At 32.9% G+C, this 70,073-nt stretch overlaps 8 protein-coding genes, 1 long non-coding RNA gene and 1 pseudogene across 19 annotated transcripts in view; 6 read left to right on the top strand and 4 right to left on the bottom strand.

Annotated features, from left to right (window-relative positions):
* The first annotated feature begins 9,816 nt into the window (after positions 1 to 9,816).
* On the top strand, positions 9,817 to 17,484 carry LOC100800263 (F-box protein 7). 3 transcript variants are annotated; one of them, XM_003523383.4, is made up of 11 exons: positions 9,817 to 9,977; positions 10,280 to 10,366; positions 10,497 to 10,609; positions 11,175 to 11,291; positions 11,375 to 11,471; positions 12,137 to 12,210; positions 13,691 to 13,744; positions 13,831 to 13,932; positions 14,097 to 14,155; positions 16,176 to 16,386; positions 17,171 to 17,484. In XM_003523383.4, exons 1-11 carry the CDS (start codon positions 9,962 to 9,964, stop codon positions 17,228 to 17,230), a joined length of 990 nt encoding a protein of 329 aa, XP_003523431.1. In that variant the 5' UTR covers positions 9,817 to 9,961; the 3' UTR covers positions 17,231 to 17,484. The 3 variants fall into 3 exon arrangements, with proteins under 3 accessions (XP_003523431.1, XP_006578965.1, XP_014630468.1); XM_006578902.4 differs by having other exon boundaries at positions 13,831 to 13,935; XM_014774982.3 differs by having other exon boundaries at positions 13,831 to 13,959.
* Positions 17,485 to 19,197: 1,713 nt separating this feature from the next.
* LOC100799732 (BTB/POZ domain-containing protein At1g21780-like) lies at positions 19,198 to 21,966 on the top strand (annotated as a pseudogene).
* A 2,756-nt stretch (positions 21,967 to 24,722) lies between these two features.
* LOC100780980 (beta-galactosidase 16) lies at positions 24,723 to 34,040 on the top strand. 3 transcript variants are annotated; one of them, XM_003522525.5, is made up of 18 exons: positions 24,724 to 25,097; positions 28,980 to 29,075; positions 29,201 to 29,313; positions 29,502 to 29,568; positions 29,783 to 29,875; positions 30,083 to 30,226; positions 30,314 to 30,408; positions 30,540 to 30,645; positions 30,762 to 30,846; positions 30,929 to 31,047; positions 31,235 to 31,396; positions 31,535 to 31,713; positions 31,817 to 31,908; positions 32,133 to 32,242; positions 32,596 to 32,688; positions 32,958 to 33,062; positions 33,293 to 33,438; positions 33,673 to 34,040. In XM_003522525.5, the coding sequence occupies exons 1-18, from the start codon at positions 24,930 to 24,932 to the stop codon at positions 33,788 to 33,790; spliced, it is 2,091 nt and encodes a 696-aa protein (XP_003522573.1). In that variant the 5' UTR covers positions 24,724 to 24,929; the 3' UTR covers positions 33,791 to 34,040. The 3 variants fall into 3 exon arrangements, with proteins under 3 accessions (XP_014630465.1, XP_003522573.1, XP_040871006.1); XM_041015072.1 differs by lacking the exon at positions 24,724 to 25,097 and adding an exon at positions 25,188 to 25,332; XM_014774979.3 differs by lacking the exon at positions 29,783 to 29,875 and having other exon boundaries at positions 24,723 to 25,097.
* Positions 34,041 to 36,555: 2,515 nt separating this feature from the next.
* LOC100780440 (SWI/SNF complex subunit SWI3C) lies at positions 36,556 to 43,776 on the top strand. Of its 2 annotated transcripts, XM_006578901.4 has the most exons (9): positions 36,556 to 36,778; positions 36,914 to 37,429; positions 37,534 to 38,069; positions 41,223 to 41,586; positions 41,661 to 41,734; positions 42,105 to 42,232; positions 42,536 to 42,609; positions 42,712 to 42,896; positions 43,129 to 43,776. In XM_006578901.4, exons 1-9 carry the CDS (start codon positions 36,760 to 36,762, stop codon positions 43,588 to 43,590), a joined length of 2,358 nt encoding a protein of 785 aa, XP_006578964.1. In that variant the 5' UTR covers positions 36,556 to 36,759; the 3' UTR covers positions 43,591 to 43,776. The 2 variants fall into 2 exon arrangements, with proteins under 2 accessions (XP_006578964.1, XP_040871005.1); XM_041015071.1 differs by lacking the exon at positions 36,556 to 36,778 and having other exon boundaries at positions 36,785 to 37,429.
* Positions 43,594 to 45,416, bottom strand: LOC102664928 (uncharacterized). The gene is made up of 3 exons (XR_414109.4): positions 45,000 to 45,416; positions 44,184 to 44,891; positions 43,594 to 43,982 (listed from the first exon to the last, which is right to left on the bottom strand). It is a non-coding gene; the product is annotated as an uncharacterized lncRNA (long non-coding RNA).
* A 1,104-nt stretch (positions 45,417 to 46,520) lies between these two features.
* LOC100799203 (uncharacterized) lies at positions 46,521 to 49,715 on the top strand. The gene is made up of 7 exons (XM_003523381.4): positions 46,521 to 46,719; positions 46,970 to 47,017; positions 47,094 to 47,140; positions 48,856 to 48,922; positions 49,010 to 49,053; positions 49,271 to 49,328; positions 49,415 to 49,715. Exons 1-7 carry the CDS (start codon positions 46,654 to 46,656, stop codon positions 49,463 to 49,465), a joined length of 381 nt encoding a protein of 126 aa, XP_003523429.1. The 5' UTR covers positions 46,521 to 46,653; the 3' UTR covers positions 49,466 to 49,715.
* A 2,033-nt stretch (positions 49,716 to 51,748) lies between these two features.
* On the bottom strand, positions 51,749 to 52,273 carry LOC102664557 (metal transporter Nramp5-like). Its single transcript, XM_006578900.3, has 2 exons — positions 52,247 to 52,273; positions 51,749 to 52,081 (listed from the first exon to the last, which is right to left on the bottom strand). Exons 1-2 carry the CDS (start codon positions 52,271 to 52,273, stop codon positions 51,749 to 51,751), a joined length of 360 nt encoding a protein of 119 aa, XP_006578963.1.
* A 4,740-nt stretch (positions 52,274 to 57,013) lies between these two features.
* Positions 57,014 to 57,529, bottom strand: LOC102661655 (uncharacterized). The gene has a single exon (XM_006579270.1). It carries the CDS (start codon positions 57,527 to 57,529, stop codon positions 57,014 to 57,016), a length of 516 nt encoding a protein of 171 aa, XP_006579333.1.
* A 2,698-nt stretch (positions 57,530 to 60,227) lies between these two features.
* On the bottom strand, positions 60,228 to 66,550 carry LOC100798331 (replication factor C subunit 2). Of its 6 annotated transcripts, none has more exons than XM_003523379.5 (13): positions 66,299 to 66,550; positions 64,809 to 64,868; positions 64,648 to 64,726; positions 64,483 to 64,562; positions 64,170 to 64,292; positions 63,999 to 64,068; positions 63,842 to 63,915; positions 62,815 to 62,935; positions 62,637 to 62,699; positions 61,643 to 61,702; positions 60,989 to 61,114; positions 60,813 to 60,896; positions 60,228 to 60,652 (listed from the first exon to the last, which is right to left on the bottom strand). In XM_003523379.5, the coding sequence occupies exons 2-13, from the start codon at positions 64,850 to 64,852 to the stop codon at positions 60,548 to 60,550; spliced, it is 1,029 nt and encodes a 342-aa protein (XP_003523427.1). In that variant the 5' UTR covers positions 64,853 to 64,868; positions 66,299 to 66,550; the 3' UTR covers positions 60,228 to 60,547. The 6 variants fall into 6 exon arrangements, with proteins under 6 accessions (XP_003523427.1, XP_006578961.1, XP_014630463.1 ...); XM_006578898.4 differs by having other exon boundaries at positions 64,809 to 64,865; XM_014774977.3 differs by lacking the exon at positions 66,299 to 66,550 and adding an exon at positions 65,921 to 66,292.
* A 3,191-nt stretch (positions 66,551 to 69,741) lies between these two features.
* The window catches only part of CYCA1;1 (mitotic cyclin a2-type), a 3,049-nt gene continuing 2,717 nt past the window's right edge, over positions 69,742 to 70,073 (top strand). The window contains exons 1-2 of the mRNA NM_001250871.1: positions 69,742 to 69,964; positions 70,057 to 70,073. The exon at positions 70,057 to 70,073 is cut by the window's right edge and continues 359 nt beyond it. Coding sequence (NP_001237800.1) covers positions 69,785 to 69,964; positions 70,057 to 70,073 — 197 coding nt within the window. The 5' untranslated portion in view covers positions 69,742 to 69,784. The remainder of the gene's footprint in view (positions 69,965 to 70,056) is intronic.

The raw sequence follows: 70,073 nt of genomic DNA, 5'->3' as shown, positions 1-70,073 counted from the left end.
TACTAATAAACATAATAAAAACTATGATATGAACTTAAGTATATGATATGATGGAGTTGATAATTTGACTGAACTCTTCTTAAATAATATATTGAATTTAAGTTTTATAGATGAAAGGAAAAACATTACTAGGAAAGGATCCACTGGAAGTAGCTGAATAAAATTTTTGACAAAAATTAATCTTCAATAAAATTTATAAATATCATCCGTGTAATGAATAAAATAAGATATTAGTTGTTAATTTTTATTAATGCGAGAGATTCTTAAATGCATTATCTCTTTCTTTCTCCCATTCTCATTTCATTCATCATATTAACTTGTAACTTTTAATAAAAAATACATTTAAGCAACCTTATAAATAACTATGCATTGTGAATGCGTTAGTTAGCAAATCTGTTGTAGTTGCTGTTATATATCGAGTGAGTTATGGTTGTTAATTTACATAGTCGGTTGTAGCAGGTTTGGAGTAGTTACGATAGTTCGTACTGTAGATGGGAATTATTCTGCGTGCATATGAAGTAATTCGTAACCTATAGTTTCAGAAACAGAATAAACATTCGAAAAAAATGCATATGAATGGAAATGTAGTTCCTGTTCTATTATTTGTACACTTACTGTGTTACAATTAGCTTAATTTTAATAAAATTTAATTTACCTATAAAAAAAAAGTCCACACCCAACACTACTAGAAGAGTTCACGAGATAATTGCCGACGCCATCGTTCACGTCAGTTGAAGTTGGCTGATGCTAATTGCTAAGGAAGACATCGTCTACAGTTTTTTTTTCTTTTATTGGTGCACGTTTAAAATCATAATTTAGTTTTTTTGACTGAAAAATCATAATTTAATACTACCATTAACTTTTTGTCATACATGACATTTTTAAGAGCATATTTGATACTTTAACAATATACTACGTATTCTTCTAAAAAAACAAATACACTACATATAATATTTTGGAATTTGTTTTATTTGTTTATAATATCATGTCATTATTATTTTACGTGATATATGTATTTAGTATGCTTTTTCCAATCGAATAATTCTTAAAAGATTCTTATTTCTAAAAAATATAAGTGAAATCCAAAATAATAGAAAGCAAGATATACTCCATTAAATAACTCATTATCTTTTCAATAATTTATAAATTATTACATAAGTTATTCGTATGACATAAAATGAAGGAGCAACTCTTTTTTTATTATTAGTAAAATGTTATTCGTATAACAAAAGATTTATATTTCTTAAACTATTCCTAATCATATTTGTCAAATACATTTTCTTTTATTGATTAAAAATTATTGAAAATTACAAAATTTAAAAATAATTTTTTTTGGTGGACCTCACATCATATTTAATACTCATGTTATAATTTTTAATAAATTTTAACCAACCAATATGTTTAAAAGAATGTGCAAAATAGCATGTTTATAACACTTTTCATAAAATTATTTGTCTCTTTTATTAAGTCACCATAATATTAATGTGGAGTATTCATTAACTTAATAAAATGGAGACTCTAATATCATTTAGACTAGTTACTTGTTGATAATTAGTTATTATTATTATTATTATTATTATTATTATTATTATTTTTTGTGTCTCTAGTTAAACAACTTATGTTTTTTAAATTGTTAGTTTATTATAAGGGTAAATTTGATTAATTAGAAATAAATGTATCTTTATACGTACATTTGATAAAAAAAATTAAATAAACTATAACTTTTGTTTTGAATTAAGAACTTTACGATGAAATTAACCATGTTTTTTTAAAATAGAAAATTTAAGAAACAATCGCTTTAAATTTAACTAAAATTAGAATACTTTTACATGATAAAATATTTTGAAAATCAAATTGTAAAGATGAAATACCGCACGTGATGCCACAAAGCTATTAATGATGATGATGATCCACTTGCGACGGCATCTAAGATAAGAACACGACATGCAGGAAAATGACTACTAACTACTGAATGTGACCATCATCATGAGTTGGATATTATTTTACTGTTCACTAGTGTTGATTTTTGTACAAGACTATCCTAACAATTCTTCAAATCCAAAGTCATGTATATTTTTCGCATAGGCATGAGTTGTTTCTTCTTTTCATTTTCTGATTAACATGGATATTCAGTGTCTTATTATCCAAAATAGTTTGAGATATTGAACAAAGATTTAATAGTGCATGTATCTCTTCTGACTCTGAAGTTATTTGTATAGAATGTGGACGTGACCTTTCTTTTTTTAAAATGGTTGCTTAACCAAAGTCTGCGATTTTTTTTCGAAACGGGTATTACAAAAAATCAGATAAGTGTAGAAAAAAAAAAACTATTAATCAATCTGCACGGGTTGGGAGGCGCCATCTGAGATATCACCTTCAATGTTTGATCTTTATATACAACATGCCAGAGTCGAAGTAGTTATTTTTAAAAGATTTTATAATTTTTCAAATTTAAATTATTGTTATTATCTACAAAAAAGTTAATTTAAATCATATTTTATTTTAATTATAATAAATTAATAATCACTAATGTTCAAAATTTAAATTCGATCATGTTGCGAGTAATGTTATAACATTACTCAAAGCATAATCTAATTAGGAATGTAGATGCTTTGCTTAATTATAATTTTTAGTGTAAATGATGTGTCGCGCATGGCCATCGAGTCTTCAACTCTTCGATACGTTGCTTTCATGTCATGTTTTTTAGCAAAAGGTTAAGTCACCGACCAGTTTATTAGAGGACTAGTGAGTGATTGGATGTTATTGGCTAGTTTTGGATGAATGACATGTAACCTAAGCGTTCATTATATGTTCCTTTCATACCATTTTTTTTGTCTTTCTCGTATCACTCATGTAATTAGCGAAAACTTTTATTTTCTGATTCTCACTATATATAACTAGTTTCATGCATTTACGTCTGGAAAATTTTCAACTTTCTTGGATTTCTTTCTCAACTTTCCCTGAAAAAGATGACCCCTCCTCCCCTGGCCCTTTTCACTTAACATCTTTCCATGCAAAGAAGTTTTACTAACAAGACCCCAAAGCAAGACAAAGTGAAAGCATGAAAAGTTATATTAAGATGGAAAATATCAAACTTTAGTGAGCTATGATACAGCTATATAGGAAATGCTAGCTAGAAGCTAAGGCATTTTTTTATATATAAAAAAATTGGGTACGTACCAATACGTTATCACTTTTCTATTGTAGTGCATTTTCATAAACATGCATCTACAAGCTAAATTTTGTGTATCATTTACAGAACAAAAATGATTTATTGGATTAAATTTTTAAGGACAATGCTTCACACTTGTAAATTTTATAGAACAAACTTTGTAATTTAAGAGAAAGATAAGAAAATAAGAAAGAAAGCATTAGATGAAATAAAGGATATATGCAATAAAAAGGGTTATCTTCTTAGTCCTTCTTATCTAAAAGGGTTAGCTAGGATAAAATGTTTTGTGTTATAAACTTGTCATCCATTTTGGCTTCTCTATAATTTAGGGTTGACTCTGAGATTTTTGATACCCTAAAAAATTATATTCTCATAGTCATTTGAATTTTATTCTTCTGCATTTTTTGGGCAAAAATCCTTCTTAGTTTGTTCATAATAAAAAAAGATTTAAATAATCATATTCAATAGAAATCAAAACAAGTTTATTTAATCTACCTTGTGTCAATATTTCAAATAAGATTTTAACAATTTTAAAATTGATAAATTAGCTTCTTTTGGTATATGCAATAATAAACACAGTAGTTAATATTATTTTACAAGTTATACATGCATGAAGAAAACAATTAAATATTTTCAAATAACTTAATATCATAAAGTTTGGTTTTGATTTATTGTTGAAGTTTTAACCATAACGGTTGTAATTTTTGGTTCAACAACTTTGTTTATGTAATTATGTTAACGCTAATAATAGCAAATGAAGGAAATAATATGTTATACTCTTCTCTTTTAAGCTCAACATTGTACCTAAATTTTTTATTCCTTTTCTTAGAATTGTGAATAAATTTTGTTAATAAGTGAAAACATCACTATTAATTGACTAATTAATGTTATTATTTTTTTAAAAGAAATTTATTTATTAAAGTGTAGGCATTCAAAAGATTTCCTTAAAAAGAGGTTTATAAGGGATGGTCTACCCAACTATATAAATATTTATTATAATAGTTAATCATTCGATGTGGGACTCGCAACATTGAATATTATTTTTATATTAATTTCTTATATAATTTTAAAATCATATAGAAAATTTATTTTAATATTTATATAAATTATATAAAAAAATTAGTACCCCTAAAATAGGGAACCCCAGGCGGTGGCACACCTAGATTGCCCTGAGGGCCACCACTGCCCTAGGTTCCAACCATATTCTCATTCATGCGTGTCTCATAAACACAAATGGGTGACGATATGAATTAAATGATTTTTGTCCAAACTTTCACAAATAGAAGCCTCACACCGTGACATCATCTAAGTACCCATTAATATTGCTTCTCTCAAACTTCTACATAATGAAACCTTCCACCAAGAATATAATAGCTTATCCCATTACCATTGGGAAATCCCAATCTTTAATCATTGATTACTTTGTCTTAGTGGCTTCAAAAGGAAAGTACACCAACATTATAAGGAAAACACCTATTTTGAAGTGATATGACTTTTATTTTAATGTTTTTATTATAAAACAAGCTGGAAATTAAAAAAGTTATTTAGAAGATGTTTCAACTTAAACTTAATTTTAAATACAGAATTATTTCTCCAACATAAAATCAAATACGAAAAAAATCTACTTTTTAATATGTAAAATATGCAAAAATCTATTTAAAATCACGCTAAATTGTATTTCAACGCAATTGTAGAGAATTTAAGGCGAAGCCAAACATGTATTAACATAAAAAGAAAGATTGTAGAATCACTGTTTTGGATTGAGAGAGGAGGTTCGCATGATAAAACATTATAGTATTTTACTTTTTTTGCATGTCATAATATTTCATATATTGTCTAGTGTTTGCTAACCATCCACAACAGTCCCGCAAAAGATTTTTTTATTGTTATTTAATTACTATGCACAATAAATTTATTAAATTTTAATCTCTTATAATAATTATTTTAGTAGTTATATCAACGACAACTTTTTTATTGATTTTGATTGATTGATAATGTAATTTTTTTATATTGACTTATTGATAATGCATATAAATTAAATTCTTAACTTTTTAAATAGTAATCTCATTTAAAATTTTAGTGTGACCTTTTTATTTTAAGAAAACTACTCTACATTATGTTGTTATTTTTTTGGTGTGGACATTGACGTGAATTGATTGAAACTTTAGAATAGGTTCATGAACCTACACCTTTTGGCTAATTTGATTTGTTGGAGAGATAAATCATGGTTCTTTCCATTGTGCAAGCAAGATTGGTTGGACTTGTCTACTTTTTTTTAGGTTATATATTTACTTATACAGTCTTCTTAATCGTCTCTATTATGAGAAAATTAGATTGATTTAGTTAATTTTTTATTATTATATATGACATATCATTTCCTTCTATGGGGAAGGGAGGCCATTTATACATCTACCATTCAACTTCTTCTATCATTGATACTAAAAGAAAATGAACCACTATAACAAGGAAAAGTGTGATTCAAGGGAGAAGTATATAGATAAGCCAATTAACCTAAACTTTTCTATAAAAAAAACCTTAAAATTTCAAATAAATCAATAGAATAATATAGTTATATAACAACACTAGAAAGAAAACAGGTATATAAACCCTAGTTATATATCCAAATTTGAAAGAAAAAAGCTTCAATTTGACAGCCATAACTATTTTTATTCTGAGATATAAGATAAAATGTCTTGATTGTGTAATTATTTATAAATAATTAATAGTACTTCCCATAAAGTTATGTTTTGCCATTTTTTAAGATTGTATCGTCAACCTCGCATTGGCATTTATAGCGTTTTAACACATCTGGGTTTAGCTTTGCTTTTGTCTATGCTTATTTTTGGGCTCCATTCTTTGGTAGATGTTGGGTGTTGCTAGGTGCACCAGCAAGCATTTTCCCATCTTTTTCAATTTTGTCCTTCACTTCCATAAGATCTTATCGAGTTTTTTTTTTATAATTTTTTTGAAAAATATTTGTGACGAATTAATTTAAAATTAATATCCCAAGTAAAACTTGAACTTGTATTAGTATAATGCTCTAACCAACTCAGTTAATGAGTCAATTACGTTATAAAATAAATAATGTTGCTATATATAACATTAAAATTTCTAATGTATATTTAATGCGCATGTAAATTTAAATAATAAATTTTGTGACAATTAATTTTGATATAAATTATTCGAATTATTTAATCCGTATATATTTTTTAAAGTAAAAAATATTTATTCTAACCTCTCTTATAACTTCTTCTACGCTTTCCTTCTTCACGCGACATTTTGATTTGTGTGTCTTCAAGTCATTAGTTGAATATCCATATGCTGGTCGAATGACTAAGGATGAAAAGATCATTGATGTTGATATGACAAAATCAATCAATGGTGAAACCAAGAAATATTCTTCTAATGTTGAATGAGCACAATGTCAATAGTTATACAACAACCAAGCAAATATACAACGCAAGAAATGTTTACCGTTCCTCCATAAGAGGCAATAATACTGAAATGCAACAACTAATGAAGTTTCTTGAATGTGATCAGTATACTCATTAGCATAGATTGAAGGATGAAGATGTTGTACGTGACATGTTTTGGAGTCATCCTAATGTAGTGAAATTAACAAATGCTTGTGATTTGGTATTTTTTGATAGATAATACTTACAAAACAAACAGTTACATGTTGTCGTTACTTGATATTGTTGGTGTGACATGATAACTACGAAATATAAGCTAATTTGATAGTCAATTTGGATTAATAAGTGGGTGTAATTTCTTTACTTTATTAATGTTTTTAATGAAATAATGAAGAAATTAACATTTTTGCTATTTTTGATTAGCAAAATGCAAAAAAAAAAAAAATTTAAGTGTTTTAGAGGAAAAATTGATGCAAAAACTGAAACAAAAAACCTTGAAGAAAAATTGAAAGAATTAGAAAGCTCGCTTAGCGTGCAAGACAGGCCCAACGCGCAACACACGCTTAGCGCGAAAAAGCCCAAAGACGCTTAGTGCAAAAGCCCGTGCTAAGCGTGAAGTTAGCGTTAAAAGTAAGCTATCTGGTGCCTATATAAGGAGGAGGGAACAAAAGAAAAACACAACTCACACATTGGGTCTATCCCTTAGGGGAAACCCTTTCTCTTTAGGGATTCGTCATTTTCTTGTTATTAGTCATCTATCACCTTCTTCCATCCACATCAATCCCTTAAAGTGTAAAAGTCTCTCATGACAATGAGAGACTAAAACCCCCTTAATTGGAGCCTAGCTTGTGAATATGCATACATCTTAATACTTAATGTTGTTTATGATTCCATCTTTACAAAGAGATTTGGGAGAGAGAATACATAAATTAGGCTCTTCATCGTGAGGGATCCGGGTTGAGCATATTAGTATATGTGGGTGGAAATTGGGAAAGCAGCTAATAAAGAAAAATATTAATATTGCATCAATGGTAGTTAAGCATGCTAGGCCCTAACATTATCACATTATGAACTCTTCTTTTGCATTTAAGCTATTGTTTAATTTTCTTATTGTCTTTTTCTTTTACCCTTTTTATTCTCAAATTTCACACTTACAATTCTTTGTCTCTGTCTTCTTATTACTTAATAATTGAGTTTGCATCACTTAAGTACAATCAAAGCCCCTGTGAATTTGACACTTGGACTTCCATTTTAATCTTTACTACTTGTGATAAAATTGGTACACTTGCCAATCTGTTAACATGACACCAACATGGATGACATTCTCTGCTGCTTTTGTCTATCTGGAGGGAGAATGTTTAAATAATATTGTTTGGGCTCTACAATGGTTTCGAGATCTTTTCCTCATATGTGATGCACTCCCTAAAGTTATTATTACCAACAAAGATCTAGCATAGATGAATGCAGTGAAAACTGTATTCCCTGAGGTTATCAATTTGTTGTGTCGATTTCACATTGATGAGAATGTGAAAGCAAAGTGTAAAACCCCAGTTGGTAAAAAAAATGTATGAGATTATGTCATGAAAGCTTTAGAGATTTTGGTGGATTGTCCTTCTAAGTAAGAGTTTGATAAGTACCATAAGAAGTTTGAAATTGTTTGCTTACCATGGTCAATATTTGTTGACTTTGTCAATCAAATATGGTTGATTCCCCACAAAGAAAAAATTGTTAAAACATGGATGAATAAGATGATGCACTTAGGGAACACAACAACTAACAAGTATGAAAATTGTAAATTATTGTTGTTGTTAGGGTTTACAATTGAATGGATAAAAATAATCGGTTTTATTTACTTGGTTGTGTATTTCATATGCAGGATTGAGTCTCCTCATTAAGCCTTAAAGAGACTATTGCAGAATACTCTTGGAGACCTATATAGTGTTTGAGAAGCCATGAACAACATAATCAGGCTGCAACACACTGAAATTAATGTATCTTTTGAGACAAGTACACATGTGATTGCACACGTTTTTAAAGTTACCTTATACAATAAACTACTTGGCATGATATCAAGGTATGTAAACCAGATTGCTGCTGAGTTTGAGCGTGCATATTATGCTGACAAAAACCCTTCTCATTGTGGATGTATCATGAGAACTACTCATGGTCTTTCATGTGTATCTTAGCTGACTAGATATGTTGTTGGTATCATACCACTTGACACAATTCATATGTTTTGGCGGAGCCTAAATTTTTCAGATCGAGGGTTATCTAAGCCTGAAGTCAACATAACTAAAGAGATGAAAACCATATCCAAACAGTTTGAAAAACTTGATGTTTGTGGCAAAATTATTCTAAAGAGTGAACTTTGAAAAATTTCCTGCCTTAATCTAAATTTTATCTGTGCTCCTCCAGAAAAGGTGAAACACAAAAGGTGTAGTGTGTATAACTTTGGAGAGATGTATAACTCATACGGATTGCTCCAATCTCTCCGAATCCTTGCAACAAACACACAAATGCAATACAAATATACAATGGGCAAATGCGTACATACAAAATGAGAAAGAGGGAGGATGACTTTTTAAAATTTTAAGTGAATAATATTTTTACCCCTTCACATTAATTGCTGGGTACATGAAGCAATTTGTTACACACATATCATAATATAAACTCCAAAAAAAGAGAAGTAAAGCACAAACAGAGCCTAATTTGTTTTTTGACCGATAAAAAAAAAAGACAGCCAAAGTTTGTATGTTTTAACAGGAATTTAATTTTTGCATCCATATACAAATAAGATATCATCTAATCATATATTATAATTTATTAATTTTTATAGTAATTATTTTAAAACTTAAATTTAGCATAATTTTTATTAGTTGGTAGCATAAAAATTTTGCACTAAAAATGCAGATTAATTAACATTGGCAAAAATTCATGCAGTTGGTATTTTTGACTAAAAAGATTAAAATTCTGGCATTAGTGAACTATTTTAAATAAAAAGATAATTTAAATTTTGATACAAGTAAGTTTTTTAAAATTCTACATTTTTAGAAATATTTAAATGATAATTTATAAAAAAAAGAATTATATTATTGAAAAACACTCTTGGATTTATCTAGACGCAATTTAGTGAACTATTTTTATTTGGTCATAAATGGTAACAATTTCTTTGGATAACAATGGAGTGGGATCTCAATAAAAGGACCCGCCAAAGTATTGTGGCGCGTACTGTACGAACCTGGCCTACGTCGATACGGCAGCGTTTTGAGGCGTTCTGTTCTTAAATTGTTACCGAGCTCATTTCCTTTTTTCGTCGTTCTTCTCCATTTGTCTGAGAAATTCGTGAAGGAACCTCACTCTGTTGCTGCATTCCCCCATGGCTTCTGGTTCAGGTACACGTCAATTTCACTCCGCACTTTCGCTTTCTTCTTCTTCTTCGACTTTTTATATAGATTTTGAATTTGAATTACTCTTCCCACACGAGATTAATTATTCTAATTTATCATTTTTGGTTTTGAGTATCCACTAATTGCATGAACTTTCTTGATTTTGTTTTGGGTTTTATAAGTTTTGACAAAATGAAAAAGAAATTAAAGATGGGCGATTCAGCTAAACATGCAATTGAGTTCATTTCGTGTTTTGGAAATTGGTTTTCTATGGACGAGTATTTATGCGTGTGTTTGTCCTTTCACAGATTTTGCGTTAGCGGTTTCTTCTGAACTCGAGTCAGTTTTGAGGCTGGAGACTGTTAACTACTTTGTTACGAGGAGGCCATGGCTTGGTATGTGTCATGCTGCTACAATGGTTACTTTGGCCTTATTCCAATTTTTGTATTGTAATGTTGAATCATTTGTTCTGTATGGCTGGGTGGTCAAATTCACTTGTCATTGCTGCTTTGCTTTTTGCTTCAGATCTTTATGGAGTTAACGTGAGACCTGTTGCGCCAGTTGGGAGTGCTAGTAGGAGGCCTTATGTGGATCCTGCACTTATACATCGTTCCTTACCTGATGAGCTGCTTTTTGAGGTGTTTCATTTCATCAAGTTATAAAAAATTTTCATTGACTTAATGGCTATTTTTTATGGTGGAAGTATATTGTGTCTTGTGTGGGAGTGACAATGGGACTAGTTACTCTGTGCTGTATGGTATTACTTCAGATCAGTCATGTGTGGTCTAAGTATTTGATGTGGGACAGTTTGTTCATGTTTATGAAGTTAGTTTAGAACATGTCAACAAATGTTTTCTTGCTATGCTGAAACTTATCAGGATTTTTTTACATTATTGAAATCATCTCTCTCTCTCTGTCTCTCTCTCTCTCACACACACACAAGTAGCACTTTTGTGAAATAACATGATAATTGATTTTGCCTTGTCATTGGTCCTACAGTTTTGAGCTCGGGACCTTTTCTTAAAATAAGAACCAGAGTACCAATGACCTAAATCTTTGACTTGTTTGAAACCTCTATGAACCTCTCTTTAAGTCCTTTTCCTGATTTTTGAACAAATTAGATGCATGAAAACTCATGTGCTAAAAGGTTTATTATTGTATACAAGAACAAACTCTGAGAGATTTACTGAATATATTTTATAGGTTTTTGCTCGAATGACTCCATATGACTTGGGGAGGGCATCTTGTGTATGTCGAAAATGGAAGTACACAATTCGTAACCCTGTATTTTGGCGCAATGCATGCTTGAAGGCTTGGCAGGTAAACTCAATAAAAGGTTTTGAATATAGAATTTCTACTGCATATAAAATTACATTTCTGATTATGGAGTCTCTTCTATGAAGCTATCTGGAATTGTTGAAAACTATAGGATACTTCAATCAAAATATGATGGGTCTTGGCGGAAAATGTGGCTGTCACGACCAAGGTTACGGACTGATGGTAAGAGCAACCATATCTTATTGCATAACTTTATTTCTTGCTCCTGATATTGATTGGCTATGCTGGGTTGCTGCACGATGGTTGAATTTTTTTATTCTGATTTGAACAAATGCTGCATCGAAATGTATCATATTTAGATGTTGGATTCTCTTTCTCTTTATTAGAAATGGATTAAGTCTAACTCAACCCTAAAAGCTATCTTAAAGGGAAGGATTGCTCTAGCCTTACAAGGAATATTTTGGCCATATTTCTTTTTCCTAATCAATGTGAGACATCTTAACACGCTCCCTCCATGCCTAAGACAGTTGGAGCACAAAGTTTACAGGACCAGATATTTGTAAGTAGCCTAACATTAAGACTTGATAGATCGTAGATTATGTTTCTTTATTAGAAAAGGACTGGACCCCCAAAAGCTGGCTTAAGGGAGGATGATTGCTCAAACCTTATAAGGAGTATTCTGGCCATATTCCTAGCTAACGTGGACATATTAATACTCACAATGATTATCCTGCCCCCCCCTCACTACAAAAGGTCAAAAAGAAAAGAAGAAAATAGGAAAATGAACTTTAAATTCATGCTAAAAGTAAATGCACATGATTTTCCAATTTTTTTTATGTTATGTTTTTATATAGGTCTCTTTGTCTTACAATGCTCCCACATCTCAGGTCTTTATGTGAGTAGAAATACCTACATTCGAGCTGGAGTTGCTGAGTGGAAAATCACTAATCCTGTACATGTGGTAGGCATCAATATCTACTTGTATTGCTAGGTGATAGACATTCTTTTTTTGCTTTTGTTAATCTTTGTTATCGTGTCATTAAGTGGCATGTGATTAACTCGTTTTTTTTTTGTCAACTATTTTTCAATAGCATGTTTTAGGAATAAGATGCTTGTAGTAGTGTGCATAGTCATAAAATAGTGGAAGTTTCAGAAGGTATTTGCTTTATTTTCTGATTTCATTTTCAGTTCATACATCTTCATTAATAACTACAAAACTGTTACCATGTTTCCATTCTGTATTCTGTTTTTAAGTTCTTTCACTAAAACTTGAAGACAAGAAAGAAAAAGAATACAAGATGAGATTTTTGTCATTATAAATGAAAAATTATCAACTGAAAATAAAGACAGAAAACAAACCAAACAGCCCTCTTGTGTTCCTTAGTCCTTACTTAGAAATATAACTTCATCAGTTTATAATGTCAAGTGCTTTTTAAGTTACAAACACTTAGTGCTTGACACTGTAAATTTGCATGTGAATTTATAAATCCTAAACAATAGTGGAGCCTAGCATTTTCATGTGATGAGCCTGTGAGATTTTAAATGCAATATACTTGAAATGAAAGTATAAGTCTATATAATCCTGCAATATGCTTTTTTAAGTCCATGTAGCCTCAAGAACTAGTTGGAGCTGCTAGCCCTTCTTTTTGTCCATTAAGTGTTAAGACTAGAAGAATGATATGCTTCTTGGTCATACAAATTCAATTAGAAAGTATATCACTTTCCTACTTTCAGATTCTATTGGTGGTTGAGATATGATAATTCCCAAAATGAAATCATATAGTTGTAACTTAGAATGTTTTTGTCAGAACCTCTTGAGAGTGAAAACCTGCATGTAGGGGTACACCAGGGGATTTGTGGGTATTATCTCTAGTGCTCCTTGGTACTATGTTCATATAGTATTATAGTATTTGAATAGGAGATTTCTCCTTATAAATCATTATAATTATTGGAGAAAACTGGTGAGTGTATTGTATTATCCTTGATATAGTGGAATGCTTTTGGAGTTTGTCTTGTCTTTTCAATTTCATCCTCAGCACTTGAGAGTTTTAATGTAAAATTTGATTCCCCTCCCTCTCTTGGTATGTGTTTTACATATTTATTTTATGTATGCAATGTTGGTTGTTTGATCTGGATATACAGAATGCTATTTGGATGCGTCTTTTTCACTTGTAAAATTTAATTTTGAAGGGGAAATCATTGTTTTGTGTTTTTTTTTTATCTTCTTTCTGTTTTTTTTTTGGCAAGTGGTAACAAAACAGTGCATCTAGGAAGATTTCCTGAACCCATTTAAAATTGTATTGGGATGTGGGTTTTATATATATTTTCCTCGAATTTCAGTATATGAATAATGGTTGTAGCAGCAAGTCTTACGTAAATCTTTAGTCTGTCATGTATTCACATATTTATTTTTGTATATAAATTTTATCCATATTTTGCAGGTCTGCTATTTCCGATACTTGAGATTTTTTCCATCTGGGCGATTCCTTTACAAGGTTATAATTCAGTGCTGTCTGAATCCATTTAATATATATGCTTTCTTCTATCTGATTGTATGAGAAGTTATTTTTGTGTTATGTAGAATTCATCTCAGAAGGTCAAGGATGTGGCAAAGTGCATGAATTTCCGTTCATCTAAAGCAGACTGTGTTTTTGGTGGCCACTACACATTGTCAGATGACAAGGTTGTCTTATTTTTGTCAAATTATGTAGTTGAGTATCTGCATCTCCGCTTTAATCATTATTTGCAAATCTGAGTAGACATTCTCTTTCTGGCAAATGTATTGCATAATATTTATATTTCTTCATACGGATGTTGAGGCATTTGCAATTGATGCCATTACTGCAGGTTGAAGCTGCAGTGTTGTATCCAGGCATGCGACCTACTGTTTTGAGGATACGCTTAAGGTATTTAATGAGTTTGCTTGATTAACATGTCCTGTTGAAAAGTAAAGCTAACATCAAGAACCAGAAATTAAATCTTTACCATTTCATATCTTGTTAGGTTGGGATTTGATGTGCCATTATACTCTTACCATGTAAGAAAATAGATAAAATTATCTTCAACAGGTGGAGGATTGTTGAATTTAGAGAAATGTTTTCACTGTAATAAGTTAAAGATTGTTTTGACTTTTGATATTGTAGTTCACCAATATCCAATGGATACCTCAAAATAATTCCCTCCCCTCGCCCATGCCAAATAAAAAAAAAGAAGCTAGCAACAGTAGGGGTATATCCTTTTCAGCATGGATTATGGAATAAGAGGGCATCATTGTTTATGCTTGTGAAGGGAGTCAAAAAAAGGATGGAATAAGTTGTTTTTGGACAAGAATGACCTGAGCACTGCACAGATCTTTTCAGGAATAACTACCATTGTGTTGGTTAACATTCATGTATTATTTCTGAGGCTTTTTGTAATGCTTTGACATTTGTACTGAGTTTGAAGATAAGGATCTGTGTGATGCAGGAAAAGTAGTAATAAACTAACAATTAAAGAACAGTAGTTAATAATCAGTAGAGGTAGCTTAGAAGCGAAACAAATCAATTTTAGGTCAGAACCTTGAGAGATTCACATTAGTCTTGGCCCAATTTGGAAGCCAATAACTGATTGCAAATTACAACAGTTCCCAAAGACATTTGTATATGGGTTCTAATAGGCCCAACATCCTAACCATCCAACTCATCATCACTCATGTCTTAAGTAAATCTAACCCAGCTTCAATGACATATTACATGCTAATCGTGTGACATTTTATCTGACTTTAGTGAAATAAAGTTGACAATGAAAAATAGGATGCTTGAAAAGGGTCAACAGAGAATACGCAGTCAGACAAAATTAATTGCAATGTTGGCCGATGTTAATCCAAAGTTGGAGTTAGTTCAAACCTTGTTTTATCAAGGAATTCAGATTCCCTTCACAAAGCACATGAATTAGATTAAAATTCCAATCTTGTTGGAGAATTAGGAAAATGTCCCCCCTCCCCAATAATGTTACCATAGAGATGACAAAAAAGAACACTACCCCTACAAGATGAGATACAACACTTCCGAAGAGTCAGATTCAAGAATAATATAATGATACCGAGATATAATACACAAATACCGCAATTCAGTGACTACTAGCCTGAATATTAGTTGTTCAGTGACCATTGGCAACAACAAAAACGTTATCCCACTAGGTAAGGTTGGCTACATGGATTAAAAAGAAGCAAAAAAGAATGTTTCATCACTACAAATAAAACGAAATAGATAATGTAATTTAAAGTGAGTGGGGATCTACAAGAGTAAGTCATACCATCATTTAATAACTTTTTTATGGATGATGAATTTCATTAATCCAATCATTGGATTAAAAGTTCCTATTAAGTATATTAAGCCTACAAAACTCCATAAAATATAAAAGCTAGCTTATAATTCATCTTACTAATTTATTTTAGCATATAATTTATTTTTAAAATATAAATGTTAACTATGAGATACTTACTCATGAATGTCCAATTTATCTAAAAATTTGGTATGACTAGTCATCAAAATATCACATGATTTAGTAATTAGATTTGTTAATTTTGTATTCTAGAAAAGGTTATAAAATGGTATCAGTGCCTAATACTTCAATATGTGAATTCCTTCCCATGTAAGATTATTAAAAGTGTTACATCACTTTGAAATGTGCACTAGGCTCTTAAAAGTGGTGGAAGATCATGAATATGAACAGTTCTTGAGTGAATAGTTGAAAATAAAAACAGAAGAGTTATGTATCTTTTGAAATTAGCTTGCATTTAGTGAAAGAGAGGAGAAATTATGCAATTTGTTGGATTTTGCATCCTTTTATAACTTTCTTCTCATTGTTTTGAAACTAATCTTTACTGCCAGTAAGAATTGAACTTTCCTTTTGCACTATGCTTATGTTGATTTACGTGTGTTATAGGATAAGGGGAACAACATCAGGAGCTAACAATAGGATGGATTTGATCTCACTTGTCACTAGTGGTGTAAACAGTAGTGAGGCAAGTGCACCTGAGGAGGACATTCTGGGAGTTGTTGAAGGATGGCAAGATGATGAAACACACAACCCAGATGTACCAGCTGTCTCACATAAGAGGGGCATGACTCCCTTTGTCTTTGTTCCATTTGAAGAGGTACAATTTTTCTCTCATTAGCCTTCAGGTTTCAGCAACTAAATTGAGCAATGAACTTTTTAATCAGCCTCTGGCTTCAATAATGATTACATCTTGGTTTTTGTTTTTGTCTGATATTGTCTAAAACGTTGTATAGTAAAAAAATTCCCAAAATTCTAGGTTAGGTTATGCTATATTTTCAATAAAGGTATAAAGGTCATATTGGGCGAGTTTGTTTAAACTTAAAAAAGTAACTTTAAAATAAGCGCTTTTTTTTTTAAAATGATTTGCTTCTTAAAATAAACAGAAAACTTTTATTTTAAGCAAAAACAGCTTAGACAAACACATTAAAAAACAGGAAGCTGCTTATTTTATTAAAATAAGTGTTTATTTCAATAAATAAAGTTTAAACAAACTGACCCATTATAAAGTCTATTAACTCTTGTTTTAGTCAATTTTGTATGTTGTGTTCGTAGAAATTACTATAATTGAAGTTACGTTTCCCAACCTGTTTAAAAAAATCAAAATGTTGCAAGAGCATCCATTAGTTACTGGCATATATGTAGGTGATTGGATGACATATTAATATTAGTCATTCTTGTTTCTCAATTCTTTAAATTACTTTTGTCTCTTGTTTATCGAGGAGCATGTTGACACTTCTAACACAAGTGATAATACCACAGGAAAGGCTAACAATTATTTATTTAAAAGAAGAGATTCTTTGTTTTAATATTTCCCGTTGTTGCTCTAATCACACCTCTTTCTGAAATCTGAATACTCCTTAAACATTTGACCTTTTGTACAGGTGGAAACGTCTGTTTTGAATCTTCCGGTGGAGAAAATGGATTATTTTGTACCTGGTTGAATTATCATGATGCCTCAGAATAGAACTGGTCCTTTTGTAAATAATCCATAACTTAAGGTCATAGAATTTGTAAATTTATTATTTGTATGTTTATGTGTAACTATGGCCTGATGAGATTGATTTGGTTCGAGTTGCGGAATTACCCTTTATCCTGCTTTATGCACCAGATAACGGGAATAATTGTAATTTTTTTGCAAGTCATGGATTCGTTTGTTGAGGATATGAAGTAATAAAACTAAAAAAGAATTGTGTAAGATGTGTTTAACGTGTTTATAGAGGAATTGGGTGATAAATTAGAAATGTGATGTCTCCTCAATGCTGTTTGTCTAGGTTTGGGGAGACTTGCTGCCAATCAAAACATCTTGGATAGAAAACCATACTATGGGTACACGTAGCGCAAATGAAATACATGCGACAGTGAGACTGAAGAAGCTGAACATTCGTATCATATGACAACAATTATGAAGCTGAATACAATAATACACTACACATAACGATAACAGCCTAAAGGAATAAAGGGAGCTAAAGATAACATTGAGAGACAGATAAACTTAAAATGCTTGCCCTGATTATTTGCATCTATCTTCTGCTGGATTGTAGATCGAGTCAACAAAACCCATAGGAAATCAAAGTTCATTTCTGAGCTAAATTTCTCATACAGATATGAAGCTACCTATCTCCTCAAGGTATTTTACATTCAAATGCAAATCATTCAAAAGGGGACTGAATGTAAGTCTTCACATGCATTTGATGAGACAAAAATGGAAACATGGTCTTCTATGACTATATTAGATAATAAACAAAAAAAAGTGCTTATTTTAATAAAAATTGTTAAATAAACTCCATTGTTGTAAAGTTTAATCTACAAAGTTATTTGGATAAATTCTTAACCAGAAAATGTTTAAATAATTTATTAAAGCTAATATAATAGGGGAATATGATAATTCATCAATAATTTTTTGTTTATATACTATAAAATTCAGTTTATCAAAGAAGAGCTAAGTTCTCATGGCTCCAACCTTTTTAGTTTTTTTACAATGGAAAGGTGAAACAAGCCGTTGAGATCCGACTGACGCAGACCAAGAATGGTAATGTAAAAGCTATCAAGAGTCACAAATATTCCTCAAATAGAAATAGTGCTTTAAATATTATTGAAATTAAATTAACCCTCGAATGATTGGTGCATTCGGCATATTTGCCTTTTCAAAAGGCAGCGCTATCTACTTTAGTCTTCACTTTTAATAAAGAAAAAAAAGAAAAAGGAGAGAAAGAAAGATGCTTTAATGCTAAACGCCATTAACCTTGCTTACAAAGTAAGTATCCACAAATTTTCTTTCGATATATCACGGTTGTTATACTTTAAATTAAATTTATTGAATGAAAAAATAAATACTTCAAAAATAATTTATATTCAAATAATATTTTTACATATAAAATATATCAAAATTAAATAAATTAAGTGTTTCATACTTTTTTAGGTCCTGCCAACTAGTATCTTTAATTAAAATAATAAATAAGAAATTTAAAATATTTTTTTTTATTATAGTATAATGGAAATTTTTTATTTAAAATTATTAAACTATTGATAAGTGTATAGTTATAAAAATTAGTTCAAAATGATGGATCGAATCGATTCAATTAAGAGATGATGATGTCACCAATTCAAACTTGTTATCGGATCGATTGTACATTAGACCTAAAACAACATGACCGGATTCATCAAATTATGTTTGGATTGCTAGCTAAAATCCTATAAAAATGGGAAATAGTAACCAACCAAGTTGATACAATATTATATGAATAATAGTAATAATACTATATGTTTATACTATAATAATATATATTATATTATAATTTGTTAAAATTTGAATTATGTTAGTTATATTATTTTTAATTTTTTAAAATATATATCTATCAGATCAAGCTAAATTAATTAATCAATTTCATCACTGATCTACTGTTTCCATTATATGGGTGATCGGATCGATTTTTATAACATTATTTAAGCGTCTCCTTACTTTTTTTTTTCCCCTATCGGAAGATATAATGAGTGAGTAGATGTTACAGGAGAATTTATAATTGCTCTTCTTCTTATATACTATGGTATATGACATAAGTTTGGAAGTCAAAATGGTTTAGACACAGTCCAACGTTGTAGGTTTGGTGTTTGTCATGTCATAAGACGAAGAAAGGCATGGGTGATAGGGTGGAGACGCTTGCCAGATTAGCCCAGTGGAAAATCGACAACTTTGGACCTTGTTCCTACAAAAAATCTGACCCCTTCAAGCTCGGAATCTGGAACTGGTGCGTACTAAGTGTTTGTGTTTGTGTATTTGAAATGAATGATCTTCACTTTGAACCTGATCAGGTACTTTTCAACAGTGAGGAATAAGTACCTCTACATACATCTTTTTCCTGAACCTTCGCAGGTTTTGAAGGATAATCCACCCTTTTCTCGATTCGTTCTTCGAGTCTCCGCAGCTTCATATTTCCCCTGGTAGGTACCTACTTATACCGTGCATCAACCTTCTTCTTCTTTCTTATTCAATTGTCTCTTATCAAGCCTTACATCTAATATTATGTTTTCTTTATGTAGCTGATATGTTTGTTATGTTCATTTTATTTGTAAAAACATGGGAGAAAGGAATTGAGTTTTTTTTATGCACAGTGGTAAATTTCTATTCCTTTTAAAAAAATTCAAATTATGTGATTTGCCTGTGGGTTAGTGGTTTGGTCATTGGTGAAGATTGGCTATTGCATGCAATTGGGGAAATCACTTTCGTTCACTGCTGTCTGCTGTGTGATTGCTATTGGGGAATGCATCCCAAAAGAGACGGGCGAGTGACAATTAGTGGTAAATGGGGATTGCTTTTACGAAACATAAATTGCATTTATTTGGCAAATTATGATTTTGCCATCGCCCATCAGGGCCAGATTAGTTTAGTAAGGAAGACTAATTATGGTTTTGCCATCAATGCCAAGACCATTGACTTGGGCCTTCAAAATTATGGTTATCAATTATCATAAGTTGCAGGATCTACAGAATATAGTTATTCATTGATTTTACAAATTTGAGAAGTTTCAACCTAACTGCATTTTTTTCACACATTTAACACATCTACAGAAAAATTTATGCCATTCCTGCCCTGCTCTTTAATTCGAGTCAACCCATGTTTCCGAATCTGTTTATTTGATCAATAAGGCCTTTTTTTTTTCATTTATACCTGAAGTTCGGAGCCTGATGACAGGCTTCCTTGTCTTCATCTCTTTATTTGCCAAGAAGAAATAGGGATCATTGCATATTGCAACTCAAATTGGCAAATAAGAAGTTTGAAATTGCAATTACCTATTGGCTATAGCAGTTTCAAGATTATATAGTGGAATACTGACCCAGCTAGTAACTTCATTTCCTTTTGCTTGCAATGCTGCAGTTCAAGAAAAGCTGCTTAGGACACATGATGACTTTGTCTGGCCTGTGGATACGACTTTTGTTGGTCGCCTCATCATTGATGTTGAGTTTCTAGACCTGAAGATATGCCCTCCGAATGTGAGTTCCTATACCTGATTTTATTTTATTATTATATGATATTGATGTGCTAAATGGTTATATATTTTCTCGAGAAATATACTAGTTTCCCTCTAAATATATAACTGTTTATCGACACACTTTTCAACCCATTCTTTTAAGCACACTTTTTATTAAGATCACTTTTTGTGTAATTTTTAATATATTTTAATTAATAATAGAGGGTGTACTAAAAGAAATGTATTAGAAAGTGTGTTGTTAGTACTTTTCTGTAAGTATAACCTATGGTGATTATTATGGCAGATGACCTTCTGAATACCAACCCATGAAGTTGGTTTGAGTTACTTTCTTAGTATATTGCATTATCCATAAACTGAATTATCCGTTGACTTCTGAACTAGTTTCAGATTGTTGCTGCTTAACCTATGATCTTTTTCTTTTGAACTCAGGGTGGAGAAACTAGTTCTGTATGGCCTTCTGATGGAAATTCTCAATCCATTGCATTTCAAAATAGCACTCTTCGTTGCCTCTCTCGTATGCTTGATGAGGCTATACACGCTGACTTAACCATCATGACTGCTGATGGCAGCACATTGAGAGCTCATAAGGCAGTTCTCTCAGCTAGTTCTCCAGTGTTCCAGAGCATGTATCATCTCAACCTGAAGGAAAAATAGTCCTCCACAATTCATATAGAAGACATGTCACTTGAGTCCTGCACGGCTCTTCTAAGTTACTTGTATGGAACAATCAAGCAAGAAGATTTCTGGAAACACCGGCTTGCATTGCTTGGAGCTGCAAATAAATGACATTGGAAGTCTCAAAGACATCTGTGAGGAAAGCCTTCTGGAAGATCTCAGCACAAGAAATGTTCTTGAGAAGCTAAATGAGGCTTGGCTTTATCAATTGCATAAGTTAAAGAAAGGATGTTTGGTGTTCTTATTTCAATTTGGTAAGATACATGATATTAAAGATGAAATAAATAATTTTTTCCAGCATGCAGATAAGGAGCTAATGCTGGAGATGTTTCAGGAGGTGCCTTCAATTTCAAACCCGGTATAGGTTAACTCATGGATCCTGTAAATGATATATCGATGTGTATAATCAAGTTTGTTACTTTTTTATTGTACAGTGTAACTTTTCGTAATACTTAACTGTCCTCTGCCTAAAGGCCTGGAGGTTAAGGGTAAATGAAAGTGTATTTGAGTGATCATTTACAAGGTATATTATTTAGTACTTATGAATTAGGGTGAGTATTTACAGTCTTAATTTTGGAGGATATTAGTTTATTAAATATATTTGGTTAAAATTAAGATCATGGAAACATTCGAAAAATATTTATTATTATAAATAAACATTACAAGTTTTTTTTTTTGACAAAATTTAAATATTCTTCTTATTATATCAACTTACAAACTTGAATCTCTCACTTAAGATTTATAAGAAGTGACAAACACTTAGTCATAAAAGATTTTTTCATATTTTTTAGAATCATATCTCTTGTAGGTGGGTACATTACTAGACCCTCCCTTATAACAACAAAAAATAATATATATATTTTTAGTTTTTATTTATAATTTTTTTAACACTCATATTGTTCCTTACAGTTTTATGACTTTCTCATTTTTTTTGAAAGACTTCTCTCTCCTTTCTATTTTCTATAAATCAATTTCTATAAATTGTTTTATAAAATAACTTTTAAAACAAAAGTAAAAACACAATCAAATTAAAGAACCCATCAAACAAGATACTAACATTAAAGAAACCTTCCTTTCATTTGTTCTCTTTTTCATTTTTCTCAAATCAAACGCAATGTGCTGATGTGCATAGAGTAGCTTCCTCGGTGTAGAAAACCAATGAAAATGGAATATTACAACTGGGTTTTTGGTATCGTAGTTCAGAAAAACACTACAACAGAGATTTTGGTTTTTAATGCAAGGCAACAGAAAAAAAGTTGGCATTTTCGTAAAGCAAGAGAGAACCTAAGATATGAAATTCTTGTGGGGATCAAATATATATGCAGTGCTCGCAATCGCTATTTTGTCACGTGACGGTTTTCACCATTTGCCACTATCTTCTTCCTTGCGCTTCATGCGAATCTACGTATAGCTTTTAACGTTGCAATATCTTTTTGATCCTTTCATCTGTTGAATATTATTATTGTCGTTGCTGCTGCATAGAATAGGTGCAGTATTGGTCTGCATTTGGTGATCTAATTCATCATTCAATTAAACAATGCCTTCATTCTTCTTCTTTTTTTTATAATTAAAATCACCAAACTAAAATTCAACCAACAATTGAGATCGATCTCCTACGCAATATTATAGGACCTTGTTAAAAGATTGCTACTACTTAGTATGGATTGTTTTGTGTATAAAAATAATAATGAAAATGCGAGAGTTAATTAGAGACTTTATGACTACATGAGTGCATGGGTGAAAATATATAAAATGATTGGATAAGTAATTAGAAACATTTTCCATTTTAAAATCATCACATGGATATTAATATTTGCACGCTACTGCAATCCGTAGCTAACTCCTCAAAAACTATCTTTCAAACTATTTGTGCAGCGGATAATACATTTGTCCCATCATAACTTTTTAGTTGAGTGAGATAATAATACTTTGAAATTTATTAGAGTTTAAAAAAATATACTCATTAAAATTGTTATAAAAGCAAACGAGCTTATGATTCAAAACAACTAATTTTAAGGTTCGATTATCAAGTCTACTACCACTAGTGTACAAAGAACAGTTATTATGACAACTCATTCTCATTTCTTCCCTCAGCATGACATAATGCAATCTGTTATTCCCTTGCTATTTAAAATAAGAAAAAAAAGGTTAACAAAAATCTGTTAATAATTGATTATTAATTATTGCATTTTTTTTATACAAAAGTCCTACTTTATTCCCTTACTATATATATTCTTGTTTCAAAATCCCATTCTTTCACCAAATAACTTTTATGTATCAGGATTCATATTAATTAATTTAGTCTTCCATAATAGTATGAATTTGAAATTAAATTTTTATCTTGAAAGAATTAAACCGAGGAAGATTTTATTTACCGAGAAATTAGATTACAGAAATTAATAAATGAAAGAGTAAATTAAGATAAAGTAAAAAAAAAAACTAAAGTAAAATAGCATTTTTCCTGTTTTTTAATCATTTCTTTCTAGCGAGAAATATTGTTAAAGCATTCTCTTAATTTTTATGGAACCAAAAACAGCAGTGCATTCAAATAATGAAGTAGTACTGAAGATTATATATTCTTTATTTTTGTTATCTTGTTCAATTTTATTTTTATCCATACATAACAACTCTTATCACACATTGCTTTTTCTGACGCAATTAATAGAAAATATAAAAATGGTGTACTGAAAATAAAGTTACTTATCCAGAATAACTAACAACTTTTTCTGCCTCTTTCGGTTACTAAAGAAGACAAGCTACAACAATCATTTTTTTTTTCATAAATGCATTATCATTGATCACCTTCTTTTCTGTTAACAGGAAAGATATCACTCTGCGAAAACCAAATTCTAACAATAAAAAATTGCATTTTATTTTAAGAATATTTAATTTTTAAGTTGCATATGAAAAACGATTTAAAAAATGAAGATACCTATACATATCTCAACTTTTTAAACGTTGAAATAATAAAACTATGAAAATTAACCATTTGTTTGCTACTTTCTTTTTTCAAGATAACCATGTCCTATTATTTAAAAATACGAGAAAATCTTACTCAATGTTGTAGATATCAATTAATTATTTCATAATGAAATGGATTTAAAAAGAATCCTCAAATTGGTTAATTTCTTATACGTGAAACCTTGTCTTGTGGGCCCGTGGGGTAAATATATATATATATATATATATATATATATATATATATATATATATATATAATTAAATAGTTATTTTAATTCCCTATACTAATGTATATGAATCACTTCTTGTAGCGAGTCACTCAGGGAGAACCTAGTGAATATAAATACAGAGATCACTATTACAATTTCCATTTCCAAGGACATAACATATACACAGAGAGTGTGGAAGGAAGCATACTAGGGAAACGCATCCGCTTCCAAGTTACAAACTTCAGGGAGGCTTTATATATATATATAGAAAGTGACAACTATATATATATATATATATTGGAGGTGAAATGGTGAAGGTGTGGTGGTGTTTTTCCTTTGCTTTCATTTTAATTAGGGTGTTTATTGGTGCCGTCTATGGTGACAATGTCACCTACGACGGAAGATCCTTAATCATTGATGGCCAACATAAAATCCTTTTCTCCGGTTCAATTCATTATCCTCGTAGCACTCCTCAGGTACCCTCACTTTTTGTTCTTTTCTTTTCTTGATCTTAATTTATGTCTTTGCCATGAGTTCACGCTTATATGTTAATTATGATTTTCCTTTTTTGGCTACTATAGTTCACATGGTATGTTTTTATGTGGTATATGTTTCTGGGGTTGAGGACAAAAAGATGAAAAGTGTTAGAAACATATAAGCAGGAGAGAGATAGTGACGAGGGAGTCATTTGGTTTTCGTTGTCTTTGTTAGGTAAGAAATATCAAACAGTACTGCTCCATTATTCGGAATACTACTCTTGCAGCAGCTATGGTTGGTTCACGTTGTTTTTGTTTTACGCTTTTTTACCTTCGTTATAGAATGTTAAATAATTTGATGGGTGGAAAGAGAAAAGAGGAGTAAAAAGTTATTAATGGGTGTACAAAATTAACAAAAATTGTTATTTGACACCCCAACAACTTGTTCAACGACACCCCTGTTAGAGAGAAAAATAAAATAAAATATAGATACGTTATATATAATATGATAGAAAGAAAATAGAGGAAAATTGTGGATATTAATTACGTGTATAAATGGTTGAGTGTGCAAATACATTTCTTCAAAAATTAATGTAAAAGAATCAAGATTGGCATGATCTGGAAGACAAGCTGTTTCTTCTCAGTGTTATTATTATAAATAATACAAGCAACTTGCACGGTCTTCTAATTCTATTTTATGAACTATGAACATGAAGTCTTCGTGCTTTATTTAACTTGGTAATCATTTTTTATACTTCAATGGCATCTGTGTAGCAGTGTAGGTTTCAGTTCACATGGGGATTAATTAGGGAGACCCTTGACTCCTTTAGAGATAGATCGTTCTCACTATAGTTTGTTCTTTTTAATTATATATAGTTTGACTATTATGTGTGTTGGGACTTACACTATTTTTTTAAGGAACTCCGATCTTTCACTCCATTTTTCTTCATCCATCTTGAGGTTTGACTCATCTCCTTTAGTTTTTCAATCAAGGATCGGATCTCATTGTAGTCAAGCCGATAGGATTGGGCTTTTTTCCACACTGAATCTAATTAAGTAGTCCTCTACACTCATTGGAGTCTTATATTTTTTGTAGTGGACTTACACTCGGGGCAAAACTCTCTTATTAGAGGGGCTAAATATTTTTTTTTTTATCTGAAAAAAGATATCATTAAAAGGAAATGGCACAAGAAATACCACTCCAAAATACATGAAAAATACAAGCATGAATAAATATCCCAAACCTATATTGTTACATGATATTTAGATGATTCTCCCCACCTAAATATACTATAACCAGAAAGTAGGAATCCCACGATTACCCCATCAAAAAATATACTGCTGCAGTGTAGGCTTGGTAATTGATTGAAATATAAGTAAATTTTAGCTAATACAATAATCATATTTAATTTCATTATTTCAAAAATATTCTTAAGTTTAAATTTGAGCATTATCTCCAATAAATATGATTAGGAATAGTAAAGAAATATAAATCTTTTTTTGTATGAAATAAAAAAAATGAACTGACTGAAATTCTTAATTAGTCTAAAATTAGATATTTTTAGTTATGTTTGAGTATGAAAGTGATAAGAGAGAACATGACATGAAAGAGTTAATGTAATTACCTGTAAAATATCATGTTCAAATAAAAATTAGGAACCTTAGTTTGCTCTAGTTACAATCTATATTAGACCTATTACATGGGATGTTTGATGATGATAAAGACATATTTTTTTATCAGTCAATGTTAATTTTTTTGTTAAGATGTTAATGAGAAATTCAAACTCATAACTTTTTTTCCTTTCAACCCTTAAACCCTTCCTTAGAACCCCTCACTGGCTGCAACTCATATATTATTGTCAAAGGTTAACTTTTAGAAGATCACAAGTATGCACCCATAATGTTGAAAGGGAAACTAAGACGAGATATGATAGTTTGGCATAGTGCCCACCTGTTAGAGATAATGACAATATTAAAATAATTCACATATTTATTATGCTTAATGGATCATATAAGAGGTTCAAAACTTAGGTAAGCCACGTTACAAGGACTCGAGTTAGAGATGTATTTTTAAAAAAAAAATCATTTGTGTCCTCGATAAACAATTTATTGAATTTAAGTTTTTAAAATGATTGGTTCATAGCATAATGTTAGAAATTTTATGATCAAATAATTAGAGTTAGATCATTATTAATTGTCTCCTTATCTTTTGGGAAAAAAGTTGAATTTAAGTTTAAGATAAGTGATTTTGTGTATTATCCGTGTTTTAAACTAAAAGAACTCTTGTGTAGAAGAGCATATTATATAGAGATACAGCATAATTAAAAAAAATTGCATCCTTAATTTTTTTTCCTTTGTTAATTCGTGACACCTAATTTGTAGCAAACTTGTATGGTAGTTTAGGATGGTGCCTACTGCCTACCTGTTAGAGATAGTGATATATAACTTTTAAAATATTAAAATAATTCACATATTTATTATGCTTAATGGATCGGAGGAGGTTCAAAACTTAGGTAGACCACGTTACAAGGACCTGTGTTAGAGACGTATTTTTTTTTTTAAAAAATATTTGTGTCCTGGATAAACAATTTAAGTTTTTAAAATTATTGGTTCATAGCATAATGTTAGAACTTTTATGATAAAACAGTCTAGAGTTTTAGACCATTATTAATTGTCTCATTATTTTTAGGGAAAAAAGTTGAAATTAAGTTCAAGATAAGTGATTTTGTGTATTATCCGTGCTTTAAACTGAAATAACTCTTATGTGGAAAAGCATATCATATAGAGATATAATTTAAAAAAATAGCATGCTTAAATTTTTTAGTTTGTTGATTCATGACACCTAATTTGTAGCAAACTTGTATGTATATTCTCAAATTCTCTTATTGGGTCCAATACTAATGCCAACTAAATTATTATTATAAAAATGAGAACACTATATCTAAAGTCTCTTTATAAATTACATTTTATTGCAGGTTAAATGTCATTTTTACTTTTTTTTCCCTTATGATTTAAAAGTCATATTTTGATCCTTCCAAAGTTCCTTCAGTTTAACGTTAACACAGTTAGTGTCTTAAATTTTAAAATAATTAATTTTAATATAATAATAGTTAAAAATCATCATTATATGTAAATTAATTCATAGATAGTAATAATTTTTAGTGGTCATAATCTTTTTATTAAATTTTTAAAAAATGTTTATCATATTATATGTTAACACTAAAAAAAGATTAAATATCACTTTTTATGAATATGTTTACAAAAAAAAACACATGATTTATGAATACCTATATATTGTTTACTACAAATATATAGTAAAATAAGTATTCATAAAATCACATAACTACCTTTTTTTGGTCGACCATAATTAGCTTATAATGTTGTTCTGACATACTCATTAGTTTTCACGTGAAAAAAATAAAATAAATCTTCATTAATTAAGCCATTCGTTCATGTATACTTTTTTTTTGACAACTCGTCCATGTATACTTCGTAATCAATTTTATGGGTTAGCTTTATTTATTGGCATTTCAGTACAAAACATTAGATAGTTAACAGCTCAACTACGAATCTATTAAGAATGATAAGAACATAAACGACATTAATTTTAACTTTTTCTTATGAATGGAGGAAAGTTGTCTACTTTCGACCATAAAAGAACAAAAAAAAAAAATACAGTATAGTAATATTAAGGTATAATGCAGAAGCTCACATAGTGATTTATTCAAATTTAAAATCGCCTAGATTCAAATAAAGCCAGGATTGTTTGTATAGAGCAGTTGTGTGTTTGAACTTTGAAGGGGGGGGGGGGTAAGTAAGAGCAACCATGAAGAAAGAAACATCTCAAAATTGTTAAATGAAATTTGTTCTAAATTTGAACAGATGTGGCCTAATTTAATTGCCAAAGCTAAGGAAGGTGGATTAGATGTCATACAAACTTATGTGTTTTGGAACCTTCACGAACCTCAACAAGGCCAGGTGATCAAACTCAAACTAGTCTACATCAATCTTTAATTTGTCATTTGCCCTGTATTTTCTTTTTAAGTTCATTGTTTGCAAGCTGAACAATGTTGGTGATTTTTTTTTTTTTTTTTGGTTTGTAGTATGACTTTCGAGGAATGCGTAATATAGTGAGATTCATTAAGGAAATTCAAGCACAAGGTTTATATGTAACCCTCCGAATTGGACCATACATTGAGAGTGAATGTACATATGGGTAAGTCCACCTTCCAGCTATTACTACTTATGCTAACAAATTTTCCAACACAAAGGAATTGGTATCAAGCTATGAATTAAAACATATTTTGTTTTCATTGAGGTTACTTTTGGAGACTTCGATGATACTAAATAATATGATAATGGTTACGTAATAGAAGAAACTGACTCGCGGTTTTGTTGGTGCAGGGGTCTACCGTTATGGTTACATGATATTCCGGGTATCGTATTCAGATCTGACAATGAGCAATTCAAGGTATCAAATCTAGTTTTTGTGACCCTTCTATAGTTCTAGCTCTGTTATTTGAAATACATAAGCGTGGTAGTTACTCTGTCTCTTGTTGCTTTATCCAACTTGCTCTAAAAATTATTAAGTATCTGGGCCATGTCTCCTTATAACTTAACACAATTTACTCTCAGCTATACTTTTCAGTCAAATTAGTTATTAACAGACAATTCATTAATGACAGTTCCACATGCAAAGGTTCACTGCGAAAATAGTCAACTTAATGAAATCAGCCAATCTTTTTGCTTCACAAGGAGGGCCTATCATACTATCTCAGGTTTAAACTTGAAAGCAACAACAAAGACTTGTCAATTATATATCAATCCGAGCTTTTTTTCTTTTAGGGCATGTTTGGATTGCCGGTAGCGGCAGTCCAACTTACGTTTTCAAAAGTATCAACTTTGATACTTCTGCGATGAAACAACATGGGATTTCGTGTGGCTGCAAATACAAACATGCACTAAATAGTTTATGCTCAATGTAGATTGAGAACGAGTATGGGAACGTTGAAGGGGCATTTCACGAGAAAGGACTGTCCTATATTCGTTGGGCTGCCCAAATGGCCGTGGGGCTCCAAACTGGTGTGCCTTGGGTAATGTGCAAGCAAGATAATGCTCCTGATCCGGTGGTTAGTCTCTAAGAATTATTTTACTTTCTATGGATTTAAATTTATTATATTATAACATCTCTAAAAAGGAATTCATGTAATCTGCAGATCAACACATGCAATGGCATGCAGTGTGGAAAAACTTTCAAGGGCCCTAACTCGCCTAACAAGCCTTCACTATGGACAGAGAATTGGACAAGTTTGTACGTTCCTATGAAATTCTGCATCACAATTTACTTATTTACAAACCATTTTTTTTCTTAAAAGGGGCAAACTTTAGTTATCAAAGCATTTCAAAAGACTAATGCCATTCATTTCACGTGAAAATTTGTAGTTACCAAGTCTTTGGTGAAGTACCATACATAAGATCAGCTGAAGACATTGCATACAATGTTGCCTTGTTCATTGCAAAAAGAGGAAGCTATGTCAATTACTACATGGTATCATCACTGCCCACCACCTTGCTGTAACCGTTTCTCTTTTCTTTCCCTTCTCTTTATCCCCAGCATTTAAGACATTATTTTGTCTTTAAAGTATCATGATGGATTTGTCGCAGTACCATGGAGGAACCAATTTCGACAGAATAGCCTCTGCTTTCGTAGTAACGGCATATTATGACGAAGCTCCACTTGATGAATATGGTATGTTTCTTTCCTTTCTCCGTGTTAGTAAAATTGTAGAGATATCGAATCACTACGTGATTGACTATGCTAAGGTAAGCAGGTTTGGTTAGGGAACCAAAATGGGGACATCTTAAGGAGCTTCATGAAGCAATCAAGTCATGTTCAAATTCTCTACTTTATGGAACTCAAACTAGCTTCAGCTTGGGCACACAACAAAACGTAAGAAAACTAAACAGAACGCCTGGTTATTTTCCTCAATTATTATCTTCTTTTTAGCTAGCATAAAAAAGGGAATCGAGCACGAGGTGAATAACCGTACTAGTATTTGAGTCGCAAACTACAAATTTATAATCCAAAAGATGAATCTTCCAAACAAAATCCATCATTTTCCATCACTCTTTTTCAGGCTTATGTTTTCAGAAGAAGCTCAATAGAATGTGCTGCCTTCCTGGAAAATACTGAAGATCGGAGTGTCACAATCCAATTTCAAAATATTCCATATCAATTACCCCCCAATTCAATCAGTATTCTACCAGACTGCAAGAATGTAGCCTTCAACACTGCCAAGGTAAAAATCAAATGCTCAATACATACTGGGCAGTTTCTTTTTTTTTTGCTATCATTCTTTGATCATTATTCTTTGTATCAACGTTATACAGATATAATGATGCTAGTAAAAGGCAATTCATATTTTATGCACTTGTAGGTACGCGCACAAAATGCCAGAGCAATGAAATCGCAGTTACAGTTCAATTCAGCTGAAAAATGGAAAGTGTACAGAGAAGCCATCCCCAGCTTTGCTGATACTTCATTAAGAGCAAACACACTATTAGATCAAATCAGCACAGCAAAAGATACATCTGACTATTTGTGGTACACATTCAGGTAAAATAGCAATATACGTACTTAATGCCAGCTGCATTTAAAGATGTTTGCTATACCATAATTACTCTTTACTAAGATTCATGTTGACGTCTTGCTCATGCAGGCTTTATGACAACTCTGCCAATGCTCAATCCATTCTTAGTGCATACAGCCACGGACATGTTTTGCATGCCTTCGTCAATGGAAATTTAGTAGGCAAGCTCTAAACCTCAACCCTGAGGATCCCATGTTTTAGGATAGAAGGAAAACATCTTTTTTTTTATAGAAGTAACTGTATCCATATGGTATTATGGTTACAGACTTGGTTATTACACAAATATCTCTTTATATTATAATGCACATTTTTTCTTTTATCTTTCAATGCATTAATACAAGTTGAGATGCTAACATTTGGGCTCTATACATGCTTCTAACTTTAGGTTCTAAACACGGAAGTCACAAAAATGTATCCTTTGTCATGGAGAACAAACTCAATCTTATAAGCGGGATGAACAATATTTCTTTCCTCAGTGCAACAGTTGGATTGCCGGTAATTGTATCAATTGTTGTGACTTTTTTTTTTATTCATCATCAACAAGTAAATGAAACAACTTAAAAAGAACATATTAAGATAATCTTCATGTTATTTATCAATTCCAAAGATGAAGTACCAGGTAATATGCCTGGTTATTTCATTTGAGATGCTTCTTCTACCAGGAATATTCAAGATCACGGTAAAGACTATAGTGAAGCATCCTTTACTATTGAACAAATATCTGCCTGGAATGCGCTTGCAGAATCAGATTCCGTTTGTTTAAAATCATACGAAATAAATATTAGGCAATATCATGGCCAAAGAAAGATAATTGATTACATGAAATGTATATTTATTTCTGCATGTAGAACTCGGGAGCATATCTAGAGGGCAGAGTTGCTGGCTTGCGTAGTCTGAAAGTTCAAGGCAGAGATTTCACTAATCAAGCATGGGGATATCAGGTGAAATGCTGACTTAGTAGACTGCAATGAGACCTCAATTATCAATCATGTCTCTTCTATCATAAATTATCTTGACATACTATTCTCAATGTAGTTCTCAGAATTTAGTTAACATACATTGCTTTTCCTACACTGTTTAAAATTTCTAGTCAATCTACGCCTATATATTAACATTAATTTATTATCAACTGCTTAAAATTTCAATTATAAGAAATGTGTCTTTAAAATTCCAATCATATTGCGTGCTGATGTTGAATTTTTGCATGAAGGTTGGGTTGCTAGGAGAAAAATTGCAAATCTACACAGCTAGTGGATCAAGTAAAGTTAAGTGGGAAAGTTTCCTAAGCTCTACTAAGCCACTCACATGGTATAAGGTATATTATCAATTATCATCATTTAAATTTGTTGTTCCATTTTTTCCTCAACCAAACATGGATATTGAGGCGAATCCAACTAAACATGTTGAAAGGCCTTTATGCTCGAGTTTGTCACTGCCCTTTATTATGGATTGAAATCACTTTCCATCACAATTCACAACTGCTCACCATTTATCTACAGTATTATTTTAACGGTGCACTAATATTTTACCTAAACTCATTGACAGACCACATTTGATGCACCAGTGGGTAACGATCCAGTAGTGCTTAACCTTGGTTCAATGGGAAAGGGATATACTTGGGTTAATGGTCAAGGTATCGGTCGATATTGGGTATCTTTCCACACACCACAGGGAACACCTTCACAGAAATGGTATGTTCCTATACCACACTTTTTTTTTTCAAACTCCTATTTCCCAAAATAGTTTGAGGGATGCTGATCTCAGAAACCCCTTTCCCCGAATTATTATAATACAAAATAGTTATGTATATATATATATATATATATATATATACTTCTCGCTTAGAAATTCAGATTTTACCTAATTATAGTCTCCTACCTGCATTTCAAGCATTTATTTACTTACAGTTGAACATTTGTATTCAGGTATCATATACCCCGATCCCTCCTAAAATCTACTGGGAACCTACTAGTTCTACTAGAAGAAGAAACTGGGAACCCACTAGGGATCACTCTAGACACAGTTTACATCACATCACAGTGAAAGATCACACATCATGAGTAAACAAGAATGCTCTATCTTCTTACGTGGATGCAGAGAGCTCAGATGTATAGCTAAAGGAGAAATACGTTAGCATGGCCCTGTATCTCATTCTCCCTCCCCTAGATACATATTTAGACATCTCCAAAATAAAAAGGGGATGTTTTAGAGACAAACAAACAGTCATTAGTTGTGTAGAATTTTCAATATCTTCATTGGTTGTCCTTGTCAACAAGAATCCATTCTCTTGGCAGATGATACTTGTCATTATTAAACTGCTAATACAAATTACACAATATAAACAAGAACAAACAAATAACTTCTAGGCGTTCTAAATGATCATTTCTTATGGTACAAAACCTTTTCAAACTAAAACAACAGACTTTTGTAAGTTCCTTGTGTTTGAATAATTAATTCTTTATTTTCTTCGTACCTTCAAATTCAGATTTACACTGCCAACGTACCTAATAATTATTAGTCTCCGACATGCACATGAAGAATTTTTTTACTTACAACAGAACATATTTATTCACGTATAACATACCCCAGTTCCTAAAACCTACTTGGGACCTTGTAATGATATATAGTATTTGATCATACAAGAAGAAGAAGAAGAAGAAGAAGCTTCATCCTACTAGGTGACGTTGCCTATATGGGTCACTCAACACCATTCAACACGGTTAAAAACTAAAGCTTCACGAATATTATTTAGCATGGAGTGCACGGGAGAAAGTCACTCGATTAGGATTTCAATTATGAAGGAGGAAAGACAGGATTTAACAGTAATATTTGAAGGAGTGTAAGTTATGAGGGGGAAAAGGGAAAAATAAGAAAAGAAAAGCAGCACAAAGTAATAGTATAAAAACAAAGCAAGTAGCAATCGAGAACTCAACAAATCACATTATATTTCAATACCAATCCTAGATGTTGGGGTTTTACATAAGACTCCTATAGTACATTTATCCAGGATTTCAATTATGAAAGTGGAAGCACCAGTGAGAACAGTACATTTCAAAGGAGCGTAAGTTATGAGCTAAAGGAAAAAAATTAACACGGTAATAGTATATACACACAAAGAAAGTTGCAATGAAGAACTCAGCAAATCATATTAGTTTTCAATACCAATGCCCGTGTGAATATTACCCTTCGCGAAGTACCTTTGAGCATATTAAAAAAAATAGGTTGCTACCATTTAATGTCATGCATGCAACAATTTATAGTAAAAACATTAAGGGAAGTGTCAAAAACTCGAAATTTTATATAACCATTTCACTTGAGGAACTGCATGTTTACACATCAATATTCATTAAAAGAAAAAGAACATGTTCAAACAGATAGTGTGTTCATTACACATATAAGAACCAAATGAGCAAAAGATAAGTACTTTTATCAGCAGGAGCTAAGAAGTAAACAATCAATTAGGTGAAGTAATTATTTACAGGGAAAGTAAAACTCCAAGTCAAATAACATGAGGAAAAATACATCTTTCTTTTCTTTCTCTTTTCTAATGAAGAAGAAAGATGTAAACTATTGGTTACAACTTACAACAGATCAATCATAGCTAATAAAATGCAGAGAACAAAAAAAAAGCCAGAGGAAGAGCAGTCGACAGTGCGAGTAATAGAAAAACCAGTGTGATGTTCTACTTAATGAATTCTTGAAAACAGCTTGTCAAACCCACATCTTGCCCATTTATATCCTGAGAGCCACACCATCTGTAGATATCACTCTAGTTGAAAAAAAGAAAAGATAGTAAATATCTGCCTGAAAGTTGAATGTATAATGCCTAATTTATAAGGTCGAGATCAAAAGACTAAAGTTGCTTTTCTTACCAACTTCTTCACTGCCTTCTATCTTTGCAGCATTGCGTTGTTTAACGGTCAACAAATGCGAAGGTAAGAGGGCCTTATGTTAAGGCAATTCTGCTATGAACAATAGAGTCTGCGCCCAGCCAGCATATTTACCATATTTGGTTACAAAAGCCTCTGCAACACGAGATACTTGGTGGCAATCTTACCCGCGGGATTTTAAAAAAGAAACATCCAAATTAACACTCAATCATAAACTCCAGATATAATCACAACATTCCACAAGATGCAATAACCAATCAATCAGTAAAGCATAAGTAACAACTTTTTGTAAGCCTACCCGCCACACGTGTGTGTCAAATTTCTAAACTAAAGGTTGATATTTTTATTTAAAAATTACTAATAATTAATATAATATTATTTAAAAAATTAAATTACTAACCATAAATCTAAAATGTATTACCAACATTTTGTTGGTTTTTTTGGTACATATCATTCTGTTGGTTAGATCAAGTGAATCTTGATAAAAAAAATACTCAATCTTTTTAAAAGATATTAATTTCAATAAATTTGATGAATACTTTGTAACTTTTTTTTTTTGACAGAAAGATATTTTACACTTATAATATGATTAAAATATCTTTTTATAATGAGTTTAATTATATAAAATAAAAATTTGTCTTATATAATATAGACGTTTTTTCGAGTAATATAAATGTTGAAATACTACTAGAGAATTACTTAATTTATTAATCACTATCAGTGTTTAAAAGAGTATTATACTACTAACCAGTATTTTAATATTTAAGTAAAATAATTAAAAGCAACGGAGACACTAAAAAGAAACACATAAATACAGCATCTCAAGCATCTCCACCCCATCGTGCGCAGCACAGCCTAATAGAAAAGTGGCGTTTGGAGCACGCGCGAAGGAAGCAAAGCCGCCAGAATTGAACCCCACAGCTCCCGTTCTGATTCCGGTAACAGCCACAAAAACGCACATCAACACTGTTTTGCCCCAAACGCGAACCTAACCCATCCAGCGGAGAAAGAGAGAGATCCTCAAACTCAAATATTTCTGCCAACCCTTTGCGCCAATCAAAGACCCCACACACACTCTCTCTCTCTCTCTCCCTCCCTTAAACCCACCCCTCTCCTCTTGCCATGCCAGCCTCTCCTTCAGGTTTTCATTCATTCCTCTCTAAAACCCTCACTCCCTCAATGCCAACCCTACGCTTCCAATTCCCGCAATTTCTCCTCTCATCACAACTATTCTCTCAATTTCTCTTTTCGTTGCTTTTTTTTTTTTTTTTGGCAGAGAACCGAACCAGATGGAGGAAGCGCAAGAGAGATTCGCAAATCAGCCGGCGCCACCAGAAGCACGAGGAGGACGACGACGACGACGACGAAAACCCCAATGCGGAGGAAGACCTCGCCGAACGCGACTACGATTCGGAGGACCAAACGCACCACAACCACCCTAATTCGCAACCTCACGTGGAGACGGAGGTCCTCTCCGACCACGGCGTTCAGATTTCGCAGTTCCCGGCGGTGATAAAGCGCTCCGTGAACCGCCCTCACTCCTCCGTCACCGCAATTGTTGCTCTGGAGCGTGCCCTCGAGTCCGGAGAGAATAAGGCTCCAAGCGCTCTCGCTGCTCCGGTTCTCGAAAACGTGTCTCACGGCCAGCTTCAAGCGCTGTCGTCTGTTCCCTCTGATAGCTTTGCTTTCGACGGTGATTCCTCTTTTGTCATCACTCCCCCTCCCATTTTGGAAGGTCGTGGCGTTGTTAAGCGCTATGGAACTAAGGCTCTTGTAGTTCCAATGCATTCAGGTGAATTGAATTTCCATCTTGTGTTTGTTTTGCTTCAGTTTCGTGTTTCAGGTTTGGACACTTTGAGTTGATGTTTAATTTTGGTGTGGGGTTTATATGAGCAGATTGGTTTTCGCCTGCCACGGTGCACAGGTTGGAGAGGCAAGTGGTGCCGCATTTCTTTTCAGGGAAATCTCCGGATCATACTCCGGAGAAGTACATGGAGTGTAGGAACTGCATTGTTGCCTTGCACATGGAGGACCCAGGGAAGAGGATTACGGTTTCTGATTGCAAGGGTTTGTTGGCTGGGGTTAATGTTGAAGATTTGACTCGGATTGTTAGGTTCCTTGATCATTGGGGAATTATTAATTACTGTGTTCGGATGCCGAGTCATGAGTCTCCCAATGCTGTGTCTTGCCTAAGGGAGGAGACGAGTGGAGAGGTCCGTGTACCATCGGAGGCTTTGAAATCTATAGACAGTTTGATCAAATTTGACAAGCCCAACTGTAAACTGAAAGCAGACGAAATTTATTCGTCGTTGTCTGCACATAGTGCCGATGTCTTAGATCTGGAGGACAGAATAAGAGAGCATCTATCAGAGAATCACTGCAATTATTGTTCTTGTCCTCTTCCTGTTGTATACTATCAGTCTCAAAAAGAGGTACACTGGTTTTTTGTTTCTAATTTAATATTATATCATGGTCCTATGGCTGTCTATTGCTTTCATATTATGGATAATCATGGTCTGGATGAAAGTATGAATAGGAAGGGCTTCCGTTATTCAATAACACTGGTTTTTTGTTTCTAATTGAATATTATATCATGGCCCTATGGCTGTCTATTGCTTTCATCATATGGATAATGATGGTCTTGATGAAAGTATGAATAGGAAGGGCTTCAGTTATTGAATAACACCATATGACCACCTTGCATGAGTATGGAGAGCTACCCTAGCATTTAGCATTCAATGCATATAGTTGTTGGAGACGATGAACTTCTTTAGTTGAAAGATTATTTAGTCTGGTTTCTCCATTTCTAGAAAAATCTATCCCCTCCACTGCCCTTAAAACTGGTTACTGTAAATTTGTAGAGGGAAAGCATACTACGCAGATTATTTGTTATTACCTCTTGAATCTTTTTGTTTGTTTATCATGCTTGCTTAGTATTATGAAAGGGACTTCTAAGTAGTCAGTAGGAAAATTCTAAATTGGTTAGATTGTTGTCATTGTAATTATGTGGAAGTTTATTAATTAATTTACAGGAAAAATCACTTATGTAAACTATTTTTAGTGATAGGATCAATGCATCATACAGACTTATTGGAATACTAGGGTTTTTATTGTCTTAGGAGTCTCATTAATTATTATGTTAGTAGTATATTAGGTTATCTGGTTGAGCTTGTACTAATTATACCACTATATTAGTACTTGGCCTAGAATGGTAATATAAAAGTATTTGGTTGTTGTTCTTGAAGCGTCTTCTAGATTATGTGGTTTACATGTACCTCTATATTTGTAACAAGTTGATGCTTACTAGCCAAATATTAACTTGAGGGAGTGTTAAAATATTATTATTCATACTATTCAGATAAAGGAATTTCCCCCATCTATTCATAAAATTGATACAAGAGCCATTACCCAACTCCAATTAGACCTAAAATGGGATTATACATACATAATAACAAACAACATAAAAAACTTTTTCCTAGGCTTCCTGCTCTGTTTTGGATGAGATTTATTAAAAGATATATGTTGAGAGAAATAGAAGATGGGCTTATGTGGGAAAGGAAAAGCAAGGGTTTATGCTTTAGGTGTGGAGAAAAGTTCCATCCCTTAGATCAATGTGCAGAGAAACAATTAAGATTGGTAATTTGGGGAGATAGTTAAGCCCCAAACAAAGATGGAGAAGTAAGTAATTGTCAATGAAGTAGATAAAGATAGTGTGGAAAAACTAGTTTCCAACTTTCAGCCTTGGGGAAGGCTGATTTTTCAGCAGGCAGTAATGATAGGAACTGATAGTCAGGGGCAGTTATGGCAGTTATGTGTAGAACATAACTGCTTTTGAAATCAGTTCTGTATTAGAAACTCCAAGATGACAGTTATGTGTAGAGAATAACTGCTAGCAATTAGTTTTGTATTATAAACTGCAGGATGGCAGTTATGTGTAGAAAATAATTGCTGGTATGGTAGTTATATATTAGGAGTATATACCTGATAGTAGGTTGTGTAATTGGGTGTGAAGTTATCTAATAGTAGAAGTATATCTCTGTGGGAGACTTCGGTCTCTGGGACAGCAAGTGTATTTCTGTATTTGTGTAATAGGAGACTTTGTCTCTGGGACAGCAAGTATTTTGCAGTATTGTGTGTGATTTCAGCTTTCAATATTATCTTTTATTACTTTTATGAATTGATGTTCCATCAACCTGCACTCTGCATTTTACTTCAGTCCTCAACCCCCGAAGAAATACCTCAAGAGAAGTTCCTTTGAGATCTCCAATGCTTGTGCCACCAAAATTTCATATTCTCAGATATACTCATCAACCAATGCTTTGTTGCAGAATACTTAACCTCTCATATATACACTGCCTACATTTCTTTCTCTGAATCTTTGAATCAATGCTTGTATCAGTCCTTTCCAGGTCAAGTTTGGCATTTTATTCCTCAAAATATGGAACCAGTGTACTGCACTACTGCTAAACCTTCCATGCTAACAAATGTGAGCTGCACCTTTGCTGTCAGCTTGATCCTCTGTACCTCAAAGAATTTCTACTCGCAAGCAATCCACCCCATTGGGTTGCTGCCTCTGAAATTAGGCAAGTGGACTTTTCTTTCCCAAGACTGGCATTCATTGACAAAGTATACGGAATTGCCATCCTATTGTGCATCTGCCCTTTGCTTATTCAGATGCAGATTTGACATCTCTTTACGGGTTGTTCCTTCCCTTCTATTCCTCTACCTCAGGCTAATTTCCTGTTTCTTCATCCACATATTCAACAGTTGCCAAAATATTTCTATATCATCCATATTATTCCAGATTTCTGCCACATATGCATCCAATAATCACATTCCATGGCCGCTGATTGTCTTCAAAACTCCACCAAATTCTCTAATGATTCTACCCTCTATCCCATTGCTTCCCCGGTAAGAGATCTAGCAGGTCAAACTAAATTATTATTTATCACAAACCCCAAAAATGAGATGTAAAAGAGTACTGAGAAAACAGAGAACAGAGAAAGTGATAGAATGCTTTTGTGATGTAGACAGTACGACAATCAGAAAAGCAGAGAATTCTCCTTCTAAGGTTTACCTGCTCAGTTCTTTAAAATAACAATTCAGAATGAATCCTATAAACTATTTAACCAATTTTGTAACAGCTTTACCACTCTATGGCACCTATCTAATCTATAACTACTTTAACTGCTTTGCCTCAACTTCTTTCATTCTTGTAACTTGGGACCCTTCATACTCTATTACATTTGTTGCTGTTATTACTTGTTTCTTGAAATTAAGTTGTATTGAGACTGTAATGGAGCATCTGTCTTTTAGCCATTATACTGACTGATGTGATGATTGATCTGACAGCTGGGAAATGGTTACTATTTTGAGTGTGTGACAGTCTGCGTGCTTGATTAAAGCTGACTATTTAAAGTTTTAAGCAAAACTAATGTTATATGTTAACTGTTTCTTTACCTGATTTGTAGTACTAAAAAATTGTAAACTATGGGCGCATTATATGACCCTTGTCTCAACTAAGCAGGCTGTGATTAATTTTGAACACCCCTTGCATCATATGTAATTAGCATCTCTTGTTACAGGTTGATATTTTACTCTGCACTGATTGCTTTCATGATGGGAGATTTGTCATTGGTCATTCAAGTATAGATTTTGTAAGGGTGGATTCGACTAGGGATTATGGTGAACTAGATGGGGATAGTTGGACTGATCAAGAAACTTTGCTGCTTCTTGAAGCAATGGAGATTTACAATGAGAATTGGAATGAAATTGCTGAGCATGTTGGTACCAAGTCAAAAGCACAATGCATTCTTCATTTTCTCCGTCTACCCATGGAAGATGGAAAATTGGAAAATATTAACGTTCCAAGCATGTCTTTGTCATCCAATGCAATAAATAGAGATCATAGTGGAAGACTGCATTGTTACTCAAATGGAGATACTGCAGGTATATCTTATGCATTTAAATCAACTTGCTGTTATATGCTTTTGATTTGGTAATTGGTATCAATGCTGTTACAGGAACTGTCCATCAAACCAGAGATTCTGACAATCGGCTTCCTTTTGCAAATTCTGGAAATCCTGTTATGGCTTTGGTGGGTGACTGCTAATAATATGCCTAAGTTATTTTTCAATCAAGAGATGCAATTGAAAACATGTATCAGCCCAGGATGTGGTTATAGTACGGCACCTAACATTGTGTCCCTAACTAATTTATTCATGTTTATTTATAAAAAAATTTATAAACAAAACTTGTTTCTTCAAGTTACATTGCCTCTCTTTGGCGGAGCCAGTTTATTGATCACCACACTTTACTAACAAAAGCATAAAGGGGTGATGTGCTGACCAAGAGATTGTATCTAGACACCATATCAGTTTCACAACAAATTAAACTCTCTTTTATATATTCTGCAGTTCTTTTGATGAGATTCTTACACGTTTGGTTTTGGTTGGTGCATTCCAAAGGTTGCCTTTTTAGCTTCTGCGGTTGGACCAAGAGTAGCTGCTTCTTGTGCTCATGCAGCATTAGCAGTATTGTCAGAGGATAATTCTGGCAGCACGTCACAAATGGAAGCACCGGGACATGATAATAGGTGAGTATGCTTGTCATTGTTTTTGTACATTCTATCTTCTGCTTGTGCTCCCTTTTTTTTTTTTAATTTGTTCTTTTATTTATTAAAAAAATCTTATACAGTGGAACTGAACCTTACATAAAACTCCCACAAAAGAAAAAAAAAGCAAAGGAAAGAGAACATTAGTTTGTGTCTTTATCCTGTTCCTATAGTAGAATGGTATGGTGGGTAGAATGGGAAAGTTAAGCTCAACTTGAACTGTCGTTTTTTTATAGTTGCTAGTTTATGAATTTTGTACTAAATTAATACTTTTCACATATGTAGGACAAATTCAGAAAACATACATTGTCGAGATGGTGGCCCTCATGGAGAAACAGCAGTTTCAAATAATCATAATGGTCAGTTATGGTTGCTGCTTTTTTGTTACAACCTTTTACCGTAGCCTCTAATAAAACCCAATATGTAATTTTCTTTTTGAGAAATGCTTCTTTTGATTTCAGAGGATAAGGCAAAGGTGCGTGGTTCATGGGGTCTGAATGAGGGTAGGATAACCCCACTCTCTGCTGAGAAAGTTAAAGATGCGGCTAAAGCAGGCCTTTCTGCTGCAGCAATGAAAGCAAAATTATTTGCCGATCATGAAGAACGTGAAATTCAGAGGTTATGTGCTAATATAGTTAATCATCAGGTATCACTGTTGTTTTTTGACATCAATTCCAGTTGATTAAACTAAAATATCAAATATAGTTTATTTCTCGTGTCCATTTCTATCTGGATGGTATGCATTTATTTGTAAAAACAAGTTAAACGTTTTTCTACAGAATAAAATAAATTAAGTAATTGGAGCGTACTTAAAATCAGGTGCAGAGCTAGTATTTTGATGTGTTTAACTTGTGTTAGTGGCTTGCTGTTATTGACAGCTGAAAAGATTGGAATTGAAGCTGAAACAGTTTGCAGAAATTGAAACATTGTTGATGAAAGAATGCGAACAACTGGAGAGAACAAAGCAAAGGTGTGCTGCTGATCGGTCCCGCATAATGTCAGCACGTCTTGGAACTGTAGGAGCCACACCCACAATGAATGCATCGGGTGTTGGTCCCTCAATGGCTAGTAATGGCAACAATAGGCAACAGATGATCTCTGCTTCTTCTTCACAGCCCAGCGTCTCAGGGTATGGCAACAACCAACCAGTTCATCCACATATGTCCTTTGCCCCACGACCTTCAATGTTTGGGTTGGGGCAAAGATTGCCCCTATCTATGATACAACAATCACAACCAGCTTCTTCAACTGCCATGTTCAATGCCCCTAGTAATGTGCAGCCCACTACCAATCATCCATTGTTGAGGTCTGTATCGGGAACTAACTCTGGTTTAGGTTAAATAGGGGAGTAGATTTAAGTTTTGAAACTTGAAAGGTGTAACTGTATTTGGTAATTGATTTCAGAAGTGAAGAGGAAGTTAGGTGGATATGCCGAGGAAGTTATTTAGTCTGTAGAGCCTGTAATTGGTTGCAGTTGATTGTGAAACTGTTGCTTAAAGGAAATAAGTAGCATTTGATGTTCCATAGTTCCTTCTTCTTTCTTTCTTGTGGTCTTTAGGTATCTTGAAAATAGATTCAGTGGCCCAAATCTTGCTTGTTAGATTGCACTAAAACTACTTGGATGAATATGGACCTCGCTATGTGACTTTTGTCTTTACTGCTCTTGGAGGCTGTATTCTGGATTTGGCTAGTATCCAGCGTATGAAAATCGAAACAATTTGAAAGTCATGTCCTGTATTTAAAAATCCAAAAAAAGTTTCACTTGGAATAAAATAATGAAACATCACGCATGGGGAGGAAATTTAGATGAAATAAACATAATTCTATCGAAAATGGTTGCAAAACAATGAGTACAGAAACAGAATGCAATATTTTTATAAGTTGTACCTTCGATGGTTTTTTTTTTTTATATATATATATATATAGATTGTACCTTCGATGTTAATGTGGATAAATTGATATGACCATGACTAGTATGCGTGAGTGGAATAGGTTCTGCACCATACGAAACAACTATGGACCCTTCGATGTCAAGTTTTTTTGAGATTATGATAGTACTTCCTACACTAAAGAAAATATTTTTCTTTCTTTCTCTCTCACAACTCTTTCCTTTCTCGTGAACTGGTGGGCTTGCGGTCTTCATTGAGGCTATTGGCGTCGATACGTTCATTGCCACTACAGTGATAAGTTGCCGCTCAATTCATCATCTCTTCCGATTCCCTCTGATCTAGCTTCCTTTGAATCAGCCCCATCGCGTAACCTACCTGGAACCACCCACCACGAACTACCCCCTATTCGTTAAACCTAACACCAAACACTTGGAGCCCATCATAAAAATCAATTATTTTTTCCCTCTTGTTTTGTTGCTTTTGCTTATGTTCTATAGTGTAACATTGTCTTCTCCGGGGACGAGACTTACAGGCGATGGGAGATCGGAGGCTGGCAGTTTGGCCATCGACACGAACAACATGCATTCTTAGATGAGCATTGTCATCTAGATCTGATATTGATCTTGCATTTCGAATTGTGCTTTTTGTAATGCAATTTGGTTCTAGAAAAGATTTGCAAACTTGATGCTACAACCTAGAAACATTTGGATTTTTCACTGTAGATGAGAGCTTGGCCGTTGTAGGTGACAGTGCTAATGGGGAAGAAGGAAACGAAAAAAAAAAAAATTAAGGTTAAGACGAAAAAGAGAAGTAAAAATGATAAAAGAAAAATTAAAATACAACAAAAAATCTGGACCAACATTTTAGAATGGTGTCAATACAATTTCGACTTGCGCAGCACCGCGGCGGAGGAGGACACCAGCGAAGAGCACAGTTCTTGGGTTGTGGTTGGTGGTGGGAGAAAAGAATGGTGTATTGGGATTTGGAAGGAAACAGAAAGAATCACAAAGGGTGTCGGAATTTTTTTTTTTTTTTTTTTCAGTGTTTGGTAAACCAAGATTTATCTTAGTTGTTGAATATAAAAATTTCATATCTAACTAACTAGCTTGTGTAAATTGACAAAACTACTTAAGGTCTTATTATTAAAAAAGGGTGGCGTAAGCTGAACTCCTTCCTTACTTGGGCATTTTTTTGGGAAACGACAAAAGGTACACACTTGTGCAGATGGGGCACTACTCAAGCAGAAACTATAACCACTACAAGCCCCCAAACTTAGTATCGTCTTCAACCAATAATTCAGAATCAGCCATCATCTCTCGAAAATGACTTAAAAAGCAAATGTGAAAGTTTGTGGTTTATTGATAAAATAAAACATCTTCATGGTGGCAATTGCTTCCTGCATTCCATAGAAAACTCGAATGGTAAAAAATAACCTAGGCTGCTTCGTTTTTTTTATCTAGTTATCATTTCAGATTGGAAAATCTGAAATAGACAAAAAATTTAAGCACTTTCGGATTATATATTCAGGAATTATATGTGCATAATTTAAGGATAAAGTTTATGCAGCCAGTTAGCAAGAGAGATAAAGTTTATAGATTATTTGGAATAAAAGAAAATTTTAAAATATCTATTTGTAAAAAGGATAAAGTTAAGGAAACAAATGACATGCTTGATTTAGATTCACTTCTAGCATAATTGATTAAAAATTACAGTAGGAGTGAAACAATAAATAATTATTTCAGTTTTTATATGGTGTCACCATGATTTTATGAACTAAAATCAATTCTTATTTTTTTTTATTGTATAAGCAATTCTTACTTTTTATCCAAACATACTATGAATACTTTTTCCATATATTTTTTTTTCTTATGTTTTCTTAGAGTTTGAATTAGGGGAAAGATTTATGTTTGAATTACTTTTTTATCATTGTGTTTTCTGATTATGTTTTCCTGATGTTAAATTTTATTATTTATAATTAATTTAGTTATATGTAGTTATTTCTGTAAAAAAAACTTAATTTAGGTATATACTTATATTTTAAAGTTTATTAATCACAATTTTATCTATACATACAAAATAAAATCTCAAATTTATCTATCACTATAACAGATTATTTGGTTTGACTACTTTTTTTTTATTTTCAAAACTAAAATATATTTGATTAAATTTAACCCTATGTTTGGCAAAGAGGAAATAAAATTTTGAAATTTAAATTGGAGAAAATTGGAAAGGAAATTTTTTTCTTCTATTTTTTCTTCTATTTTTTCTTCAATCAGACAAAGAACAAGATATTGTTATGCATGTTTTTTTTTTCCTTTTACTTTCATTCCTTCCGAGTAGACACTAAATTTTTTCTTTAAAAATAATTTTTAAAATAGGCCCATTTCTTTTAAGCAACCCAAAGACCCCATTTCTTGGTGTTCTTCTCTCCCTCTGAACACGCGCCTTCTCCTTCGAAACCCTTCTCCACAGCAAGAAACCGATTCCCGCCAAAGAAGCGCTTTTTTCAAATCAATGAATACAGAGAGCAGCACTTCACAATTCCCTGTGTCGCAACTCAATTTCTCTCGCCAAATCAAGGTAAGGTGTCCATGTCCTTTTTCTTCCTTTATGCTGCCCTTAGTGTCTCAAAGTTATCAGATAATCGAAGTTGAAAAAAAATCATCTGTTAATTACTTTTTCCTCGTTTGAGAGATGCTCTATGTTTTTAATTTTCTCCTCCCCTCTCCTAAGAGATGAAATGTAGTACACTACACTTCAATCCATTTTTATTATTGAAATGAACCAATGAGCCTAATATTGAAATGTTGAGAAATTGATTATTTGACAGGGAAATGAAACAGAGATTATCATTTCGAGATACGAAGATCATTTTATGGTGAGTGCACTGCTGATGGAGCTCTGTGATTTATGTTTTTATGGTGACATTACTTAATTTTCTGACTACTTATCAGGTTATTGCCACTCAAATAGGAACCATGGGGACAATAATGTATGCCAGGTCTGCATCTGGCTTCTGTGCAATATCATTGATTTCATTTATATTTCTTGACAACTGAAATTTTGAGCAACAAATTCTGAGAGAACAAATAGTACTACTGAAGAGAATTCCAGATCTTATGCATAGCTTTATGATATATTATTATTGCCTTTGTTAGTCAGTTACTCAGGAATCTAGTTAACTTTTATGTTACCTGTGGCTTCCATCCATGCCACCCCTTAAATTGGATCCACTCCTCCTAACTTGAATAAGTCAAAATCTTCTCTAAGATCATTTAAAGATACCTTCCACTTCAAATTTTGGCTTTAGGGAAATATTTGATGTCTATCCCCTAATCTAACTCCAAATGGAGTGGTTTGGGATACATTTCATCCGATTTGCTTTACTAACTCCCAAGCAATGAAATTATGACTTTTCCCGCAATCAATCATGATAAGTACATGGGACTTACCCACATGATGAAGCTTCATAGTTCTCATTGTGAAATTCTCCTTACAGAAAAGAGAGATACGTCGAGCATCTAACACATAAATTCAATCAGTCCCACAATCTTCATGCTCGGCATTGCCCTTTAGTCCTTCATCCACCCAAGAAATATCTTAGTTGTTCCTCTGGAATATCCAGTACCTGCACCACCAAGATTTTGAAATCTTTTATATACTCATTAGCTGATCTCCATTGCTGCTAAGGTGTTGGCCTTTCAAACATGCTGCCTAAATATCCTCTTCCAAATCAAAGCACCACTGATCCTTCCTTGCTTATAAATGCAATGTACACCTACACTTTTGGCTTCATCTGTTACACCTCAAAAAATTTCTCTGCAGTAGCAATCCAAATCATCAGGTTGCTGCCATTGAAATTGGGCAATTTGATTTTGCTCTAAGCTTTCTCCTTATTCGGCCACTAATTTGGTGTCTTGGGAGTGAGTTGCTCATAACCTTTTCCTTGTCCAATATTCTTTCTATACCATTCACATTCTTCCAAGTCTTTGCCACACTAGAATCTAGAGATGTAATTGGAATCCATGTTCACTGGTTGGTCCACCTAATTTTCCAAAGCCTCTGTCCTCAAGTCCATGTTGTCAGTGGTAAGAAATCTGGCAGGTCAGATTCTTGTTACAGACCCAAGGTAAAGTTCTTAGATCTTAGGAAGAGAATTAAGAGATGGGGAAGAGAGAAAGAGAAGGAGCTATTTTGTAATGGTTTATTGAATCACAAACAATGATCAAAGGAGAGAATTATCTTCTCAACTCCCTTTTGATTCCCCTTCAACAAAGGATTTTCCCTTTTACAACTAAGTCACTTGCTCGGTTCCCCAAACTTTACAATCTAAATGAACCCCTCTATTACCCCTCTCCTATTATTCAAGACCATGCTCATGTTAAATTTAGCTGCCTAACTGATTCTGGAATTGTTCTAACTGATTTTCCTTGTCTGCCCTTTTCATCTTCGGATACACCTTCCATGTTCTTTTCATTCTTCTGAATCCAATCAAACCCATCCACCACTTGTGTTCGTGAGTTGATCCAACTCATTGAACACCCCTACAACTAACAAACTAAACATGGAAAAGTTCTTATGAAAACTGGGACTTAGAGAATCCTTGATTTTTTCATCAGCTTAAAATTCTGGATTATCATGCACTTTCAAAATAGCAATATGCTTCGAAAAGAAAGGGTTGCTCACACAGTTGCATATATGCCTTTTCAATGCCAGAAAGGAAGAAGGGGTGTCAATTAATCCAACATTCAACGTTTCTGTTATATTTGGCAAACGGGATGAGGTATGCTTGACTACGTCTGAAAATATTTGTTCTCCTTGATCTTTTATATGAAATTGTGCTTCTTGTTCACTGAATGCATTGATGCAGCCAATGTTAGTAGCATGTGCACGCCAGCTGATTGAGCACATGAGGTACGGATTCTTTTCTTAAGAGAAAATCTACATTTTGAGTTTGTATTACACACTTCTGGAGTGTTCAACTTTTTCTCAAAATTAGTATGGGTTTCAAATATCCCTTAAAAGAGATATTTTAAAACAGTTGTTAATATATGACTCTTGTACATGTGTAAATATAATTTAATAATTCGTTTTTGGAAATCATGTTGACTCTCCAATTCTTGATTTGCAGTTTATCTGGCTCCTCCAGGCCATTGGTGCTCTCACTTGGTCTTAAAGACCATTCTGTGGTATGTTTTACTATTATGCTCTTCCTCACGGGAAAGGAAAAGAAACAATAAATAAATAACCGTACACATTTCAATATTATATGCAGGAAACATTGAAAGGCATTGTTTCTGCTGTGATGGACAATAGCATGTGGTGAGAAATTGCTGATGAAATATCAAAGTTTGCAGAACTGCCGTATAGCTCAACCTTGTGGAGTTGCAGTGATTTTTAATTAGTGTATGCTGACTATTTTTCTACCTTATTATTTTCCAAAGTAAATGCAACAGTGTATTACTGACGTTTGCACTTCAGATTGTAGTAAGCGATTGACATTTATTACTGCAAGATAATCATTTTCAGCTGATAGGTGTGACGGGTTGAAGTATTCAATTATTCATATTATGGTATGCAAACTTGGGTTAATATTGTTTCTAATGAGTCGTTAATTTACTGTAATTACATTCGACCACTCAAAGCAGTGATTGGATTTTAATGTCAAATTTTCAATTTATAATAATTTTGTAATATGAATGTTTCGAATACTAAATTTGTGGAGAGGATAGAGATTAGAGAATGTTTAAACAAAGAGCAGAGTAGGAAAGTGGAGAGAAAAAATAAGAATATTTTAAGATCAAAATTTTCATATTGTTGTCATAATGTTCTCAAATTAAAAACATTGAATAGCCTCAAATGAAGTATGTCGTGAAATTATTAAAAAAAGTTACATGTCATTGTTTAGTTGAATTTAATGGGAGGAATATAAAAATGTTGATTTAATTTGTGTATTTTGTTGAATCAAAAGGAAGAAAACATAGGAAGTTTGCGAGAGAAATTCAAATATTATTCCTCAGTAAGTTTGATATTATTTTATATTTCTAATTTTTTAAAAATTATGGCAAGAATTTTTTAATTAATTTAGCAAGTACAGTTTTTATTTCTGGTGCCTTTGTGTTAATTTTCTGTTTTGGTTTAAGATCGTGTTTTTATAACACAAAGGCACCAGAGATTCAGCAATTAATTGTTTAAACAAGTGCGTGTACAATATTAGAATTTGATTGAAAATTTTTGAAAGAATTATTGGATTGCATGTAAACAGACTACCTTGTTAAAGAGAAGAGTAGGGGATAAAATAAGTAGGAAGAATTTTTTGGTAATGTAGGAATGGAAAAGGACAAATTTACAAATGTAGAACAACAACAACAACGCCTTATCCCACTAGAACAAATGTAGAAATCAAGAGTAAATTTAAAGCCTCCGCTGATGGTTTTAAACTTTTCTATAATCTCGTGTAGTGTCGCTCGCCTCTGTGCCTATGGACCCATGTTTGGGTTGAAGGCATGAGCCAGATTGCCCCTATACATGATACAACAATCACAATCAGCCTCTACTATACAAATGTGATGTTCAATGCCCCTAGTTATGCGAGCAATCCACTGTCATTCGTCGGTTATTGATATTTGTATCAAGGAATAACTCTAGATTGGGCTAATTATGGGGGTAGATGTAAGTTTTGACTTCAATGGTTGCAATTTTATATGGCCATAGACCTCAGAAACGAAGAGGAAATTAGCTGAATGCGCCATATAAGTTATTATAGAGCCTGTAATTGGTTGCAGTTGACTGAAACAAGTGGGATTTGATGTTCCACAATTCTAGTTTCTTTCCTGTGGACTTAGAAACCACGAAGATTTATTGTCTTCAGAAAGCCCTTTTTAGTTAGATAACCAGGTCACAATTACTTGCCTCACACTTCTCCAATACCTTTGCTGTTGTACAATCTAGTCTATGATAATTGGTCTCGTCATGTCTATAGCCTGCAGTTTGTCATGGATGCCCAAAGTTTGCCTAAAAACATGAAACTCGAGGCGGGGGAGAAAGAACAGAAAGAGTGGAACACAATTCACTTACTCGGAAAATGGATGTAATGAGTACAAACCGTACGATCTTACCTTCACTCATGACTTCCGTTATTATGTAGAAAATGATAAAGCTACTTACTATTGGGGTTTGATTATGGAAAATTTTCAAGAGCAGTTGAATCGATCGTGGGGTTACACTGAACTGGTTTTCTTATAAAATTCGCCATAACATATACATAATAGTTTTGTACCTAGTACGCACAGCAAGCACATGGGTGACAACTCGAGGAGAATTCTCCGCAAGTTTTAATATTTTAATGCTTATTTACGAGCTTAAACTTAATGTGAAATTCCTAAACAATCTCATTTGTCACCAAAATTATTCGGAATTACATTAACTAATTAACTAATAGAAGCATAACATAAAAGATAAAATTTGTAACAATAACAAAAACACCATCTAGAACTTATTCAAAATGTCAAATTTTAAATAAAGCAAAATCTCCTAACTCTATTAGAATGACTTGAAAGGAATGTGACGATTCATGCTCATAAGGATGCATATTGTAGACCATATCCTCCTATTGAGGTGGAGGGATATCAGCCAAATCTTCTCTGTAGGTAACTTGACTCAACTCTAATTGACCATTAGCCGTAAACCCCCTTTCCGTGTGGGTTTGCATTGCTGGTTCGTTCTTTGTCTCAATATGCGTCTGAACAGTGTCTTTTCTGAAGGCTAGGTAAATTATTGCGACAGCATAAACTGCCATTAGAGGAAACACTATGATCCCAATGAACACATTTGCCACCTTTGGTAGATTGTTATGAATTAACCAACCCACGAAGGCAGTACAGAGGTAGTACACATTGATACCAATCATCCTCAAGCTTAGTATCCATGGGATGACAATGACCTGCACCAAAATTATGTCACATTGTTTTTCAATCTTTAGTTAAGAATATCTCTATTCTTGCTAATGGCTAGTGGCCACTATTATATACTGGGATAAAAATCAATCCTTCTTTTAACCACAACTAAAACAGTATGCTTCTATAGGCGAGGGAAAAAGACAACTCACAATCATGGAATTCTTGTGAGGTTCCATCTTGGTACTGCTGCTGCTGAAGTTAAGGAGTGGAATTAAAGCAAATGGAAGCTCAAAAGAAAGTATCATCTGCAAAACAATTTAGAATGCAATTTATTTTGATTTTCAATTAAACAATTCTATTCACTAATTCTTTAACCAATGCTCTTAGAACATTTATTAGTAGGACTTAAGAAAACAAAGAAAAGAAAGAAAAGTTCTACAATATACAAACAGATGCGATGATGATAAGCTGACCAGCTCCTGCAGAACCACCAATGATTGAGACAATAAGACTAGGTGCTTCGGCAATGCACCTAGTCACAGTTTCTAATCCATCTTTTCATCCTCAAGTCCAAGAAACCCTATAGCACCAAACCCACAACTTGAATTCAGTAAATCATTCATCAAATTATAAAAAATATTGTGTTCGTATTTTATTTTTTTTATCAATAAATATTAATTATTCATTATTAATATTATATTAATAAAAGAAATTCAAATTCATGATCTCTCCATTCCTTTTACACATCACCAAGCCAATTAACCTTCTTGTTATCCCAAACTAAACTCTATATATATGAACTAACTTTCCTTGCATTACAAGAGAATATTAATTTTTTTTAAAGACAATATTTGTAGTCAAGATAAATACCAATATTCGAAGGAATATACATACACCCAATGATTGGTATAATAACATATTTATTAAAACGATCATCTTGTTATTCTTGTACACACAAGGTCATGTGGGTAGTAAATGGTTTCTTTGACAAGGTAATGTTCTCTAACGATGATTTCCAGCCGTGTTGCATGGCCACTCGCTTGCACCATTATTCTTTATTTTTGAAAAGACGTCTTATATATAAAAGGCTTGACAAACTTGTCTCCATGATTTTGCAGTTACGCCATTATTAAGTTCTATTTGTAATTAATTTTAAATTTAATATTTGATATATTCTTAGTGTATACAAAACGATGTTGTGCTGTCAATAATGTATTTTGTATTATTTAATAAGTTTAATATCTCGTGTAGTTGTTAATCATAGTAAATTCATTAAATATATTAATGCCAGATTCAATGGTAATATAAAAACTTTAGACTTACAAGTTACATTACATCAAATTAAACTTATTAATATTATAATTTCATTGTGGGAGAAGGTGGGTGTTAAGTTACAACGATATGATATGTAGATATTTTATACGAGTGTATTATTATGAGTTTAAAGTTTAAACATGAAGTAATATAAATATAACATACTATTATTTAATAATGTTTTGACACGTAACTAAAAAATAGACTTATATCAGTTATTTTTTAATAATTTGTAAATGTATATTAGTTTTCACATGTAGATATTTTTTTTATTAATTAAATACTTCCACTCCTCTTGATACATACGTATATTTATATGTATATGTATGTATTTAATTTTGACAAGAGGCCTTGCTTAAAAAAGATAAATTACAGCAGACGAAAATTGAGCATCAATTAAAATGACCATCGATAGAAAGAAGAATGTGGAAGATAAAGTTACAGTGATTAGTATAAAACTTGCTGTAACCCTTTAGGACGAATTAGTGGTCATGATCGGTTGAGCGCTATAGAAAGTTTATTGATAGGCAAGTGTTCTCAGTAGTTGTCTTGAATTGGAAATTTTGTTTATTAATTAGCAAAAACCAATTTGTCTTTTTCTAATTTAAAGGAACTCCAATTCACAAAGTTCATGTTTTTGTGCATCAGATAGTTAATTGGTAGGGTCATAGACAATTTCAATATGTTATGTGGAAAAATAATTCTGTCTTGAAGACCATCTGCTTGAGAGTCCTAGCCTTTTCATGAACAAAACAAAACGATAAGTTGATTATATCCCATCCCCCATTGCAAAGTCGATTTTATATAATATATTAATTAATTATATTGTTAAATAGATCATGAATTGATTAGCATATATGAAAGCAAAAGATGACAATAGGAATGGGAGGAATTAGTTAGGTTGAAAACTGTTACTACTGTTTAATTTGGCAATAAATTTATTGCTGGTTTAAAATAAAGTTTGAGTGGCCTGCAAAATGCATGTTTCTAGTAAGCAATTAGCAATGGCCGCTAAGTTGCAACCTGCAGTACGTGCGCCATATTCTTTAACATTTTGCAGAGGGACACGGGTAGCACAACATAGAATATATAGTGTGAAACGTTTGATATTTTCTGATACTCTTATGCATCGATAATATGTTGCATGATTCATTCATATTTTTAAAAATATGATATATAAAAAAATCACGTCTCATTACAATTTTCATTTTTAAATGATAATTGCGAAAGGAATCCAAGCATTAAGTTATGACGTGGCTATAGCATTGAGATGCACTTGTGGTATCTTCTTCTTCTGGAGTCATAAACAATGGTTAATGTTGCTGTAGCCACCATCATACACAGACATCAACAACATGTGCTATCTTCTGGCGCGTGTTTGATTAGACTTGTTAGATTCAGCTACTGGCAAAACTGGTTATGGTTTAGATAATTGATCCTGCCAAGTTGACTTCTTAAATAATAAACAGATAAACGGATAAGGGAACAGTCATTGTCCCACCGTTTAAACCATCTGTTAAAAAACAAATTTTGGAATAAATTGATACAAATTGTATTAACATAACATAATAGGTGTATTTATATACATGCAAGGACACTATCATTGCTCTACAACATCTCCACGATTTCAGGAGATTCAAAATTGAAAGGAAGAGAGATAGGGAAAAATAAAAACATTGTTAAAAGCCTAAAACTAGGTAACACAAACACCCTTATTTACATCAAATCACAACAGATTCATTTCAACAAACACAGCAACCAAGGGCATGCCATTGTGTATATAAACACTACAAAAAAGGGAGAAGAACATTCAATTTAACATTAATCTTATCCCAGGCCTAATCTTAATTAGGATTAAACAAGTAATCAGTTTTATCTTTTTGTTTATGTTTCGCTTATATCTTCTTTGACAACCGATTCTGTCTGATGTGGCAAACGCTCTCATAGAGTAACATAAATTAATGTATGCCTTCAGTGTTATATGACTTGATTTTGATTGGTTTACATGGAGCTTAGATGAAAGTTAATCATATGTAAATTGGTTATTCCAAAATAAGAAACAATGGACAATGCATGGCAGATTCCTGATCTAGGCTATATATAGGCAGTGAAATTTGTGGATTTTCTAGAAAATACGAATGAGAAAAATTCAAATATCTCACATCTATATTCATATTCATGAATCATGGTTGTGTTTCATTATTAAGCTTTAAGTTTAGGATTAGAAGGAAAAAAATCGCCAAAGTCGGTAAACTATATAGGCAGATTCTTCACGTGCAATTTTATAGACCAAATTTTCACACTGTAGTGTGAAGTGTCCCATCATATGCATACACTACGTGTGAGATAAAAAAAACAACTCATTTCTTAGGTGCACCAGTAAGATTCAAAGTCACCAACTTTGTAAGTTTCTAGCCAGCCTAAGAATAAAGGCCCAGTTGAGACTTGGGCCAACATTGGTTTGAGTTGAGCTGTTCTGAACAGAGATCCACTTCGAGATGCCCAATTCTAGAATATTTCAGTTTTTCCTCCTAAACGGCTTGCACACCAAAGTTCCCCGGCACGTTACGAGGATATTTGAGACATAATTGCCGTATGTCACTATTAGAAAAAAATTAAAGTCTCGTCCACTAAAAATAGTATCAAAATAAGTTGGACTTCCACATGCAAAATCAAATATAAAATCTGATCATTTTTGGAATATCAAATGTTTATAGAAGAAATTTTGTTGTTTTGTTTTATTTGTCAATAAAAAAATGTAAAAATGTCAATTATTTTTTATTTTATTTTTATGTCTATCAATCTTCACTAAGACAAGTAAAAGAGCATTATTGAAGAGGAAAATTTAGTAATAATACTTTTTAAAAATTAAAGATATTCAATAATTTTATCAACCCATGTGCACAAATTTTAAATGGAGATAGCATCGTTATTTAATATTGTAATATCTCAAATTTGTTGGCATAAAAAAGTGAAATATTTTTATTTCTCACAATAAGTAAATATTCTCACATAATTAATTCCATATATATAAGAAAATGACATTTTATGTCTGTATAGATAAAGTTTCAATATAAACTGTAATTTTTGAGATATGAAATTTATAAAAGATAAATGATTTTTGAACTTCTCTTGAATGTGTGTATCTTGAGAGAAATAAGAGGAGAAAAAAACAAATGATTAATTTAATCAATAATATGATACATGTTTAATTTAGCGTCAGACTCAACAAAACGTGTATTCATAACGAGAAAATTTAAAACTTCGTAAATTAGCTTTTATATTAATGTGAGACTTCAAAGTGAATTTTGTTGGATTTGATGTTAAACCAAACATGCTAATAATGTAAAAAGAAAAGGAAAAAAAATTAAAAACATTTATAAGATGTTCAAATATCACTGTTTACATAAAATATAGAGACTGCATAAAAAGATAAGTCAAAGCAAATTATCAGAAAGGTGAAAGATGTATTTTTCCTTCTAAATGATTGCTAACGATCTTTCCAATATTTATTTATAATTCATATTTACTCGAGCTCGCATAACCTCTTTTCATTGAGATTGATTTTTAAAAAGGGGAAAAAGAAGTAGAAGAAGAAAATTCTCTGAGATTCCGATTTCGCACACAGGCCCCACGTATGACCCAGTAAGTGCACTATTCTTTCAGAAAAGCCCAAACCCGGCCCATTCGGCATCACTAACTGGCCGGGGCGACGACGCCACGGAAGACGACGCCGTCGACGCCACGGAAAACGGCGAGAGCGACTTCGTCGACGACAAGGACCACCGACCTAGCGTCTCAAGCTCCGACGTATAGTCCTCTTCAACCACTCTCTTCGGAACCTTCACCTTCTTCCTCCGTTGCAATCGCCTCAAAACCGGCGAAAAGAAGCAACCCGACGACACGCTCTCGGCTCGGGCTAGAAGAGGGCGCTCGAACCGCCAGCGGTCGGAGCGGACCCTCGGAGTGGACCGGAAGGACCGAGTCCGGGGTTCCTCCGGAGAAAGCAGGTAGGCACCTGCCGGCGGCGGTGGCCTGAGCTTCAGCGACGGCGATTCCAGCTTCTGGTGGTGGAGCTTTTGTTGCACTATGGGGAGTCCCGGCTTTACCTCCCACTTAAAAGGAACTGCACCTGCCTTCTTAAATGAATCACCATCATGATCACTTACTGCACCCATTCTTTTAAATCTTATTACTACTTATTTTAAACTTTTTTCAAAACTATGCAATGGTTTATTTTGTGTGAGAACTATGGTGTATTTATATATGGTGATGTGATGAGCGGTGATTAGGTCCTGTGCCAGCGAAATCAAAGCCATGGATTAGTGGGGACTCAGTGGGACTTGCGTCTTCATTTTGACATCAGTAACTCACTTTTGCTCTTGTCTTGAGTGCCTCCATTGGAGAAAAGTGACCACATTCCATGTGACTAAGCTTTGTGTACTAGACTTTTTGGTGTCAATTTTTTTTAAATTGAAACTTCTTTTGAGAATTCTGATTATGGCCCTACTTTTTTTTTTTTTTTTTGATACATTTCTTCTCAGGATTTGAAAATGACTAGTCACCTCTCCTGTTTCAACGGACGTAAATTTCTCCAATTTTTTGTTATTGTTTTTGTATTTTATTATTTGCTCTGGGGTCCCACTCAGTGCAACAATTGAACGTTCAAGGTTATGCCTCTCGTTCTAGCTGCCTCAGTGAATGATAGTCAATTGCTAATATCATAACCATCGGGTTGAGCCTAACAAAATAGACTAATTCCTCTTAATACGATGAATCAAAGTTCGAATTTCCATGGAAAAGAGATATTAACATTTAATGTTTTTGATTATGTCAAGATTGTCTTTCAAAAAAAGGATAGTTGTGAAAAACAAATAAAAAATATTAGAGTAAATTATAATAATAAATTACATAAAATAAGATTCAAATTGGCAGGCAAGACATGCATGTAAGGGTGCATTTTCATTGGGACACAAGCTGGGCCACGTGTAATCATTTAGGTGTAGGCGGCACTCGCATTTGAAATGGAAAAGGAAGTTGTATTTGGTGCCACAATGACCTTAATTGTAGGTTATGAGTACTAGTCTACTACTAGAAGAGGTAGAGGCTTAATGAGACTCATAATAACATTAATAAATACTTCTCTTCATGTGGTAAAATAATACTGTACTAATGTATGTCGTTTTGAGCAATTACTGCTTGCATAGCATAATAATATTCAGCGTGCTGACCCTTCAATTAATTAGTGGCTTCATAAGTTTCATTGTTTCTTATTCAGTCAACTTATTTTGATGTCCATGTCCTTAAAGTGTTTTTGGGAAGGAAGAAAAAAAGTTGATGAAAAACGGTCATCAAATATTTTGAACTACAGTCAAACTAAATGCAACAGGCATACAAAGAGCTGAAACTAGCAACTAAATGGTGCATCAGGATATTGATTAATTTCATTGCCATTAGTTAGCAGAAACAAACAGTCGTTATATAATGGATATATTATCAATGGACACTCCATACTAATAACATGTTAATAAAAAAAATATTACTAATGGACACGGTAGCGGGAAAAGAGAAAGTTTAAAGAAATTATGAGGAAAAAAGGTGACTAATAAATGTTAAAAAAGAAGAGCATTCAATTGTAGAAAGAATAATATCAATTAGGAATTTGGGAGTTAAAAGTAAGTTATTATTGAATTTTTTAAATAAAAAGAGTAGAATAGTATTGATAAAGATATTGAGTGGTTTTTGCAGCAGATATTTTTTGAGCATCCTATAATCAGTTGTCATGGTTATTCCTGTCACAAATTATTTATTTTTATTGATGCTATATAATTAGATGAATATTATAACAGTGTTTTATTGTGTAATATTATGTGTCAATGTAAATCATACCTTGTGCTATTTATGATATGAAAAAGGAGTTAGTATTGATTACAATATCAATTAATTAATGATTAATAGGAAATAAAATATTCTAATAATAAATATAATATCAAGAATATGTTAAAAATGTATGTTAGCATGGAATCACAAGGGTTGGCCTAGAAATGAAATTTTAAGATAGTATACATGAGATTTTAAGTTCTAATTTCAGTATAATCACCATAAACAAAAATGTTTCCATAAAATTTACAATCATGTTGGTGACCGAATAATCACAACACTATTCATATTGGTTTTTGCCTGTTCTTTTAATTAGATTCTTAAAGCTTATGTTGATCAATAGTGTTAAACTGAAATGCAATTATATAAGGTTGAAGGTGAATTTGGTTGTGGAAAATAAATTGAGAAGAAATATTTAAATTAAAATAGTAAAGTGTGTATTCCACATAAAATTTGAAATTTTTCTCTCGTTTGCTAGCAATTTGAACACAACCAAATCATCCCTTTATGCATTAAGTTATAACTTATAAGTTAGGTCATTCAGCAAAAGCTTATAAGTCAGGTGGATGCAATTTTGGGGTGGAGGGGAGCTCCGACAAGAAATACAGTAAGTATTAAAGACAAACCTTAATGCGGATATGCTTATTAACTAGACGAAATAAGATGAACGCATACTATTTTTTATTTACACTAAATTCTATACTGATAAAATCAAATCAGTAAGGAACCAAACGAAATGAATTGCAGCTGAATTTAGATTAAGAAATTGCATTGAATTCGTTCTGGGATGAAACAATGGAATTGAGATGAAAGGAGTGCTTAACTGCTTTATATACTATATTTGAGTGCAAAAACAGTAAATTTGTTCCATTTATACTCTTCACTTAATCCGAAGAAGCGTCAATTCTGTACGCAGGAATGTACTATGCTAGTTATCCAATTGGTTGTTACGGGGCCATTTTACTTGAGTGCAATTAATTACCCAAGCTGGATGAATTCTTCAAAATCCACTTCTACATAAAGCAAGCTAAAAACGTACACCAAATCTGATTTTGTCGAACCAACTAAAGATTTTAATTCCAGTTGGGACAGCTATGATCATGGTAGCTGCAGTGAAGTAGGCACTGGTATCCACGTCTAAGCCCACAGTAAACATATGATGAGCCCAAACAAGAAATCCAAGAACACCTACACTGACTGATCATGGCATAAACCATGCCTAGATACCCGAAGATACAGAATTAATTACACGTTATTCTTTTTCTTTATAGCAGAATAATTTATCCTTCCGATATGCTTTGCTGACTATCCAATATCTAACATTTGTAAGCAAATGTTTCTGGCATGTTGCTAAAAGCTTTCATTGTATTGCTGACCACATCAAGAAGTTGTAAGTATTCATCAGCACCGTCAACTAAGCACTGCAATCCCATAAGGAACAAGTGAGAATTGTACCCGGAATAGGAAAATGCATTTCAGTAAACTTTTGAAGCTCCTAATAGTTAAAATACCAGCAGAAACAAATAATAATGTGGTAAAGCCATGTCTAGGAACAGTAAATAGGGGGCGGGTAAGAGTCACCTTATCAGCTTCACCCAGCTTCTTGGATATTCTTGCTTTTTGCTCATCAGATAAGTCATTGTCTTCAACAATGGACTCAAATAACTAGAAAAAAATAAAGAAAGTCTCAAAGTAGTAATATAGTTGAAGTCTTAATGAAACAGGCCCAGTGAAACAGAAACAGGCAAAATCAAGACCTGAGTAAGCATCTGAGAAGCTGGATATCCCTCTGCAATGAAATTGTTGACTTCCTTGTTTGCCAAATCAAAATTACCACTTTTGCAAGCTTTAAGAAGTTCCTCCACAACCTTTGCCGGAACAACCTGATAATTTGAGATTTTAGAATGTCAGGGCAAACAGGAATGGAGAAAAAGAAGAGGTCCTCTATTACAGAATTACCAGAAATGATGTCACAAAAAAACACAACCAACTGAACTGAAGATTAGTTAATGTTGCAAAAAAAAGTGGCACACAGCTTGGGTAGAAGACCCCACATAGGAGGCCACTTGAAGGAATAGATGCAGTGTTGACTTCCAATGATTCACAAAATGGCATATAGACAGCAATTTTGTGAACTTATATATCAAGGCACCACACTATTATCAGAAAAAAACTTTTGATCCGTATAATTAAAAAAGTCAAAGTGAAAATCACTTATGATAAGAATAAGCCAAAACTGCAATTCAAAATCCATGTCCTTCAGCTAATAATTATGTCGATCTTCTAGCACAATGAATCATCAGACATGCAAACATCATACAAAATAATGTTATAAAGAACTTAAAATATGTAATTGCTTTCTTCGAAAATATAAACAGAACAAGCCACAGGAAATTAGTGCCGCAACCTACCCCAGACACAGAAATCAGATTCTCTGAAGAAATTGAAGATCCAAATAAGCGAGCTGCAGACTGCAATGTTAATACCAAGTTAGTTCAAAAAATAAATAGGATATACATACAATCCCTTTATTTTTAGTATGACAGTCTTGATTTAAGAAATAAACATTTCCTGGTGATAGTATGATTTGTATTAAATTATAGCACACAAGATAATTCCATTTTATGATTTATGCTAATAAAATTAGTTAAGGTGAGTAAAAATGTAAAATCTAAATGGAAACTGACAGAAAGGCAAGTCCTATAAAAAAAAGAATTTTGAAGGATCGAACAGGTTGCAAATAAGTAGCCATGATCACAACACACTATGTTCTACCAAGTTTCAACAGAAAGCATGATTCTTAAGGCAACAAAATCCTCGGTGTTACACAACTTCCATTTAAACTAGAGGCTCTCCACTCCTATCAGCCTGATGTTTGTGGACTCTCCACTGCATCTTTCCATTGAATTTTATCCTTAAAACATAAACAATGAAAACATACATTCCTATAAACTACAATCAAACAACTTCCATTTATAGTAGAGGCTCTCCTCTCATATCAGCAAGGAACTTGTGACCTCACCACTGCATCATCTTTCAATTGGCTTTAATTGTTGATTCAGCACTAGATATGCATAAAAAATGAAAGCATGAATCCCCAAAATCAAACAGCCAACAGCAAAACAATCCTTCTAAGTAATATTACCAAAAGTAATAGTTTTGCCTGTATCAATTATAATATCCCAAAAGGCAGTAAGTACACTATTAATACACATGGATAGTTACTCATTAGACTAGTAGAGTCCATCAGGATATGTTTGAAGCATAGCCTTCTAAGATATACACCCACAGGTTATTCAAAGTAAACTGGTTCAGTTAAATCACCAGTGAAAATTACAAGAAAATAGAAGTCATATAACTTAAATGTTCAACAATATATTATGCTAATCAGGAAATGTTTCTCACCTGCAAGTATGTGATTGCCCGACGAAGATCTCCATGAGAAATAGAACTCAGGGTTGAAAGAGCCTGTGGAAGCAAAGGCACTTAAAATAATCCATTATGATATCAACAGAACCTCTATAGACAAAGGATTTAAACCATTAAGAATAAAACTACATTGTATAAGCAGCAAGGTTCCCACCTCAGCATCAAGACAGAGTCCCTCTTCTTGGGAGATGTATAATATCCGGCTGCTCATGATTTCTTCTGATAATGGTTTGAACCTGAATTTTGCACACCTTGAAGCAAGTGGTTCTATAATCCTGTGAAAAAATTGACAACCATATAATGTAAAAAGTCAATGTGTCACCTTTCCTTGGAAAGCATCGACAAAAACAAAGGGAAAAAAGACTAAATCGATATAATATTCTTTATCACTTTTCTGCAAACTTTGCATGAACCTTACAAAGTTACAACTACAGTTTTATCATCATACTACATTAACTTTACATGCCAAATTTGAATGTGTGAAGAGGAAAAAGAATTGCAGCTAAGCATCATCTAACACTGCCGCAATGTCAAGGAAGCCAAAAAAGTCAAAGTCTCCATGAATTCAATATTGTGCAAAAATCCAGAAATAACAATCAAATTAGGAAAGGCTAAGAGGCAAACAAGTGTACTGCTATACAGCCAGCTATAAACTATGTAGCATCATCTAACACTGATGCCAATGTCAAGACTGCCAAAAAAGTCAAAGGGCCCCATAAAGTCAATATTGTGCAAAGCTCCAGAAACATCCATCAAATTTGGAAATGCTAAGAGGCAACAAGCATACTTCTATACGGCTGACTATACTCAATGGTAGTGAATGTTGGACTTTAAAAGGACAAGTGAAATAGATGGGAGTGGTAGAAATGAGAATGTTAAGATGGATATATGGCCACACAAGAAGAGATAACATATAAAAGGATTGTATGCAAGGAAAGATTGGTGTAGCACCAATTGAAGAAAAAAAAAACAGAAAATCAAAGGTGGTTTGGTATATAGCTTCAAAATAGAAATCATCCTATAACTCACTATAGCATTTTTGGAGCCGGCCACTCCATGTGCTATTTGGGATTGAGTAGTATGTTATCATAGTAACTATAATTCTCATTAGCTCCTTAAAGATTCAAGTACAACATTAAAAATAGTAAAATACCAAAGTAAAAGCACGGAAGACAAGGTACCTGCTAACATAGTTGCATATAAAAAAGAACCTTGTAACTTTAGAGTAAGTTTCCATTGTACGCCTCAGGGCATTCTGTACAGCAGTTGTAGATGGTGTGAAATCATAAAACTTTATGAGACAAAAAAAGTTTGGAATCAAAAACATAGAAAACATGCCTGAGCATCTTCAGTCATTGAATCTGCCTCGTCTAGAACAATAATCTTAAATGGTGGACAAGGATAACCACTGAAATATCAAAACACCAAAAGAAAGAAGAAGTTATACAAATCTAACAAGCAGAGAAAGGAGGAAGGGGGGGTCTCAAAAGAAAATTAGATTTCACATACCTTTTACGCTGATTAGTACCAACAGCAACAGCAGCAAAATCTTTTATCTTTGTTCGAACAACATTAATCCCTCTATCATCACTTGCATTCAGCTCCAGCACCCTAGACTTATAGAGCTCAGGTCTGCAATACATGATTACAAATTATGAGCAACAGCATGGCAGTACAGATAGGAGATGAATTAAAAGTGCTTGTACACACTTAGAAGTCCATGTGCCATTGTGCCTTTTGGCACACCAGTTTAGATTAAGGAAGAAAACAGCTAGAAACACACTAGCTCTGCTAATTGTGAAAATATACAAAAAAGGCATACCCAAAAAGCTGATGGGCAATTGCAAGGGCAGTCGTTGTTTTTCCTGTGCCGGGAGGACCATAGAAGAGCATGTGGGGACACTGTAATACAAGATCAATACGATTCAATGAGGAAGAAGAGGATGAGGAGGAGACGGAGGAGGATGGATTTAGAAAGAGTAATTACACTTCCAGTTTCAAGGGTGTTTGTCAGTACTCGAACAACTTCATCTTGGTGGGCAACATCTTTCACTTGCTTTGGCCGGCTGGGTTACAACAGGAAAATTAGATTTGCAATATATAAGATATACAAGAAAAAAATGAAAATTGAAAGCAAAAATATGTTACTATTTCTCGACCCATGGCTGAGTGCTCTGCAGGATTGGCGCCATCTATTCTCACACACTACTAAAAAAAGAAATAAAAGTTTAAAACAGCATATATCAAGGCAGTAACATATCAGCAATGATGCATAAAAATAGCAACATAAATAGCTACTAGGAGGATGCATATCATAATATAAGAAGATCGAGCATGCTAATGCTAGATCCATAACAGTTACTGTTGGAGAAATTTTCACCAATGGATCACCAAATAAACCACATAAATGAATTTCACCACACCTTAACCTAAAACCTTAAGGTTTAGATTTATAGGTCTTATCCTCACTTATATGATATTCAACCTTCTCATTCCTACCCAATGCGGGACTTCACCTCATACTTGAACTTCAGTTACTATCTTCCCTTGGTGAGAACTTAAACCAGACCTAGTTCTAAGGAACCTGTTGCTAAGCCTACCCAATAGTAAACTTGTAAGTTGTTTGTAACCAAAATGGAAGCAGTAGAATATGGATACAGAAGATGGTGCAAATTGAATGTGACTTCTATTGATTCTTAAAATGTCAAGAAAATATCTAAAAATTTTGAGTGTATCTGATGTACTGAGAGTGCAAGCAGCAACGATAAACAGGTGACTAAAAAGTCTAAACTATTTAATGAAAAACAAGGTGCAAAGTGCAGTACGAAAGATACCAAGAAGGAAACAGGGGTAGCTACAAATAAATTCCATGACCTTGCATTGCACATTCTGAAATAGATGTTCAAACAAACATACCAACAGATAGAGGAACAACTGACCAGAAACATATCAGTGAGCACTGCACACCAACCTCAAACAAAAACAATAGGATCCAAAAATTAAGAAGTGGACCCTCGATTCAAGTCTTCTTGCAGCAAAACAAATGATGAAATTGCAGTAAAACCATGAAAGCAAAACACAAATCAGTCAAAAACACTTCAGACTGAAAATAATCTCAGCACAGAACACCAGCAACTTATATGTTGAGGTTCAAAACCCTTCCTTGTTCAAACAGCCCAAAGTATGAAATTTTTTTATACCCAAATGGCCAAATCCAGCCCAAATAAATAGTTATTACTGCATAATGTTATATTGTTTACCAAGCAGGTGTTCATGTTTCCTTTTCCTTCGTGTTTGTAGCTAGCTAACTTCAACTTGAATTCCACAACCGTGAAAGCAAACTTACTGATTAGTGTCAATGGTATCAATACATCACACACCTAAACAAGTATATAAACTTGCCACAACTATTTATCCTTGCAAAACGAAAGCCTTTTACATTTTCAGATAAAATCATTAGTTAGACCCTTCATTAGTGTCGCATGTTAAATTTGTGTAGACAAAATTGTAGGCCATGTGTCAATTCAACAAACAGCTATGAAGACAAGGACGGGGATATTGAATGAAAAGTAAGAAATAAATGCTAATAATAACATTCGAATTGGAAGATTAAGAGAATGAGAGAAGAAAGCAAATACAGGGTGTAGGACTAAAATGGAACTCTTCACTGGAACGACGAGAACAACCGAACGAGCACGCAACGAATGAATAGGAGCGAAGAAGGAATCACTATGGCGAGTCCCGAATGAAGAGTCTGAAATCGAACGGCGGAAGAAATTGGGAATTTAGAATCGTAGTTGGAAGAAGGGGGTTTAGGGTGGGTGAGGAGGGTTTTCAGTTCTTATTTTAGGGTCCGGAATGGTTTCGGCTAAAGAACATGCCAAATTGCCAATACGGCAATACCATTTCCCGCCGAAAGTAATTTTACCAAAATGTCATCATCATTTTTAATTTTTGGCAGAAGTGATTTTCATCTTGGTTATTTTGGTCTATTTCTATTGTCAACTTTTTTTTGTCCATTTCTTTTGTCTTAATAATTTTAGAAAATTTCTTTTTCTAGCATTATCAAACTTTTAAGAGTTATATTAGCCTCTTGATTATTTTTTTTGTCGGCATTAGCCTCTTGATTATTTTTTTTGTCGGCATTAGCCTCTTGATTTAGTATTTGCTAGAATTACTTTTAATAAAATAAATTTGAAACAATTAAATACAATTGAAATATAAGTGAAGATAAAAATATCCAATTCGATCAACTCGGTCGATCCAAAAGCTGGTGAACTAGTTAGTTCGCTACTTTGAAACATAAATAAAACCGATAGATAAAAAAAGTGGATTAAAAATTAGTGTGGGATTACGTGTAAATAAAATTTCAGGAAATATTATTATAATTTGCTTTAAAAACTATTTAATACTGTTACAATTCGGTTATGGAAAATATTTTTTATTCTTTTTATTTTCATTTTAAAAAATAAAATAAGTTATTACTGAAATAAGTAAAAGTCGCCTATATATATGGTCTGCCTATTATTTTTATTTAATTTCTATTATGTTTTTGTTTTATACTAATTTAAAATTTTATCTTTTTATGGTTTTATTATATTCATTTATTACTATTAAATATGAAAGATAAATATTTAATTATCATTAATTCAATCACAAATAAATTTATAAACAATGAATCGATACTTTTTCGTTTTTCCGATTCATAGCAGTTCAATTTTAAAACATTACTAATTGTTTATTGTAAAGATTCGATATAACTATAAGTCATGTTCAAGTAAGGAAAAATATTATGTAACGTTTAGAGTGATATGTAGTATATAGGCATCATTTGTACTTTCCTTTCTTTGATTTGCGCTTGTCACAATTGTTAATTGTGTGAATGGGTTTGGCATAAAATAAGGCTCTTTTGATTTGGCATAACAAGTGTAAAATAGTTAACATTTGTGACTGGATTCTCTATACGTTATAAGGGTGATTTGGTCTCACACAAAAGGTAAACTGTCTTTTATTTTACAACAGAGCTGAACATGTGGTTATGCATGTGATTTAGAACCTATATCCTTTCTTTCTATTTATTTTTTTTTATAAATCTTTCTTTCTAATTCTTTTCATCTTTTGTTTTGGTATAATTTATGGTTTTAGATTACCAAAAACAATGTATGGTTTTACGAAATTAAAAGGTCGTCAATGGAGAAGATACAGACCTCAACTCTAGTATGTGGATAACACTTGTTGATTAGCTTGTGGAGGTAAACTATGGTGGGTAATGGTATTGTCAAGGTGATATGTTTATTTATGGAATTTTCTTAATCTCCATGACCCAATTTTCCATAAATGCCTATTGCTATACATGATTAGAATTTATCATGTCTTGTACTCTTGTACATCCTAATTAGTGACACTTTCTATTTCATTAGAAAATTTTAATTGACACTATTATAATTTTTTTTGTGCTAGTTTGTTAACTAATTTTAATCCTCTGACGCTATCAAATAGAAAACACAAGCAATTATAGTAGAATCCAAATTATTTGTATTGGGTCCATGAAACTTGTTGTTGCCCTTGTGTCTGTTAACATGAGAGTGAACAAGAGAAGAAATAAATCCTTCATTGAGTTTCTATTTCAAATGTTGCCTTTACATTGTAGGTTGCCGAAGAGTACAAGCTTCTACGAGATACACTATTTTTGACAGTTAACTGCATTGATCGCTATCTTTCTGACAATGCCAACCTTTCAATGATTTGGAGGATTGCTTTTGAAAATTAGTTTATTGTCTGAGCATCCCTAAAACAACATAAGTTTAAACTTAGGTGTCATCTCCAAGTACAAATTAAGATGTGTCTAAATAAATTGAAACTTCTTTCTGGAGGCATGGAGATATTAACATGTGTTTGATTTTCAAACACAAGTTTTTGGTTTGACGATTGAGTGATGTGTCATAACATTTTTTCAAGTGCAAAATCAATTGGTAAAGATTTTCTTCTCCTAAAATGTGTAATTTTTTATATTATAATTTAATAAAAAATAATAATAGATGATATGACTTTTAATTAACTTCTACATAGATTAATAAATTTACTATACATGTTTATTTTTTAATTAGATAATAATATAAAAATTGTTTACACTGTTGTTATATAGCCTATTTGTTCATTTAAAAATGGATAAATTCTTGAAGCACAAATTTGAAATTTGTCCAATTATATGAACATTGTCATTAGTTTTCTGGTTTGTGTGTGGTTAAAACTATACTATAAAGGATTTTCTTCCCTTAAAAAACCAGTTTAAAATTAGGTAACATTCCAAGTTCCAAGTACATACAAATTTGAAATTTACACAATTAAACTGACAATTTTTTCAAGAGGCATCCAACTTGATTTTCTTACACAACCCTCCAAATCATGAACATCAGTACTTGCATTTGAAATTTGTTTAACTAGTCCTATCGTTTCCAAATCATGAACGTCCAATTTGAAATTTGTTGTACTCGCATCGTTACACTACCAAATTCAATAACTATATTTGCTGTGATTTACTAACATTTTTTACGTAGAAAAGATACTACCATTATGTTCAATATTTGCTTCCCCTTAAACAGGGGGGGGGGGGGGGGGGGGGGAGTTTTAAATGTCCGAGGCTGTTGAAGCACAAATTTGAAAATGTGCAGAATTGGAAATATTTTCAATTGGCATCCATGGGGATATTAACAATTGGCACGATCATGTTTGGGAATTGGGACTCGTTTGGCTCCGCAAGCAGCAAACGACAGATCCAAGTGACCGTTTGAATTCAAATTCAAACCCAAAGCTTCGAATTCTGGGCATGTCTCCCTGCTGACGTGGCCGCAGCATCCAATCAGATCGCTCATAGCCAGCAGTGGGGCCCACACGTGCGTCCCCCGCTCCTCACCAAGCCCAATCCTACGGCCCAGATGCTCCCCTCCCCCATTTCAAACCTTCCCTTTTCCCCGCCTCATTATTAAACTCAATTTATTACACTCACATTCTCTTCACACTCTTTTTTTTTTTTCTTTCTTTTTTTCTCTGCTAAAGACGCAAACGAAACTAAAGCACAAAAGACAGTAGTAACGCTCTCTTTCTTGAATAAGCGACAATTCAAAATGTCGACCCAGAATCGTCGCTCGTCGTTTTCCTCCTCAACGACGTCGTCTTTGGCCAAACGCCATGCATCCGCCTCAACGACGTCGTCTTTGGCCGCCGCTCCTACAAACATGGCCAAGAAGCGGCCTCCTCTCTCCAACCTCACCAACACCGTTGCTCACCGCAACTCTTCCTCTTCGGTATTAATTCATTCACCTTTCAATCGATTCCACAAAAATGCATAACAAAGAAAATCACTAACTAATTGTTCTTGCGAATTTTGCATTGCTAGGTTCCATGCGCAGCTAA

This window comes from Glycine max, chromosome 4 (genome assembly GCF_000004515.6).
Source record: "Glycine max cultivar Williams 82 chromosome 4, Glycine_max_v4.0, whole genome shotgun sequence".
NCBI classification, from domain to species: domain Eukaryota; kingdom Viridiplantae; phylum Streptophyta; class Magnoliopsida; order Fabales; family Fabaceae; genus Glycine; species Glycine max.
This window is presented reverse-complemented; position numbering and strand designations above follow the sequence as displayed.

Bases quoted from the DNA above. Each gene is read 5' to 3' on its own strand.
- LOC100800263 (XM_014774982.3), top strand. The intron at 10,610-11,174 runs GTGTTTCATTTC...TATATTTTATAG, and splicing joins CTGATGAGCTGCTTTTTGAG to GTTTTTGCTCGAATGACTCC. The intron at 14,156-16,175 runs GTATTTAATGAG...CGTGTGTTATAG, and splicing joins GTTTTGAGGATACGCTTAAG to GATAAGGGGAACAACATCAG.
- LOC100780980 (XM_003522525.5), top strand. From the start codon at position 24,930: ATGGTGAAGGTGTGGTGGTGTTTTTCCTTTGCTTTCATTTTAATTAGG. The intron at 25,098-28,979 runs GTACCCTCACTT...AAATTTGAACAG, and splicing joins ATCCTCGTAGCACTCCTCAG to ATGTGGCCTAATTTAATTGC. The intron at 31,048-31,234 runs GTAAGAAAACTA...ACTCTTTTTCAG, and splicing joins GCTTGGGCACACAACAAAAC to GCTTATGTTTTCAGAAGAAG.
- LOC100780440 (XM_041015071.1), top strand. From the start codon at position 36,817: ATGCCAACCCTACGCTTCCAATTCCCGCAATTTCTCCTCTCATCACAA. The intron at 37,430-37,533 runs GTGAATTGAATT...TTATATGAGCAG, and splicing joins TGTAGTTCCAATGCATTCAG to ATTGGTTTTCGCCTGCCACG. The intron at 41,587-41,660 runs GTATATCTTATG...ATGCTGTTACAG, and splicing joins CTCAAATGGAGATACTGCAG to GAACTGTCCATCAAACCAGA.
- LOC100799203 (XM_003523381.4), top strand. From the start codon at position 46,654: ATGAATACAGAGAGCAGCACTTCACAATTCCCTGTGTCGCAACTCAAT. The intron at 47,018-47,093 runs GTGAGTGCACTG...ACTACTTATCAG, and splicing joins GATACGAAGATCATTTTATG to GTTATTGCCACTCAAATAGG. The intron at 47,141-48,855 runs GTCTGCATCTGG...TTTCAATGCCAG, and splicing joins GGGACAATAATGTATGCCAG to AAAGGAAGAAGGGGTGTCAA.
- LOC102664557 (XM_006578900.3), bottom strand. From the start codon at position 52,273: ATGGAACCTCACAAGAATTCCATGATT. The intron at 52,082-52,246 runs GTGAGTTGTCTT...ATTTTGGTGCAG, and splicing joins CTCACAAGAATTCCATGATT to GTCATTGTCATCCCATGGAT.
- LOC102661655 (XM_006579270.1), bottom strand. From the start codon at position 57,529: ATGGGTGCAGTAAGTGATCATGATGGTGATTCATTTAAGAAGGCAGGT.
- LOC100798331 (XM_003523379.5), bottom strand. From the start codon at position 64,852: ATGGCGCCAATCCTGCAGAGCACTCAGCCATGGGTCGAGAAATA. The intron at 64,727-64,808 runs GTAACATATTTT...GTTGTAACCCAG, and splicing joins CAGCCATGGGTCGAGAAATA to CCGGCCAAAGCAAGTGAAAG. The intron at 64,563-64,647 runs GTAATTACTCTT...CTTGTATTACAG, and splicing joins ACACCCTTGAAACTGGAAGT to TGTCCCCACATGCTCTTCTA.